This window comes from Amblyomma mixtum, chromosome 8 (genome assembly GCF_055824585.1).
Source record: "Amblyomma mixtum isolate Tamu chromosome 8, ASM5582458v1, whole genome shotgun sequence".
Taxonomy (NCBI): Eukaryota; Metazoa; Arthropoda; class Arachnida; order Ixodida; family Ixodidae; genus Amblyomma; species Amblyomma mixtum.
The window spans coordinates 87411193-87483281 of NC_143019.1; the positions used below are offsets into that span (position 1 = coordinate 87411193).

At 48.6% G+C, this 72089-nt stretch overlaps 1 protein-coding gene and 1 long non-coding RNA gene across 4 annotated transcripts in view; both read left to right on the top strand.

The window, feature by feature from the left end:
• LOC149333386 (uncharacterized) overlaps positions 1–8139 on the top strand; it is an 8773-nt gene extending 634 nt beyond the window's left edge. The window contains exons 3-4 of one of the 3 annotated variants that reach the window (XR_016285303.1): positions 40–192; positions 7959–8139. This is a non-coding gene — a long non-coding RNA (uncharacterized LOC149333386). Of the gene's footprint in view, positions 1–39; positions 193–4255; positions 4412–7958 lie in introns of those variants that run through there. The other 2 variants (XR_016285302.1, XR_016285304.1) reach the window with 2 other exon arrangements.
• Positions 8140–33550: 25411 nt separating this feature from the next.
• LOC149333387 (uncharacterized) lies at positions 33551–38551 on the top strand. The gene is made up of 2 exons (XM_089558639.1): positions 33551–35819; positions 36108–38551. Exon 1 carries the CDS (start codon positions 33595–33597, stop codon positions 35245–35247), a length of 1653 nt encoding a protein of 550 aa, XP_089414765.1. The 5' UTR covers positions 33551–33594; the 3' UTR covers positions 35248–35819; positions 36108–38551.
• The last annotated feature ends 33538 nt before the right edge of the window (positions 38552–72089 follow it).

Consider the following 72089-nt stretch of genomic DNA (forward strand, 5'->3'; position numbering starts at 1 on the left):
GCGCGTAAACATGTTCTTTTAAATTTATTTCCATTTCAGAAAACGGCACTTGAAAAACCGAAATGTAGTTTACTTGTAGGCACGGACCTTCCCGATTCCTGCATCGAGTCCGGCGTTCTCTTGCTGGCGCAGAGGCTGAACAAAATGGGACGATAGAATGCGGAAGCAGCAAAGGCTTTAAGGCGCCACTAGGTGAGCTCTCCACCTCCTGTGAATTTTAAAACTAGTGCTGTGCCACCTGCACTGAGCATCAGTATTACACGGGGAAGGTGCTTGGACCCACGTAGCTAACTAGCATGGAGCGCATGAGGCTACTGGAAAAGCAAGCTTTCTTTTATTAAGAGCTTATTACAAGTGATACTGCAAAGAGGCCTTAAGAAGGGAAACATTGTGGACAAAGTGCTTGAGGTCCTTTGATATTTTGAAAGCTTGTGAGTTGCATAAAGCTCACAAGGCACTGTTGCAGTGTGTGACAGGTCATTGTGGTAATGATGATTATGCGGCCGGGTGAGTGGCAGTTTTTTGCCCTGGCTGTCAAGTAGAAAGAAAAAACAAAAAGAAAATGTGGGAACATTAACTCTTAATGTGGCTTTCACCTGCAGACCCCAGGTGAACAAAGCCTGCCCATATAGTGAACAAAGCAACTCGGCTGTTACGGATCTAGCAAATTATAATTTTGAAAGTGGGCCTCCTGCTGTGAAACCGGGAACGTTTGTGCCCCTAGAGACAAGCAGAGGCGAGAAGCCATAGGCAAATGTAGGTAGGACAGGTAGCTGAACGAGGGAGTAGTTCCCATATTTGAAGAACACATGGAAAGACAAGGACGAGGCGTTGTTTGTGTTGTTCCTTCTATGTTTGTCTCTTTTTTTTTCCCCCACAAGTTAAAAGTCGATATTTGTTGTAGTTTCACTTTTTGAGGCAGCCAAAAGATAGAGCACAGGGATGACTCACAGCATTAGTGTTTTCGTTTCGTTCCTACTGTTTTGTGTACTTGCACCTCTTGACCTCAAATGCGGCATTGTCATGATCTTACGTGGCGCTATGCTGATAAAGGATTTGTGCGGCACACCTATGGGTGTGTGGCGTTCAGGTTCAAGCACCAACGTAGGGCTTCCAGTGCAGCAGGAATTATGAGAGGAAAAAAAGCCTCAAAGATGGGGATGGGCAGTTTAGCTCTTCAGTTTGCTTTTTGTGAAAAATTCTGTGGCAGGAGGTTACATGTCAGCCCACCCCTTATGTAATGCTGCCTTTGGGCCATTGAGGTACAGATAAACTGATAAATAAAGAAAAAGTAGTTTCTGTTCAAACAGTATAATTTGCAGCTTTGGTGGAGGATTTTCTGTGGCCCCTTCAGGGAGTGTTTACCCAGAAATTGTAGTTATTCCTTAATGCCTCTTGGTCCGAAGAACCAAACAGTAATCAATTGCCCTCATGCCTCTTGATGAGGGAATCTGAGAGGTCGAAATGATAATTTACCATAGCTGTAAACAGTAATGGCTGGGTGTATCACCGGAGAGAACCGAGGTCATCTACTGGACTGAGTGGTAAGAATTTCGGGTTGGTTAAAGCACAGATGGCTTAACATCATATCGCCAGATCTTGCACTGTTGGCGTGTGTGATTGTTGCGGTGTGTGTGGCTGGTGAGCTGTCAACTTGGGTGTGACAAAAGTTGTAAGCTCAGCCAGACATGCCTGTGCTGTTTGAGCTCTGGGCAAGAGCTTTGAGCGAGGCCACTGCACTGTGTCCCTGCTGTACATTTGGCTTTTGTGGTGCTCCAACTTCCTCCTTCCCCCACCTTTGCTCGGAATGTCGCCATGGGAGTGAGAGAAATTGGTGTGATGTAATTAGAGCAGTGGCATGGCCATAAGATCCATCCGCACAGTACCACTTATAGGTTGTTTGCTGGTTTGGCACCGCGGTCAGGATTGAGGTGAGTTGTGAGTGGGCCACTGTGGAAAATGACATTAGAGCAGCAGCAAACATGGCACCAATGGTGGAGAGCAAACTTTGATCTCTGTGTTGCCATTGTTGTCAAAGTTATCTGTGAGGCCATCAAGGGCAGCACCTGTTCTGAATGCATCGCATAGCAGTAGATCAGAACTTCACTTTTACACTTGGGTCATGGGCCTCACTGCAGGAGGTGTATCAGTCAGTTCAGATTTCACATTGCGTCACATTGAAACGCATCAAATTCAGCAACCTTACTAGTCATAAGTACAGTGAAACCTCATTAAGGTGTACCTCGTAGCACTGCAGAAAAACTATGTGCAAAGCGGCAATATGCCCAAACTGAAAGCGGCCTGAATATACACTTACCTGATAAAAAATGATTCCTGATCAATTTTTTAAAATGTGCACACAAAACCTTTTAACTGCATAGCTACCGTTGAGCCTCGAATGTGGCTTGAGCAGGGTATGTAATCCGAAGGCAAAATAACCGCTGGTCCTTAAGGGTCCTTAAAGAAGGCAAGCATAGCAGGGGGCGGCAGAAAGGTACATGGGCGGATAAGATTAAGCAGTTTGCCGGGATACGGCCACAGCTGGCAAAGGACAGGGTTAATTGGAGAGACATGGGAGAGGCCTTTGCCCTGCAGTGGGCGTAGTCAGGCTGATGATGATGATGACACTGCCATCCTGCTGCAGAACATCTGCAAAGAGCCCTTCACAGGCAGCGTGGCTGTCAATACTGAGAGCTTCGCCCTGATGTGACACACTGCAGCTTATTTAATTTGGGAAGCACGCTATCCATGACAGCGTTGGTAATATGAGAACGCAATGAGAAGGGGCCGGACCACAGCTGCACAGTGGCGCAGATCAGCCGGCAACGCAGCAATGATAGGTGCGGCGCATGGAGGAAAACTGAAATCTGCTGCAGAAAGGCCAAGTCATGTGACAGCGATAAGCAGTAGCTATAGCAGTGGCACGTCTGCATGGCTAGGGTCGTGGCTGCTCGTACACCTGCACCTGCAAACAGGTTAGTGACGAGCCTCGGGTGTGGTGGGGACAGGCTGGCACCCCCCTTTCCTTACAATGGGAGGGAAGAGTTCTCTTTCCAGATGCGTCAAGCAGCTGCAAGTAGGCTAGGCATGTCAGCAACATGTCTTATTATGTCAGTGTGGCGTATGCGTTAAAGCACTCATGAACTTTCCTTTTAAATAATATGCATTTTAAAAAAACTGTGCAGCCAGTAGTTTTTTAAACTTTGGCATATACGTATCTTTACCTTCTCTCAGTATTGGTCACTGGCTACAAAGCTGGAAAACTGCTCCTATGGAATTTTGGCTTGCGACAAAGACTGCTCCAAAATGCTCGTGGCCATTCCCTCCTCTGCACATGCTGTGTGGTGGGTAATATTCATTTTTCCCATGGGCATTGTCACATATGGCAAGCTGGGTGGTGTGTATCGTTTGCGTAAGGACTTAAGGGCACTGAGAAATTCCCTAGGCAGCCGCTTGGCCACCCACTGATTTCAAGGTGATTGCACTCTGCTTTTCAATTAATGCTAAATCCTGACGTGATGGTGTCTGCAAATTTTTTTGCCACCTTCCCCCCCTCCCCCCTTTTTTTGTCTCCTTTTGTTATTTTTTTCTTGGATGTTGCAAGTGCTGTTTTATGCAAGAAGCTTGAATTAGGAGCTTCGAAAAATTTGATTGCTGGTCTGCACGTGATTGTCTCCATGTCCAGGTTTTGCGCCATTTCCTAATCCCTGGCATTTATTGGCACTTTCACTTCATTAAAAGTTTTGTGTGTGTGTGTGTGTGCTGGCACAAATTTTGGAAAGCTCTTTTTCTAGCGCTTGCAAGTTCTTTCTATATTTTCGTTTTTCATGGGGCTGGAGCTTCATGGCACATCCAGTCCATCAACTATTCCTTTGCATTTTCAGATACTTTGTCCCATTGCATTTGTGTAGTGTGGAGGAGCCGCCGCTGCTCTTAGGATGCTTTGTCTCCTTGCTTTCTTTCATAGCCTTCTCCGCAGTGCTCAAGTGCATTTGGGCAAAGTATCGAAAAATGATGACTAGCTTGGCTGGCATTTCCTCTTAGTCAATGAATGCACCATGCCGTCAGAATTTGACGAAATTATGGACATGTACACCGGGGAATCGTTTCAGAAAGTTATCCAGGATTTATATTGTGAAGAAATATAGTGTAACTTGCATAATTTTTGGGTTTGTTATGCGTCAGATTACACGAACCAAGAACAGAATAGCAAGGTTCTACTATATTTCTCTGAAGGGCTGTGATGGCTTTACAGGGTGTGTAGCAACCTTGAACCATCAGGGGAATTTTCTTTACCTGTAAAAATGAGTGAATTGGGAGGAATACGATCAAGAAAGTGGCCAAGTTGGAAAAAAGGACTGACTGAAATTAACGCAGTGGTCTGCCGCAAGTTTCAACGGTACTGTGAGTGCCCAGCGCACGGTCTGTTCACATTGGCGTGGCATATTTTTGCTTCTAACATGTATGAGGCATGGCAGCCTGTCTGTTTTGGGTGCCTTTTTCTTGTCGTCCATGATGTGAGCATTGTATATACTGTTTCATTCTGTACAGGTTCCCGGACTCGACAGTTAATTTGGGCTGGTGCATAGGGATAGACATAGCTGCATTCAAAAGTATTTTTTGTGGAATAAGCCGTAGTCGTAGCAATGTGCAGAGTTCATGCACTTTCAGTGTACTCATGCAAGGAGCCACGCCACCCTAGCGTGGCATCAAAATCAATCTGAAAATCTTGCTCTCAGGCCTCATCAATCTTGTGGGCCATTGCAGAAACAAGCAAATAGAGGCTAGTTTCTCTGCAGTTCGAGCTGTGATAAGGTCATAGGAAGCTGATATTTTTTATGGAAATCTCTTGGTGCTTGTCCCATGGCATTGCTGCTGTCGAAAGGGATGCCAGTGTGAGCACATGGTGCCTTCATTGGAAAGGCAGGAAACGGCAGTACTTTTCACTGATTTAAAAACCAATCTTTGAAAGCCTGAAATAATCTCTGGCAGTACAATGAGAAGTTTATGAATCCCCTGAAAGCATGCGGAGTGTTTCGTTTAGATAATTTTCCAGCATTTTCTCAAAGTGGTGCTCTTTGTTTCTTCTGTAAAAGCACATATGGCCACCACTCTTATGAACAATTAAAAGAGAGCAGAAACTTGTGAGCATAATTTTAAGAAATTTCCAAATCTAAGAGCCCAGATCACTGAGGCACTTTTCGTCTGGTGAGAAGGAAAACAGCTGCCAAAATTGCTGCAGAGATTCCGAATTGAAATGTGCCAGCATCTGTGGGCCCGTTATGGCTAGGGATTCCAGTGTGGTGAAACCCATATACAAAAGTTAAGCGGGCCATGTCCCGTCAAGAATGGTGCATCTGGGACAGCATTTCACGGTTGGATCTGTCTCTAGGTGTCACGAGGCAGCATGGAAGACGTAGTCTTGTCAAAGCTCTCAATCGCGTTGTGGCTTGAGCTGCTGTTCATTGATTTTTCGTGGAATCTTTTGTTTCTCAGCAGTGTGCCACATCACGTCATGCGCCTTTTCAGTGTGAACTGTGACAGGAGCATCTCCACTTGCCACCTTACAAATTCAAGCTGTCAGGTTTTTCCCTGCACACAGTTATGCTTTGGGCAAATTTTACCCTTCTACATGATTTCCTCTCATTCACTGAGATGCTTAGTAAGCATTAGGATGTGATAAATTATGAGAAGTAAAATATTGGTGTAGAATATTCCGTTTCATTGCTGCATTTTGAGGAAACATGTTTTTATTGTAATTGTAACTATCTGTATTGATATCTGAACTGCTCTAGAATATTCAGTTGCATTTGCTGTGAATTTTATTGCAGTTATCTGCTTCAAAATGAAAAAATTGATGTTGCCACGCACTTGGTAGAGAACATCAAATGCTGGGAAGAATGAAGAAAAGGGTAGCCACCTATAATAAAGAGATGGACTTCGTAAAAGGAGCTTTCTCAAACAGGGGAAGCAAATCTCTTTTCAATGCAGCTTTGGCAGCTTCATTAATTTTTTTCTGTGAATTGATCATGTATACTGTCCATTATTATCGCCACTATGTTTCTCGCTTCGGCCGTCGGGAATTCAAAATGAGTAGCTTGCTGGACACCCAGTTTTCATTTTCTTTGTTGAATGCTTCAGCTCGCCTAGATAGCATATTTAACTCAGGAATGCATTTAACGGCTACATTTTAGTCTTTTTGTCCGCAGATTTTTGTTATTCTATGCACACCGCAAGGAAACTCGACTATGTAAACCATGCGGAAAGATATTTGTTTGAGTGGGATTAGATTCTTATTTTATGTGCAATGTGGATAGCAGCAATGCACTGCACTGGGTGCATTTCATCCAATGCAAGCAGATGCTGCTTTCAGTGGGCATCTAGATCACGAGGGCTTATCCAAGCTGCAACGGGAACAGGAGCATTGCTGAGAACTAGGTCTAATTTCATACATAGCAAAGCGCAAGGAAAGCAAATATTTATTTTAAAAATGCATTGTACAAAACAAATTTTATCTGCTTGTGAATGCGCAATATACTCGCAAGATCACCAAAAAGACTCCCAGAAATTGTTGCACCCTTTTATCCTTTTGGAATGGGCAGAGTGTTCCAAAGCGGCCGCCGCGGTGGCTCAGTGGCTATGGTGCTCGGCTGCTGACCCAAAAGACGCGGGTTCGATCCCGGCCGCGGCAGCTGAATTTCTTTAGAGGAGAAATTCGAGGCCCGTGTACTGTGCGATGTCAGTGCACGTTAAAGAACCCCAGGTGGTCGAAATTTCCGGAGCCCTCCACTACGGCGTCTCTCATAGCCTTAGTCGCTTTGGGACGTTAAACCGCATAAACCAAACCAAACCAGAGTGTTCCAAAGCTAAATACAATGCTGAAATCACGTATTCGGACTGAGATCGTCCCAAGTGAGCTGCTTGGTTTCAGAACTCGACATTTCCCCTCACCCGCTTGGCTTTGCTAAGCATGTCATAGGACCGGCCGGCAATTCGAAAAGCCCTGCTATGCACAGCATGTGTACGAGAGCAGACGACGCAGCAGTCCCTTTGTCTACTTTTGGAGCCCGCGTGACCAGGGTTGATGCTCTTCCTTAGGAGTGACGTCATAACACACCCCGGCGCTCAGAAAGCGAAACCGCTCAGTATAAGTAGCACGGTAATAAATTATTTATAGTGCATATATGAATCGTGCAGCATGTGTCATGTATATGTGCCCTGGGGCCAACCAAAAAACACACCAACCAAAAATTTGTTGTCCCCCATTTTAAGATTTTGGGTTTAGTATATGGAGCTTTTGACCTCCTGTGTGCCAGTGTCGGAAGCTGCAAAAGGAAATGCGGCGTGTTGTGGGTTGGCCAAGCTTAACTGCCAAGACTTGAAACCTGATAATTTCATTCTCTTAATTAGTACTGGTCTGACCCAGTGAAAACCTTCGGTTGTTTGTCTTGACTATTTTCATTCTCTCTTGAGCTCTGTGCACACTTCTTTTTGAGTGTGGTTCTTCCAGCACATATTCAACAATGTTGCTTTTATCCTTTTTTTTTTTTTAGGTCTTTCAAATGTCCATGCACAAGGCCACTACAGGAGTGCGTAGGCTGCTGCGATAGTCTGTTGGGCGATGTTTAACAGTACCTTTTCCTGGGCTAGTTGGTGTGACATTGTGTTCACGAAAGTAAAAACAGCGCTAAATTCTACACAAACCACACAGACTGCAGCGCCCGTCTTGTCAGTCTCTCTGTGTGGTTTGTGTAGAATTTAGCACTGTTTTTACTTTCCTGAACACAATTGGGAGATGTTCTTATCTTTTTCTCTCTTGCATGCATTCCATTTTTTTGTGTGTGCATTTGTTTGTGGGTTTCTCCTGGTGGTTTATTAGTTGCATTTTACTTTTCTGAGCTTGCCCACTTTTGTTTTCTCTTTTCATGGCATCCAACCCTGCATATGGCTGACACTAGGGGAGGGACTGCAGCAACCGACCTTGCGTGACGCAGCATTCTCTGGTCCAAGGCACCTATTCATCGTTCCAGGCTACTGGCTCAAGAACATGCTCACAAGTCTGTACCTTGGCCTACAAGCAGAATGACAATATACCCATTGCTGCCAGAACTGCTGTGCCAAATAAAGTATTCCTACCAACGTGCCTTGTCGGTGATTAATGAAGCATATGAATAGATTACTAACAACTTGGTTAGCCCTATAGAAAAATCATGTTACAAAACAGTCGGTTGAGACCGTACCCAGCCTCCACATTGTTTCCTCTGCAGAGCCGCATATTGCCTTTCTGTTTATGCCCCTGCAGCAGAAAATGTTGCACAAAGTTAATGAGGAAAAGAAATTTCACTGACAAGCTGCTCTGAGACTACTGCTAGAAGGGTACTGAAGCCCCGTGAAAATGTAGATCAGGTAATGAATGCTCGTGGGTGCTGCACGTGTACTTTCGATGCATAGGAGGGGCCAGTTTCAACTTTCTTTTACAGGTAGGTAGCATCTTTTCTGATTGCACCATCCCTTGATGTGGGATGCTTCTGCCTATACCACCACCTCATTCAGCACTGACAGTGCTAGGAAAGCTCTTGCTGAATATTGTCATCTGGGTGCTTTTAACTGAATGGTCTTTGTAGGTATTTCAAAAAGGCTAGGCAACCATCCTAGCACTACTGGGGTTCCAACCCACTGCAAACTAGGCAGATTCTGTAGCGCTTGGCTCTCGCTGGCAGTTAGTGAAATTGGTATCTCCCTAAACTGCACTCTGAAAGAGCATAAAGAAAACTCTTCCACGGTAATTCATGCCATGCAACATGACATGGAAAACATCACGTGGCTAGTTCATCCATTGTTTTCAGGTTCAAGACATCTGCCAATTTCTATACGGTAGCTTCAGTCTGTTGCAAACTACATTTCTCTTGAAGGCAATTTTTGAGCAGGAATTGGGTTTCACCCAGTTTTCATGGTGATGCTTTGGGTGCACAAACTGGGTAATGTTGGTCTTTACCTGTTAACAAAGGGCCCTAAAAGTTTAAAATGATATTTGGTAAATTCGATTTACAGTCTTCTCTTACCGTTTCTGACCTATCTTTCCTCAAACAGAACAGTGGCTGATTGAATTCGCATCACTTGTTAATGTCAGATTTATTTTTTTTCTTGCTCTAACCCTTCTTAGCTGCTAAGGGCCATTATTGCCCGAGAGGTATGTAGGGTGTGTACTGTACACACACGGAAATCGCTTCATTCAAATCTGCGGTATTTACGAAAAGGTACTTCGGTCCCGTCAAAATCTCGTATTTCAGTGCGACAAAACTGCCGGCAGTACACGCTTATTCAACGGCCGTCCAGTTTACCTGTCCTGGCCGATGATGAAGCATGGCAGTGCAGCGTGCTGCACGCGGCCATCGTGTTTTCGACAGCCCCCGGACCGATAGTCTATGAAAGGCCATTACATGCACTATGCGCGCGTTGCTTGGTGTGGGTTGTGGTCTTTGCGGCTGCTTCACTGCAGTTCTTTTTTTTTTCCCTGCGCTCCTGTCACGACGTGGGACCAGTTTATTTTAGAACGTGCGAGGCCGATCGAGTGGCATCTATGAGGCGACGCTGCTGCCAGTGCTGATGAGCGGTCGCGTAAGAATGACAAGACCGGTGAATGAATTAAACTCTGTGGTCGGGCTTTCTTTATTCCGAACTCTGTGTGGAGAACTATTTTCGGTCCCCTTACCCTTAATTTCAAATCGGCATGATTTGAACAAATTTTCAGACCCTTAACAGTTTATGCCCGACCATTGGCGATTGGCGCTGCAACGATATATATCATTTTCATGGCGCGCACACAATTTGGCTCTAAACGTGATGGTCCTTGCCTTCATCTTCAAAAGTCTTGGCGCAAATCTCAAAAGTTTACTCGCAACAAACATAAATATAAGACTGCTCAAAGAGAACAGCACGCGGCTACAAAACCACCGTGCCGCACACACGTGTCCACTCCTGGCACCCTCAGTTCGAATAGAATTTGACCAAAAGTTTGAGCTAAGAAAGCGAGCACGAAACAACGAGAGTTCACCGTGTGCGTGTGTTTGAGGAAAGGTCGAGCACAATAGGTTTTGCCATTAAAAGCACTGATCGTGGTGCTTGCGTGCGGTACAGGGAAACGGTGATATCGATACGAGATGGAAGTACGCGTGATATGTTGTTCCGCAGCTGGCGCTCCTATAGTCCTCACAATGAAAAGTGGAAGGATTGATTTTTTTTTTCTGCAAAACAAACCTCGAGTAGAACCCCGCTGTTACGTTCGCGGTTGCTGAATTTTAGCAGTGCTACGTTTTCATGAGCCAGTCCAGCTGCCATAGATCGAAACCCATGTATACGTAATTGAAACTCGATCGCCTGTATCCGTTACATAATGCAATTGTTGCATCATTTCCGCATCGCATGCCGCGGAAGTCGCCTCGCGGTGATAGTTTACACCGTTCCGGCATTTGTTCAATGCGTGTGCAATGTCAGTGCCGGGTAGAAAAAGCGAAACTATACACTCTATCGGCGCTTGTCCGCCGCTGTGTTAGGCGACTTCTGGCGGGAAGCCCCCACGCCAAAGTGAGCGCGCTTACTGAATAGGTGATTTTTGGTGCGGCTGTTGGCACAGTTACATCGCCGCTGTGATGCCAGCGCGAACGACCCTAACGCGCGAAAACGAAACTATGCCGCGGCAGACGGCACACGAGATGCAGTTGCGCGCGTTGGCTCCGACGGTTTTGTTTCTACCATCCGCTTTATTCTTGTCACCTGCACCTTAAGATACACAATTTCGAGATTTCAATAGGCGATGATCCTATGGGATTAATGTGGCCACCGCGATAACAGCGAAGAGGAGCGCGCGTACCGCACCTTCGCACGCTCCAGGCATGCTCCCTCTTAGCTGCTAAAACCCTTCCACAGACAGCTGCTCAGAAGCGGAATCAAAATTTGAGCTATATATATAGTTGGCATAGCATCATGGAAAAAATGGCACACTCATCACTTGTGTTGTTTGGTCTTCTTTGCTCATGCAGAACGATCCTGAGAACCACACAGCCTTGCTAATTACAGAAAAGGATATGGCGCACAATTCATAATAATAAAAAAAAACTGCAGGCAACAGTGCACAATTTTTTTTCACTCAAAACATTCATCTGCTATGTTTCCTGGCTGTTACTTTTTTTTTTGCGGTCCTATGAAAAACTCTGCAGCAATGTGTTTTGTTGCATTTGATGCTCTGGTGCATTTAACAACTATATGTGGACACTTGAGTGCACTCTCAACTCTCACTTTAGGTCGTACACACATGTGTGTAGCCCAAAAAAATTTAACTTCATATTGTCTCTCCCAGATGCACACAAATCACGTACATCACCACCTGGACAACATGACCACAGATGTCATGCATATTCAAGAATGCTGATTCCATGGCTGCAGTTGAGGTTTTCGGCCAGAAGCATGGGTAGCGGGGCGAGCTGGCACAGGTTGATCGCTTGCAACAGAGAAGTAATCACTAGCGAAATGCGTCGTAGTATGTGCACCGACATTTGCAGCTGAACTGGTTTTTACTGAAATGTGAAATTTTTAGTAGTCACTGAAGAAGAAAATAAGTACAGTGTGTATTGCAGAAACAAAAAAAAATTAAAAAATTAATTCAGCTGGTGAATGTGAGAGATTTCAGTTGCAAAGTATATATGCCAATCCTAATTTATCTTCCAGAAAGTACTCTACAAGCTATAATTAGTCCAAAAGTGATGGCCTACAGAGTGTTTCACTGAATGTGGCAATTCTTTAAATAGATTAAATACAGCTACGATATTTATTTAACCCGCAGGCTTGTAAATTAATATATAATATTTAACTTTTTACCAGTTACAGTAATGCCTCTTATTACAGCTGACCATAATATCCGCATCAGTTTCTAGATTCCTCAAATTGTGATTCTCTCGGCTGCAGTGCACTGAGTTTGGGATGCCCAAATGGGCGAAACTGCACGGGCCAGGAGCGCTCGCAGCCACGCCTACGAGTGCATACCCAGCTCTTTCCTCGAGCAGTTCCCACTGCGGTCACTAAAGTATATACACACTTCATTCCCTACTACTGTTTTTCAAGCTCAGAAAAGCAGATCCCTTTAAGAGCTGTTAATTCCTCATAAAAGAACTAATCCCAGCTGGGACACACCGTGCAGAGAAAGATTACAGCAGAAGCCTTAACACAGCTGCAATACCTGCAGGTTTTTGACTGGTATCAACTGAAAATGTAGACAGTTTAGTCTGGCAAATCCCAACTGACCCCTGCTGAGATCACACACAACCCTGTGGTTTCCATAGCTGGTGACCAGTCGAAATCTGCCATTCTTGTGAAGTTGACCTGCTATTGACTAGGACAAACATTTGGCTTTTATTATGTCATTAACTAGAACAATTTGCAATGATATTTCAGGCACACTTCAGTTTTGATTACACAGTTTCACTTGGTTCCAGCTCGAACAGTGAAGCTGCTTTGCAAGAGAAGGTGTGGCATCATATATTAGCAAACAGCTATGATTCTTAATGTGAAACTGTGGCCAACAGATTTCTGGTTGAGACTGAGTAATATTAGTTCATATCAGCTGCAACCATGTCAGGTTCTCAGTTTAGGATGTCTCCCTTGCACGTATGTAAATCCAGATGGCAATTGCCCAGTGAAAGCAAATTATATTTCACCTGAACTATAGCTTATCAGCTACTGCCTTCATGACTGTAGAAAAAAATGCTTAAAGCTCCTTCAAGTAAGTGCAATATTTGTACAAGACCCACTTAAATTTCATTGAAAGGTATGACGGCATTTTCATCAAGCAGAGAGATACTGTAGGGATTAGAACTGCAATGTGGGACATGGGTCATATGGTTACTTGGTCATCACAAAGCTGAACTTTTCTTATTAAATAGAAGTAGAAATAATTTGCTTATTGTTAAGATGTCAGGTTGAAAGCTCTTGACTTTAGTTGTTATCAAAGCTGCTGAGGCAAGAAAATTGTGTAAAGCACCCATTAAAGGTGAAGCATGGAAGAAAATATCATCAGATGAGCCTGTGCTCACTGAAGAAATGATGCAGACAGTAAGAGCCAATAAGAGCCAATAAGAGCCAACAGCCCCTGTAAAAGAATTTAAAGGCCCAGATTGCAGTTTAAATCAATCATATATCAGTATGTTCAGAACAATGCTTGCAAAGTTTCAAATCAGGTCATTTACTGAGCAAAGAAATAAAATGTACTGCACTCATTCTGCCCACACATTTTTGAAAAGGCATAAATGAATGCCTGACAGTGTAACAGACCTCTTTGCTGTTTTTCTTCCATTCACACAATATTAAATTAAAGATTACAAACAGCCGGACAATTGTAGATACATAAGGCCAAACTGTGCAATTACTCCTACCGGAGAATCAAAACAAGCAAAAGCTACAAGAAACAATTATTACAGGCACAACAAATACAGATTAATTTTTTTCCTTTTTGATATGTTACAGTCATACTGATCCTAGTGTATCAATAATGAGAATGTGATTTTGCAAGAAGTGTGCTATCTAGTAGAATTGCTTTTCATGACATAGATTCTATTGTGCCGTGATTAAACATTTTCAGCCTCACCTTATTTATGTTCTTTCCCAAGATGCCATCTTGGAAAGGCACTTTCATTTAACTTGCACGCACACACACACACACACACACACACACACACACACACACACACACACACACACACACACACACACACACACACACACACACACACACACACACACACACACACACACACACACACACACACACACACACACACATCTTTTTCACTGCCAAAAGACTGTGTGTGGTAATGCAGCAAAACACTGAAGAATAATACAGCAGCTTCAGCTGGCCCTTTAGGCTGTGCACAGATGGTACAGTAAAGAGCTCTTTGTGTAATCCACCAAAGTTGTCAGGTGCATATATGCCAGTGTGCTGCCTTCCTATACCTAGCAAAAATTTTGTGGTTCCGATGGGAAGTGGATTTTGTTGAAAAGTTTCATATCTAAATGATGAGTAATGTCTGTTTGTAAAAAAGACTATGGAAAGACCTAGAAACAGGAAAATGCGAACACTTGGTGACATAAGACAGCTATTCAAAACACATTTCAAACATTCTTCAAGCTATATTGCCCACATGGCAAACATGAAGGAGTTGAAACAAATATTGTAATACCTTATCTAAGAGTATCATATCTGAGTTCTAATATTGTTTTTTTATCATGGTTACTAGAGCCAAGAATTTCACATTAAAGAGCAACCACAGAATCTTCCGTAATGTGACACAAACATACCATAATAAGCTACCACTATAGTATAAGAGAATATGCTAGGATATTTGATTCAGTTCACATATTCTATTGAATTACAGCTGCAGGAGAGAGAACCACGGTTAAGTAAAATACCACTCTATCTGTTAGCCTTTGAAATATTCCTGAAAGAGATCATTTTTTTTGTGCGTTAACTGAAATTCTATTGTCAGAAAATGATTTAAGCATATAATTTATGTTTTCCTGCAACTAATGCATTGCTGTCTCAAAGTGTACTTGATCTGTGAGCAAAACTGTGCTGTCCATGCACTGGAAGACCAAGCACCTGAAGTTATCGAGCTGAAGCCATTAGTGATTAAATTTTTTTAAAGAGTATGGAAGATAATATAGTACCCAGCAGTTTACATATTGGCAGTTTACCACCAGGTTCAGTTTGGTTATTTAATTTAATAATGAACGACTATACAAAAAATTCTCAAGGATAGCGAAAAAGGGAGCTCAAAAGCCAAGCAGGTACAGTTTGCTTGGTGAAATCCTATTTATTTATTTATTTATTTATTTATTTATTTATTTATTTATTTATTTATTTATTTATTTATACATACTGCAGCCCTATTGGGCTATTGCAGGGGTGGGTGTGAACAACAGTTTATGAAAACATGGAGCACAACAATGGCAAACATCCGAAACAGTATGAGTGAAAACAAGAAAAACGAAAAAACTATTCAATAGCCGCTAAAAACAGCTCTAAAGGAAGAGAGCGAGTAGAACCGGGTAAACAATTCCAATATTCGATTGCACGCGGAAAAAAACAGTATTTAAAGGTGTCCGTGCGGGCAAAATAAGGCGTGATGTTTAGGCTGTGGTGACTTCTAGTTTTAGATGGTATAGCAGGGGTTAGGTAATCATTCGCAGAGGTCCGGCAGAAAGAGTTAATAATGCAATACAAAAATTTTAAAGACTCAGTCCTTCGTCGAGATGAGAGTGGTTGCAGGCCCAGTGATGAAAGTGCTGTGGAAGGCGAAAAATCTCTACCAAACCTGTGACATATGAAACGAACGGCTTTCTTCTGCACTGCCTCGATTTGGTTAATTTCGCGTTGTTTGTGCGGGTTCCATAAAGGGGAGGCGTATTCAAGTAGTGGACGGATTAGCGATTTAAACATCAGTAGTTTCGTATCTCTAGGAGCAGCTTTTATTGTGCGACGGAGGTATACTAACTTTTTAAGTGCCTTTGAGGTTATGAAATCTATATGTTTGGACCATGACATACTGGGTGTGAAAATAAGGCCAAGGTATTTGTATTGACTCACACTCTGGATGGGGGTATTGCTAATTGTGTAAGTAAACACGGAAGGTGTCGTTCTATTAGTGAAAGTCATAACGGTTTTGCGGATGTTAATAGTCATTTGCCATGTAGCACACCAAGAGCTAAATTCTGAAAATGATTTCTGAAGGTATAAGTGATCATCAAGGCAGGAAATTTTGTGATACAACACGCAGTCATCAGCATACAAACGTAGGTTACAGGTGATGTTACAAGGTAAGTCATTTATAAAAATAAAAAAAAGCAATGGGCCCAATGTTTCGTCACGTCAAAGCAATGTTTCGTCACATCAAAGATTTTCTGAACACTGAGAAAAAAAGCGCAGTTAAACAATTTGTCAAATGACGAATACAGCTCAGCTGCAAATTTGTCAAGAATTAATGCAATGCCCCTTCTTGTAATATCGCCTTCCTGATGATTAAAAAAAATAATGTTAAAAAATCTTGTCATGCATTCAAATAGGAATTTTTCTAGTATTTGGGATGGACTCAATAACAGGTAAATTGGTCAGTAGTTCTCAATGCATTTTTTGCCTTCCCTTCAATAGTGGCCTATATCAAAGCTTATCAAATCATATGACAGAATTTTCCTGAAACCGTTCAGTCAAAAAGAATGGAATGTTTGCAAGAACATGATGATACCATGGTAGCAATGAAGTGGGAATATTTCGCCTAAAAGTGCACTAACCTGGCCAGATCCCCCTTTGAGAGCCTCAGAATGTATGTTAAAGCAGGTGAAAGTTTTTTTTTAGTGCGCAAGTGGTGTTGTGTTGTGTTACTGCCATTCTTGTTGCAAGCCTGAAATATTGATTGAAATTATCAGCTTTTTATGATGGATTATTCAGCAAACCATCAGTGCATTGAGAGACCTTATCTCTTCCGTTAGAAGGTTTGCAGGGTTTTTTGTTTAATTAATAATAACAGTAACAATGATGGTAATGCTTTGTATGCATTAAAAGAACTCTATGTCTAAGAAATGCTTCTAAAATACTTCAGATGCAACTGCAGCACAAGCACTCACATTCGCATGAAGGCACAAAATAATCTTCTTGTGACAACATGAGAGGATCTCTTTTGCAGCCTTCCTGTTCCTGACAAACCTCTCACCACTCCCCAACTTTGTTTTCTTCAGTGCATCCTCTTAAGATACACCCCTCACCCCTGGCCATTTATTTTGTCTACCGTCTCAGAGCTTCCCCTGCATGCCCCATTTGCTATGATCCCTATGCTAATCTGGAACGTTCCCTCTATTCCTGCAACATCATCATCATCATCGGCCTGACTACACCCACTGCAGGACACAGGCCTCTCCCATGTCTCTCCAATTAACCCTGTCCATTGCCAATTGCGGCTACCGTATCCCCACAAACTTCTTAATCTCATCCGCCAACCTAACTTTCCGCAGCCCCCTGCTACGTTTGCCTTCTCTTGGAATGCACTCCGTTACCCTTAAAGAGCAGCGGTTATCTTGCCTTCATATTACATGCCCTGCCCAAGCCCATTTCTTCCTCTTGATTTCGACTAGGATGTCATTAACCCACGTTTGTTCCCTCACCCACTCCGCCCTCTTCCAATCACCTGACGTTACGCCTATCATTTTTCTTTCCATAGCTCGCTGCGCTGTCCTTAACTTGAGCTGAACCCCATTGCCTTTCAATTACAGCATTACCCATAGCATCGGACCAGCTGATATGAACAAGATGGCTTTGGTGACCCTGGCACAAGATATCCACGGCACTTAATGTTGCATCATAACATGCGGCTGCTACAGCATCCATGCATGCGTGTGTTCCTTATTTTGAATGGGGGTGTTTGTGCTGCAGTTACATCTGAAGTGTCAAACAAACTTGCCTGAAACCTCGTTTTCCTCTTAATATATTTTGTTTACTGGTGATTATGTTGGAGTGCCTGTCTATTCTTTAGCTTGGTGGGTGCCATATATCAACTTTCTTCCCTTTGTATAAATTAAATAGACAATTCGTTGCTTCACCCCACGTCTTTAAATAATGCTGCTCATTTGCCTTCTTCTTTTTTGTATCGTATATAGGACAGTTGACTACTTGCTTTTGTTCTGCTGTTCAGTATGCTGTAATTAGTATGTGTGAGCAGTTTTTGAAGTTGAAGTTGAAAGTTTATTAAGGAATCCAAACAAAGTTTCAAACGTATGCAGCGAGAGGTCCCATGGTACAAGACTGCGGGCGGGACCTCCAAGTATGATCATATAGAACGAGCCCATGCTTGTCTATGGTTTGGTTTTATGCAGTTTATCGTACGTCCCAAAGTGACTCAGGCTATGAGGGATGCCGTAGTGGCGGGCTGTGGATAATTTCGACCACTTGGGGTTCATTAACGTGCACCGACATCACACAGTACAAAAGGCCTCTAGAATTACGGCTTCATTGAAATGAGGCCAACAAGACCGGGATCAGGCCCGCATCTTTCAGGTCAGCAGCTGGGCACCACAACTACTATGCCACCATGGCGGCTTGCCCATGCTTTTCATTCAGTGTTTCGGTATATACACTGCATTTGTCTTCACCTGTTGGGTCATCTTTTCAAGCCACTGACAGCAGTAGCTTTTTGTGGCGGCTCCCTCTTTGCATGAAAAGAAAATTCAATTTGAATTTGAAGAAATTATGCATTAAAATATTTTGTTTCATCACCTTACTTATTCACTCTCAAGGCTCAAGGGCATTATTTAGAGAAATGGGTGAACAGAACAAATTATTAACAGAACAAATCAGTTGCAGCTTTCTTGAAGGCGATGTTATTGGCGATCGCAGTGACAAAGGCAAAAAAGTGGTTCCTGTCGTTACTGGTGTGTGGAAAAAATGAATATATGACATGCAAGAACACAGGCTTTAAACATGTGGTCATTACGTGATGAAATATAGGGCTCATTGTAGTGCTCATGAAAAGCTGAACATCAGTGCACCAGAGGAAAGAAATAGCAGTTGTAAAACAGAAAACAAGACTGTCTGTACTGTTGAAACTGAATGGTAAAAGGAAAGAAAAATTTATAGCAAAGCAAAAGAAATATCAATATTGTCGTGACAAATTTGGCATCAAAAAGGCATTTGAAATGTTAAAAACATCTTGCCATCCTAATATCACTCCCAAATTTTAACAAGAATTGCAGACAATTTTAGTATGTGTGGTAAAATAACTATTTTGGTTCAAATTTAATACCCGCCTTGCTGCTCTGCCAATGCCAAAACTGGTAAAAATTTTTCTCGAAATATGCAATACCTAGAAGCACAATTCGAAACACTTTTTGAACAACGTGTCCATACCTCTGGATTATAAAGTTGAGATTTCGGGGCATGGTCAAAGGTGTCTACCACTCATATTAATAAGATAGCAAGAGCTGAATTACAACTATCCAACATTAAAATGATCATTACACTGCAAGATCAAATAGCCCCAGTTGAAGGACTCATCATGCTTCTGCAAGTTCCAGTGGTTCTCTCTAAGCTGGTGCCAACAATACATGATCCCAGCTCTTTCAACAGCACTTCAATAAACCTTGTTAGCAGAGGCACGAAGTTGGCAGTGCACAAAGTGCCATGAAATTACGGCCGACCATGCTCACGTCGAGGACTTCATTTCAACAGCAACTAACATACAGAAATATCTACACAGCAGCAAGATTTATTACAACGAAAAAAAGGTTTTCCTTGCTGTTAACCAATACGAAGTTGCCGATTTTGAGTCCTTGTGACACTTACGGCCAAGTGAAATGTGCCTTGTGAATTGCTTATACGCATTGCTTACAAGGTGAGTTATTATTGAGAGAGTTGGCTTAGAATTGAAGAAAGCATGTCAGTTTGAGTAGTTTAAGCACACAAACAAGGAATGAAAACATAGGAAATCAGCTGTAAACAATAAATTTATTTCCTGGCTGAAGCACTGTACACAGGAAGAAATGAATCATTATTAGTATGGCTTCAATGCAATGCAATACTGCAATTAAATAAGAAATTCAAAAGACAAGCCAGTTATGAAAGTTGTTCCCGTGCCATCATGTCTATGCTATTACAACCGGTACCCTAATCTCTTAAAAACGTTCGATCTCGTAGGTAAATGAATGCGTCTTAAAGGGGGGGGGGGGGGTATACTCCATTGCCACGCCATCTAGCATGACCTACTGACAGAATTAAGTATTCCCACAGAACACCACTGCAGTACACCAATTGTTTGTAATGTCTTTTCTGCCACCCATGCTTTCTAACACAAAATGTGCGTGGATTCAGTCAAGACAGCTTGAGAGAAGTGGTACAAAACAATTAAGGATTCCGAACCTGCTGGCCACCTTTTTGACGTTAATTGTGGAATATATTGTGGGCTTAGAGCACAACTGCTGTTAGCTTCGGTGCATAGGGCACATGTCGTGAAGTTTTCATCTTGCCTTAATAGTAGAATGAAACATTGGTCACTGACCATGTCGAACACGTTGATTGACATTTCAGAACCCTAACAGGTTGCTCGTTCAAAATGAAGGACTGGTCATGAAAACGCAGCTCCTTAACTAATCAGGGCAATGACTTTGCATAAGCCTGGTGAAGGTTTCCCTTTGTGACTGTCTTCAGCATCATCATAAAGGACTCCAGGTGCAGCCACACTTACAAAGTTCATTCAGTGGCAAATATTTCCACATTCTCCCACGCAATTTCACGCCCTGGTTGTGCATGTTCTGCCACAGCAGCTGTTCGATTCCTGCCGACATCACTGCGATGCTTTCAGACGCCTAGGTATGTTTCTAGCTGTCTCCCCCGATGTAGACCAAATTAATCGTCGCAAGGTAAACGATTCCAGGGAACTTCGAACGAGGCAGAGCATCTTCGGCACGTGGGCAATATTCACCTGGTGCGTTTTGAAAACTCCTGCCCTTCGTCTGGAATGTACAGGGTCGTCAACTCTTAGTACGAACACGCGAGTGCGTGGCCCCACTCTGGAGGGCCACTGCGCACGACACGGCCGCGCATCGAAGCGAAGTGGTAGATGTCGTGAAGCACCACGCCCAGGTCCAACTTCTCCTGCGCCACTTGGCTGCGATGAGCGGCCGTGCCGGACGCAGTGGCCCTCCAGAGTGGGGCCATGCACTCGCGTGTTCAGGGTGGACGACCTTGTACATACGGAACCACTGCTCGCTTCAACTGACGAATGCCTCGGGGACTGCAAAAGCACCGTGTCTGGATCGTATTTATGACCCTGGCCCCACGCTGTAATGAATTCACATTATTAACTTGCATATCCTCAGCGCAAATCAGGTTGAATGCTCGAAACGAATGAGCGCACATATGCCCACTCGCCCAACCCATAAATTACGCGAAATGAAAGCGCATTTTCATACGGTCGATTAATTATGACAAGGTTTTCCGGAGAAAGCTGGAGCGTCTTCGAAGGCACTGCACAAGCGCGAGCACACAAACAACGCAAGCACACAAGAGTCCTTTCAAAACGAATCAAGCGATCACAACGCGCCACGCAAAAGCCAAGGTCACATATACACGGTGAGAATGATGCAAAACGCCGGCATGACTTTACCACACCGCCTAAAATCCAAGCGCAACCCCGAAATCACACGTCCACGCGTTGACAGGCTGATCAAACAAGCAAACGATGCAAAAACGGCGGCTCAAATCCCGTCCGCCAACAATAAACGAAGCCAAGGCAATCCATGGGTGAAAATAACGCTTTGGGCCGGCTTTTCGTTATTTCCACCGGGTCGCAATAACGCTTTGGCTTGGATTTCCGTTATTCTCACCCGGTCGCAATAACGCCGGCCTTCTTTTCGGCTGCTGCTAGGCCGCACTGCTGGCCGCTAGAAATCACGGAGTCTGCGTTACGTCATGTGCACGTCATGTTTCACGTCACTTAGTCCTGTGTCGTCATAGGAGAATCCCAAGTTTTAATCAGAGTGGCGGGAAAAAATTTTCAACTTCGAATCCAAATTTCTTAGAAATAAATGCATCTTTCCCTGCCGGCCAAGTGGCAACAAAGCCATGACAAGCCGAACTATCTGATTTTGCTATAAAAAACATTAATAATGCTCTCCTCACTGTGCCTTTAACATCCACTGACACTGCTCAGTACACGGACCACTATCACTAATAAATGGGAGAACATTCCATTAACCATAACATGCATGAAAGCAAAAACAGAGCATTCTTAGAGTCATTGTCTTCAATGCATAATGTGCCTTCTTCGTGAAATAGTTGGCCTTCACCATGTTAGGGCTGGACTTCGAAGGGGCCTTTACGCCAATGTAGGTCCCGTGGACGCATCCCACCGATTTCTTCGCTCGCATACCAAGATTGCACAGCACTATAGCCTGTTGCAACAACGTAAGACAAAGCACAACGCTGACGGCGCGTCACACCTGCTTGCAAAGGGTCAAACACGGAGCACGACGACGAAATGGTGCTTGGAGCACGTCCTACTCCAACAACATCGCATCACAGGTGTTTGGCTTGGCCGTACTTTCATCGGTGATAAAGCTCAGCATCAATGTGTCAAACACAACCGGGATCGACAAACGGTCGCTGCTCCCGACCCAGTGCAATAAAGAGTTTGTAATTTCCAGCACGCAAGCACTGCGTACTTCACAACCGTAACACCTTTCTCTGTTATAAGCCCGATTCCATTATTACAAACAGGATCCCTCATCTGCCCGAACGATATTAATGCGATGTCACTGCGGTATACAACAGCGATCGACGTTAGTGACAAAACCAGTCCGCAAAACCTTGAAGTGCGCGACGTAAACAAATACTACGCAGATACGCGCGCCAACACCTTCACAGCTTTTAGTCAGCGTCTGATGACATAGGATGAGTTGTGTCGCTGGGTAGCACGCTCTTCGCATCCGCAGTGTATTAAAGAGGCGTCACACACAACAGGCATACGTAATGAATCATTGAATACAGCCAAACAGCAATTTTTTTTTTCTTACACCGCATCACAGCCGCGCGCACGGCCAATTTCTACCGCTGAGATCCGCCAAGAGCGCACTAAAAGCAATGGTTGGCCATAGCGGGGTGCGGCAGCGGCCGTAGCAGCGGAGAACTCCACCTGAGGTCCCTGCAGAGAGCATGAGTGACGCGGGGGTGCAGTGCAGTTCAGTTTTTTGCTTTTGTGTATTATGCAAGCCAGAAGATGCATGACTGTTATATTTTGATATACGGCACAATAAAATATATTATCGCAATGGCCGAAAAATAAGACAGATTCAGCGTGTAGTAGTTGCCCAGTCTTTCCAGGCGAAGGCAGCGCTACCGGCGGAGTGTCAGCGCAGGAGCTCTCGTTTTCTGCACGGTGGGCTGCCGCTCTAGTTCGTATGCAAGCCACGCTGCAAGCAATGGCCTCACTATCGCCACTAGCGGCAGAAAGTGTCAAATCGTTGTTAATTTCCTAAAGCTATGCTTTTCAACAACGCTTGTGGGAATCCTGGCTTTGCGCCGTCGCCTTTGCGCGGCTATGCCGGCCGCCCGCGTTGTTTCTCCTCTTTCCCTTGCCCCCGCCTCAGGCGGTGGAGAGGCGGCTGGGTGACTAATCACTGTCATTTAGCCACAGCTCCGCCCCGGCTCCCCAAGGGCCTTTGCCATTGGCGCCTTTTGGCGGGAATTCGGGACCCCGCTTTGGGCGGCCGCGCGCCGCGCGACCGTCCGAGCGGGGCCCAGAGAGAGAGAGATCCCTCCGAGACAGCGTAAGGTGCGTACGTTACTGTTTGTCCGTGCCGGCCTTTGCCGTTCGGACCAGTGCTTACTCGAGCTCGCCCGCACGTGTCCTCTGACCTGCAGCGGCTCGAGCCTGTCCAGCGGGGTCCAGCGACCTCTGACAGGCGTACCTTGCGTTGAATGCCCACTCTCTCTCGCAACCGGCCCAACGGTCGACACGAGAGAGAGATCACAGCACTGCCGCGGGGACATTCTCCTGCAGCGGCGTGCTAGCGGTGCGCATTACTCGAGTCGCTTCGTGCGCGCAGCGGAGCCTTGCTCCTCGCGCGCCCCCGGGACGGGGTGACTATTGAGTGTGTGTGTATCAGCTGGAGGACGACGTCAATAAACGTCTCCTTTGTGAACTTGGAGGCCTATTTCTTTGCGGCGAATCGCTCTCCTCCCAGCGGAGGTTGAGTGCGCTGCAACGGTGTCCCAGTGTGTGTGTGGTGACGGCTGATCGGGGCCCTTGGCTCGCGCGAAGCTCGAACCCGCGGTGGGTGGTGGCCTGTGTCCACGTAGAAACCCACAACTGGCGCCCAACGTGCTAAGTCATTGGCGCTGACGCCTTTGATGGCACATTAGCCGAGCAGGTCGCCTTGCCGATCACGCTTGCGCACCATGTCTAACACCCCAGCGGGGCACTCGGCAGCTATATGTCGGCTCCCTACGGAGTTGTAGCGTCGTTTGATCCGCTGGCTGCTGTTCCTTCGAATAGCTAGACACCGTGGTTGGCCGCGGCCCCCATTGGGGTTTACGGCGACACAACCCAAAATGTCGACCACGCGGCTCCCATTGGAGCTGTATCGGAAGCACCCTGCGGTGCATCCGCTGGTCGCATGCCTCAGCTGTGCAAGCTTTCCGCCCAGCGCGAAAGCAGTTCGTGTCACGCTGCCGCAACCGGCAGTTTCGAACAGCAGCAGCCGTGCCCCGCGAGCAGTCAATTCTGCTCTGGGAACGGCGAGGCGCTGGCCCGGTTCCCTGTGGAAACCACGCCGCTCATCGAACTAGGAGCCTTGCCTCCCTCGTTCGTGCAGCCCGCCCAAGCCTCCACTGAGGCAGGGGTGCAGTGCGCTCAGTTGGCTGATGCGGCTCCGCGAGCCTGCGGGTCGGCTGGCGCGCTGGGCTCTCCTGATACAGCATTACGACTTTTCGGTGCAGTATCGAAAGGGGAGCACAAACGTGGTAGCTGACGCGCTATCCCGTGCCCCACTCGCCAGCGGCGCCTTGACGCCTGCAGGCGGAGGGGGCGAAACAGCGGACGAGCCGCCGGGCGGCAAGGAGGGGGAGCCCGCAAACGGGTTAACCCATTCCGCTAACCAGGCAAGCAGCGCTTCGCAAAGCGGACGAGAGGCAAAACTCTTCGTGAGCGCCTCGGAAGTGCCGACGCGAACGGAAATTTTGGCTGCAAACCTGAGGGGGGACGAGACCATGCTCCCCTCTGGGATGACTGGAATCGTTTTCAGCCGTAAAGAGCTACTGAAAGCCCAGCAAAATGACCCCTTTTGTTGCGAGGTGAGCGACGGTCTCAGGGAGACGGAGCGCCGTGACGCTACTTGTATTGTAGCGGGCGCAGGGGGGCAGAAGCCAGCGTGTGTCGCGGCGAACCCCGGGGATTCTTATTTGCTGGACAATGACGGGCTCGTGCTGAAGTACATAGCCACCGATGACGAGTCCATCGACCCGTTCAAGGTGGTTATCCCCAAAAGTCTGAGAGGCGCACTTTTGCGATTCTCTCATGACGAACCACTGGCCGGTCATCTGAGTGGCTCCAAAGTTTTTGCAAAAACTGAGTCAATCGGTGACGTGGCCCGGCATGAAGCGTGACATTTTCCGCTATTGCCGTTCCTGCCATGTCTGTCAAGCGGTGAAGTCACGGGGCGGCAAGCCGCCTGGAATGATCAAACCGATTGACAGTGTGCGTCCGTGGCAGATGGCCACCTGCGATTTGATGGGGCCTTTCCCCAGGAGCAAGCAGGGGTTCATTTACCTGATGGTAGTCGCTGACCACTTTTCCAAATGGGTTGAGTTGTACCCCCTTCGGAAAGTGTCAGCACGAGCGGTGCTGGATAAACTCCAGGAAGTGTTCTGTCGGTTCGGCTTTCCGGAAAGACTGATCACGGACAATGCGTCCTATTTCACCGCTCGGGTGTTCGGTAACACGTGCCGTTCCCTCGGAATCGAGCACTACACCACTTCACCCTACCACCCCCAGTCCAATTTGACCGAGCGAATCAACCGAACGCTCAAGCCAATGCTGGCGGCCTTTGCCGAGTGTCAAAAGGATTGGGCAGACCATTTGAGCGAGTTCGCGTTCGCCATCCGAACAGCTGAGAATCGCTCAACTGGTTTCTCTCCCGCCTTCCTCAATTTCGGGAGGGAGCTGGCGAATCCGATGTCAAACGTCGTGCAGAGCCAGCTCGGGGATGAGCAGACGCGGGCAGACTGCTCTGCTTATGCGTCGACGCTTCGGGACCGGCTTGATCGGGCTCTCAACAGAGCAAGGCAGAGTTTGGCGGCAGCCAGAGCCCAACAGAAGGCTCAATATGACCGCAAGCACCGCCGCCTGACTTTTCAGGTGGGTGATCTTGTCCTGAAGCGCAACCACGTTCTTAGCGATGCCAGCAAGGGGTTCTCAGCCTCGCTCGCTCCTAAGTGGCTTGGTCCGTACCGAGTGGTCAGAGTCTGGTCGCCACTCGCGTACCTGCTGGAGGATCCCCTTACGGGGAAAACCAGCCGTGCCCACATCGCAGACCTGAAGGCCTACGCGTCACGGTCTGACGAGCTTGCGCCGATACCCATTGGTATCAAAGGCAAGCGCAAAGGCACAACTGGTGCTGCGGAACGCAAGCGTACGGAGCACCGGTACAATCTGAGGCGACGGTCACCGGTGTGATTAATGCCGGACGGCGGACTTTTCCGCAACCGAAGGCACGCAGCCTCAGCTAGCTGGCGAGCTTTCTCGTCAGGCCCTACCTAGGCGAAGCACGGTGTGTTATTTTTTTTTTGTTTTTGCAGCATGCTCAGTTCCAGCCTTGTGTGTTTATCTATTTATTTATTTGTTTTGTTTGAGTCAGCTTCTAGCCACTTTCGTTTCCCGGCTTGTACATCTGTTTTCGTTCTAACGTACCGAGATGTACATAGGAAAACTTCAGCCCGCTCGTGCTTGCTCTTATCTTCTAGAAGGAATAGATTGGATTAGGTGTCGTTTGTACAGCGCGCCTTTTCTCATTTCCGGCCCGACTGTGGGTGGTTGGCTCGTTAAGGAGCCGTGTGTCGCGTTGCGAGTTTTGTGCGGCCCGTATGGAGGGGAAGTTGGCGGGGGGTTTGGGGCGATGGGGGGCGGAAAGTGCACCCTTTGACCCTCGCCGCGGCGCCTCTGGACGCTTCTGATGGGGGGGTCGTTGTCGCCGACCAGCGTCCGCGCACGTGCCGGTGTATGCGTGTTTGTGGCTGTGGCTGTGTGCGCGCGTAACCATGAGCCAAGGCGACGCCTGTGAGTTGTGCCGTTGTGTCCTTCTGCGTGAGCGCGCGAGGATGAGAAGGACCCCTCGCTGTGGACAAGGTTACACATCTGGACGCCGCCGAACGTCCTCGCCCGTTTCAGCCGGCGTGAAGAGGGGTGTACTAACTGTCTTGTGCCCGAACGTGATGTCGTGTCCAAGGGCGCGAGGTCAGTGCTCTGCCGCGGCCCCGTCGTCATCAACGCACCATACATCAACGGAAAGAAGACCGCCATCAGTCGTCGGCCCTCCCAACCCGTTCAACTTGAAGTCTGCGAGCGGTGAGTCGCCGACCGCCCCAATTTGCCGCGCCATCGAACTTTGAGGCTGGCATCCACCTGTAACATAGCTGTACAGTTGTATTCACATCTTCTTGTGTACCGTGTATATAATCTGCAAGCTGTTTTGATTTACTGAGGCGTATGCAAGTGTTGTTTGCCTTGTTTTTCCTTTGTTTTCTTACGTTGTTCTGGCTGGAACTGAAGGGTAGCTAGTTTTGTTTTGTGTATTCATTTCTTTATTTTGGAACTGAAGTGTAGCTTATTTTTTTGTGTATTGATTTCTTTATTTTGGCCGCGTGCTTTGCCGATGGGTAGGAGGGCATTTAAGGAGAGGGGGATGTGGGAATCCTGGCTTTGCGCCGTCGCCTTTGCGCGGCTATGCCGGCCGCCCGCGTTGTTTCTCCTCTTTCCCTTGCCCCCGCCTCAGGCGGTGGAGAGGCGGCTGGGTGACTAATCACTGTCATTTAGCCACAGCTCCGCCCCGGCTCCCCAAGGGCCTTTGCCATTGGCGCCTTTTGGCGGGAATTCGGGACCCCGCTTTGGGCGGCCGCGCGCCGCGCGACCGTCCGAGCGGGGCCCAGAGAGAGAGAGATCCCTCCGAGACAGCGTAAGGTGCGTACGTTACTGTTTGTCCGTGCCGGCCTTTGCCGTTCGGACCAGTGCTTACTCGAGCTCGCCCGCACGTGTCCTCTGACCTGCAGCGGCTCGAGCCTGTCCAGCGGGGTCCAGCGACCTCTGACAGGCGTACCTTGCGTTGAATGCCCACTCTCTCTCGCAACCGGCCCAACGGTCGACACGAGAGAGAGATCACAGCACTGCCGCGGGGACATTCTCCTGCAGCGGCGTGCTAGCGGTGCGCATTACTCGAGTCGCTTCGTGCGCGCAGCGGAGCCTTGCTCCTCGCGCGCCCCCGGGACGGGGTGACTATTGAGTGTGTGTGTATCAGCTGGAGGACGACGTCAATAAACGTCTCCTTTGTGAACTTGGAGGCCTATTTCTTTGCGGCGAATCGCTCTCCTCCCAGCGGAGGTTGAGTGCGCTGCAACGGTGTCCCAGTGTGTGTGTGGTGACGGCTGATCGGGGCCCTTGGCTCGCGCGAAGCTCGAACCCGCGGTGGGTGGTGGCCTGTGTCCACGTAGAAACCCACACGCTTCAGTGGATTCAGATTTTAAAATACATTTGGAAATGAACAAAATGTTCATAATATTATCTGTTGCCTTTTAACGTATTCGAGAGAAGAGAAAGGGTTGATACAAGAGTGCACCTAGTGCGCACTGTTCGTCTTCGGAAATGGAGAGACAGATAGAGCCTGAAAGAGAAGACACGCCTTTGACGCGCCCGAAAAGGCGTGTCAAACAGCTAGCGGCGAGTGTGCATATAGATAGCAGAGAAGTCACGATTTCGCGATTGCTGATATGGCGCTGATAACTTCAGGTGGCGCTGCGGCCTGGTATTGCGCAGTGTATTGTGTTTGAAGTGTGAAACAGGCGTGCAGGGTACGCTTGTATCGCCTTTACGTGGCTTTATCTCTACATTTTATTGTCCGCTGCCTGCGCACGTTCCGCGCTATCTTCGTTCACTGACTGCCGTCATCGCAAACTCGGATGAAACTTGGGCGAGTGCCATACTCGGGCCTTCCGGTATAGCGCCCCTGATACGGCCCACTTTCGTCTCCCTTGGCAACAAGGGCACCCCCCAAGGTTCTGTCTTGTGACCGCTTCTTTTCAACATAACCCTCTTCCCGCTGGCGCGTGCTCTGCGCACTATTACATCTCTATCTCATGCATTCTACACCGATGACATCACCCTCTGGGTGACTACCGGAAATCTTGCCGATATGGAGGCCACTCTCCAGGCGGGCGCGGACACGGTGATGGCCCGCTCGGGCTATCGGGTTGATCTGCTCACCGTCCAAATCGGAGCTTTTGCTCCTTCTGGGAATCGAACCAGGGCCTTCGGCATTTGCAGCGGACACGCTACCACTCCGCCACGAAGGCTCACTGTTTTTAGCATACTGGACTCGCCCGATGCACCCCCATCCGGCCAAGTGGAGCTGATATAGGTGTCTGCGCACTCCGGGAATCCCGGCAACGAGGCCGCCAACCTTTTAGCCCGAGGTTCTTTAAACCGGGCTCAGGTGGCCTCGGATCGGTGATTCACAAAGGAGCGCATGCACACATTCAGCGAGCTGACGCAGTCCTACAGAGCTTCACGCCAGCTCTACCCGCCGCCCCACTCCTCCCTAGATAACAAACAAGCAACACTCTGGCGCAGACTACAGACACGCTCTCTCCCCTCATCCCTTACCCTAGCCCACTATCATCCCTCCTTCCCTACTCCGGCATGCGCCCTATGCCCAGAACCCTTCGCTTCTTCCCTCCACATCCTTTCCCTCTGCCCGGCGGACCCTCCCCCGCGGGACCTAGAGAACCTCAAGACCTGGGAGGACTGGGAGACCCTGCTGCGCTCGGAGGACCCGGCCGTGCAGACCATCGCCACCGGCCGGGCTGCCAGTGTTATGGACCTCAGGAACATAAACACTTGAGTGGAGTGGGATCGTGCGGGTACCCTGGGGCGTGCCCCGATTTCCTCTTCAAATGAAGTTTTTCTCTCTCTTTATCCTTCTGCCTCCGGGGGTGGCCCCCATCTCGCCTTCTTCTCTCACCGTCTACCTGGACAGCACACCTATTCGTCTTGTCTCTACCCTCCGCATCCTAGGACTATTTCTTCACTCTAATGGCAAGCACACCACCCTCATTACCAGACTCACAAATACTGTACACCAGACCATACGCGTCATTGCAGATCATACGCCGCATTGCCAACTGCCACCACGGCATGCGTGAACACGACCTCCGCCGCTTGGTCCACGACTTTGTTCGAAGCCGGTCCATTTATTCCCTTCCTTATCTCCTCCTTTCTTGCACCGAGGACGGCAAAGTCAACAGCCTCATTCGCGAAGCTTTTAACTCGGCTCTATCCCTTCTCTTATCTGACTCGACGGCTCGGCTATTGTCCATGGGCGTCCACAACTCGCTTAAGGAGCTGACGGATGCCCATCGTGTGGCGCAGCTCCCCCGTCTCTCCCGCGCCCGTCCGGGTCACGCACTTCTATCTACTCTTAAGCTCTACCCTCTTATCCCCCTTCCTGCCTGATTGCCCATCCCTTCAAACGCCTCCTCCCTCCTAACCATTCATCCCTTACCTATGAATATGTATCCTGAACACTACACCTCCCGCAGAGCAGCGCGAGTCCCCGCGCTCTGGCGTGAGTATGGACGGAAACCTGCCATGGATTTTATGGATGCCGCCTCGTGCAGCCGCTACCCAGCCCACACCCAACCCCACTTGCCACACCACACCCACACACAACTCTCTGCAACCCATTCTTACTGCGTCATTGTACACTTCAACCTCTGTAGACGCCGAGGTGGCAGCTATTGCCCTTCCCATCACGCAGATCTCCGCGGAATACATTTTCAGTGTCTCCAAGCCTGCGGTCTACAACTACGTGGTTGGACGTGGTTGGACGAGCTCTACCCACCACGACACCCCTCACTAAATAATTACCATCAAACCATATGGCGCCGCCTCCTGACGCGAACACTGGTCCGGCTGCCGTGCGGAGGCGCTCGCTGTGATGACGTCACGCCAGACGGAGACAAAACTGGGGCCACAGCTCGGCTTGTCGCTAAGGGGGTGGTGACGAAGCGCGACTGCGGCCGCTTATCTGTTTTTTCAGCTAGCGTCCGTTTCCGCGGACGCGGTTGTTGCTGCGACGCGCGTCTTTTCTTTTGTCTTTCTCTTTCCTCTGAACTTTTAACTCTCCTCTATCTGCACTTCGCAGCGGTGGGGGCTCGGCTGGAGCCAGTTCGCAGGCCCGTGCACTTTCCTTTTCATTCTTCTCTCAGTCGCAACAACAACAACGGCTTGTCGCTGCTGTCCCAGCGGATCCACGCTGCGCCGCGCAGCAGCTGCGCGCCGCTGCCGCGAGAAGGCGCTCGATGTGATGACGTCACGCCAGACGGAGACAAAACTGGGGCCCCAACTCGTTCAGAGTATCTGTTCTTGCTTTGGCGAGCGCGGCTTCGGCCGCTTATCTGTTTTTTGAGCAGCGTCCGCTCCGGGGACGCAGTTGTTGCTGCGACGCGCGTTTTTCCTTCCCCTCTATCCTTCCTCTGATCTTTTAACTCTCCTCTATCTGCACGTGGCAGCGGTGGTGGCTTGGCTGGAGCCAGTAGCAGGCCCGTGCAATTTCCTTTTCATCCTTCTCTCAGTCACAACAACAACTTCAGGGTGGAGGAGGTGGAGCAAGCGCGACTTCGGCCGCGTATTTGTTTTTATGCGAAGCATATTACCAGAGCTACACTACAGCCCGTCGAGCGCGGCGGTGGAGCTACCATTGACCTTTAGCGTGACCACGTGACACCACGTGACAACATGACGTCACAGCAGAGGAGAGATGGGCTGCCGGCTCGCGCGGTCGGCCGCGGCGGTGGAGGCTCCACATCAGAGGCGCTGCAGCTGACCACGTGACGCTACAGCAGCGGTATAAAGCTGAGCTTGCCTCGCTCTCCGGGCAGTCAGTTGAGCAACTTGTGTGTATCTGTTCTCGCTTCGGCGAGCGCGGCTTCGGCCGCTTATCTGATTTTTGAGCAGCGTCCGCTCCGGCGGACGCAGTTGTTGCTGCGACGCGCGTCTTTCCTTTCCTCTCTTTCCTTCCTCTGATCTTTTAACTCTCCTCTATCTGCACGTGGCAGCGGTGGTGGCTTGGCTCGAGCCATTAGCAGGCCCGTGCAATTTCCTTTTCGTCCTTCTCTCAGTCACAACAACAACAACAGCTCTCCGGACACTTACAAGGCAGCCAGGTGTTGGGATGCCGCCTAGAAGCAGGGCTGATTTGAACGAGAAGCGAAAGCTTCAGCTTGCCACAGAGACCGATGAGCGGGATGAACGTCTGGCTAAGCGGCGTGCTCAATATGCGGCTCGGCGACAACGTTCTACAAAAGGAAAGCCATGTATTACCAAGCCTAGCCATCAATATGCTTCGCATCTGACTAGGCTTAACCTTAGCTAAGCCTCAGCCATTTTTGCAGCCAGCGTCCGCTTCGGCGGGCGCGGTTGGTGCGGCGCGCGTCTTTTTTCTCTCTTTTTATCTTTCCTAGTATCTTTCAACACTCTTCTATCTGCACGTTGCAGCGCTGGTGGCTCGGCTTGAGCCAGTTGGCAGGCCCATGCACTTTCCTTTCCATCCTTCTCTCAGTCGCAACTCCCGTCGGCCAACCTCGTCACAGTTGTCCCAGCGGTTCCACGCCGCTTCTCTCGTGCTCTCCGTCACTTGTGCTTTAAGGGAAGAGCACGTACTGCATGGGTGTTTCAACCAGGCCATGTCGACCGACACGTACATACAAGGCGAAGCTGCAACGATTTGCCGCATCTAGGAAACAACGACGTGCCCAATAAACATAAGCTTTACTAGGAGCACCACGAAGACGCACCACCAGCCAAACCAGGCGCAGCCAGAGCTATTGCTTTCGCAACTTCCCGGGCTTAACCAAGCTAAGCCTCTGCCAATTTATACTGCGGAAGTAATACTGCTCGCAGTTTGAGCCCTTCAGCGTCGTCCCGGCGGTGTAACCACGTTTGGCCTTTAGCATGACCTCCGCTGTGACGTCACGCCAGACGGAGAGGGACAGAGCCCCAACTCGTCTCGTCGCGGTCGTCCCAGCGCAACCACGGTGCGCCGAGCAGCAGCTGCGCGCCGCTGCCGCGAGGAGGCGCTCGCTGTGATGACGTCACGCCAGACGGAGAGAGACAGAGCCCCAACTCGTCTCGTCGCGGTCGTCCCCAGGTCGTCCCAGCGTAACCACGGTGCGCCGAGCAGCAGCTGCGCGCCGCTGCCGCGAGGAGGCGCTCGCTATCATGACGTCACGTCAGACGGAGATATATCGGGCTCCGACCTGGCTCGTCGCAACCGTCCCGGCGTAACCACGCTGTGCGTTTCAGCCAGGCCATGTCGTCCGACATGCACAAGGCAGGGCTGCAACGATACGCTCAAGCTAGGAAACGACGGCGGGCTGAAGAAACGGATGCAGTTGCTTTCGCAATTTCCGGGCTTAACCGAGCTTAGCCTCTGTCAATTTTTTTTAAAGGAAGTGCACATAACTGGTTCGAGACAGCCGCTAGGGGGCCGAGTAGTACAGACGCACCCCACATCGGCTCCGCACAAAGACAGCGGAATTCGCCAATCGCCAGCATCATTGGCCCAAATTTCACCATCCACTGATCTACGAATGTGAGTGCCGCACGCCATCAATTTTTGGCCCGCTTAAGCCATTTTTCGGGCACCCACGGCCCTTTCTTTGTGACCTCTTCGCCTAAGCTAGGCCTCGCTCCGCTGGGAGCTAGGCCTACGGCGTTGGACGCTTCCGCCACCAACACCATCATGGAGGTGCAGGTGCAGGGAGAGGTTCTTAACCCCCACGACTACGACCCAAGGGACTGGACGCACATTCTTAGTGTGCCTGCCCGCTCCAAGGACGTCCTTTCACCATCCCGAAGCCAGGAGGCCGCAGCCTCTGCTACCGGTGCTCCCAAGTCTGCGCGCCTTGACAAGTCAGCGCACCTACAAGCAACGCGCACAGCTGCGCAGCGTTCGCGGCAGCAGCCGCCGCTTCCTGCTGCAGACTACAAGGTCGTGTTCAGATCACGAGGCGGGCTGCAGCGGGACCTGCTTCCACCCCGACAACTACGGGAAGCCATCCTTCAAGCGGCGTCCCAGCTACACGAACCAACGCGTACCCAAATCAGGGTACACCCCGTAAACAATACGTGCACAGTAAGCACGCCCATAAAAGCTGACGCGCTTGCCCTGGTTAGCGTAACCAGCATCAAAAACCAAGGCAAGGACTTCGCCGTCGCAGCTTACATAGCCCCGCCGGATGGAGCGGTACGCGGAGTCATCTCCAATGCTTATTGGAATGAGACCCCGACAGAGCTCCTGCAAGACCTGATCACCGGCAACCCAGACGCCCTCATCGTGGACGCCCGCCGAATGGGCTCCACGCGTTGCATCTTAATCACTTTCCGAGCTGGACCTGTCCCACGCGCCGTCCTTTATGGAGGAGCCCTCCACAGGTGCACACCCTATCGAGGGCATATAGACGCCTGCACTAACTGCCGCGTCCCTGGTCACCGGGCAGACGTGTGTGTCCACCCAAGATCCCATAAGTGCCCCCGCTGTGGGCAGTCCCACCCAAAGGAAGATGTGCCCTCATGCACCCCCAGCTGCATTCTCTGCGGAGGCCCTCATATGACCGGCACCGGGAACTGCAAGGGACGGGGCCGCAAACTAGCGTCCCCGAAGAACGCTCTCTCTCCTCCGGGTACATCGCGGCTTTCCCGCTGCGATCAACCAGGCACAGCCAGCAAACGCAGCTCGACGGCTTCCCGGTCGCCTTCTACAAGCCGGCAGAATGGCAGCAAGAACGCCACGCGTCTCATCTGGGCAGATGGCGTTTCCGACAAAACCACCCGTCAACCCCCACCACCCCAGTCCTCCCAGGCAGACCCGAGAGACCAGGAACTCAAGGCCTTGCGTGACGAGGTAAGCCGCCTTTCCTCTCTCCTAAGCACCCCCGCCCCATCCATGCCCCCTCAACCCGCACCCCCTGTCATTAATTCGAGCTCATCATCCACAGAAACTTCGAGCACCCCTCCTGCAAAGAAACAGCGCACCACAGACGCCACACCCCCTCCCGTGCCCCCAGAAATAGACGCTAAATTAGCAGCACTCGAAGCAAAATTTGACCATAAACTAAAGGAGCTAGACGCCCGCCTCGAGGCCAGATTCAATCACCTTGCCGCCGCCCTCACCGAAAAACTTGAGCAGCGCATGGACGCTATGCTTACCAAGATGATGGAGCTCTTGGAGCATAATCTTACCCATCGCTTCACCCAACTTCAAACCCCCTCCACTCCCCCCATCCTACCACCACAAGCACAAAACACCTTCCCTGAGCCACACATACCAATTGACACCCGTCTTAATACCCTCCTCAATCCCCCCACCATCCAATATGGCGGGGGGGAACACTAATTATCTCCCCATTATAACTTGGAACTGCCGCGGCTTCCGGGCAAAGCGCGCACCTCTGCAACTTCTCCTTCCCACCATCACACCCACGCCCCACATACTTCTTCTCCAGGAGACTGCACACCGAGCAACCCTCCCCAGCTACACATCTACACACTCGGATACCACTAACACACCCAGGGTGTCCACACTCATCCACCGCAGCCTCACCTACAAAACTCATCACATTACGTCTGAGACGCCCTGCGTGATCACGGAAATTATACATCACACACATTCTCTTCCTTCTATATTTATAGCAAACATATACCACCCCCCGTCCCTGCCGATGGCCCCGCTAGAATCACTTCTGCGAAAGCTACACCATCTAGCAGGGAAACATCCCCTACTCATCGGTGGAGACTTCAACAGTCAGCATACTGACTGGGGATACACAACCACGACACATCGAGGTCGCAGGCTCTGGCTGCTCCTGCAGAACCTCCAACTCACTGTGCACAACACGTTTCAGACGCCTACGCGGATCGGCAACAGTGTCAGCATGGACACCAGTCCGGACCTGACGCTGAGCCGCTGTATAGATAGATAGATAGATAGAACTTTTATTCACGTCAATTGCCAGACAACATAAATCAGGCCTACCAAAGCCTCAAAGGGCTTGAGTGGCAGCGCCTGGCAGACAGCTAACATTGGCAAAACAAAGGAAAATAGAGACGTTGCAATGAACTTTGCAAAAAAAGAAAATGGTCACCAAACAGAATGAAACAAATATATAACTATTACAACATCAAGAAAGATTACAGTGATTTGAAATCCGGCGTTACCGGCGGAAATCAGGAAATCAGGTATCCGGCGGAAATCAGGTATCCGCGGCGTTACCTGGAACAGAACACAACATACACTGGGCAGTGATCATTACATTATACAAATCACTGTCCCATACAAACCACCCCGTCACGCAAATATGACACACGAACTCATTAACTGGGATGCCTTTCGCGCTGCACGCACCGCCCTCCCAGATACTCCCATCGCAGACATCGATGCATGGGTGCAATCACTCAAGCATGACGTTCACCACAACACACGACACATTGAAACTACAACCGAAACACCGACCCTTGACACACGCCTAGCCCACCTCTGGGAGGCTTATCACAGCATCCTGGAACGCTGGAAAGGCAACAAACACAACAGAACGCTTAAAAAGCGGCTGGCCGCGCTGCAGACACAAATCCAACAGCACTCTGAGGAGCTCTGTCGATCCAACTGGGGACAGATATGTGACGGCATCGCCGGAAACCTGTCCAGCAAACGTGCATGGCAACTCCTCCGACACCTCATTGACCCCACACGCACCAAATCAGCAGCACAGCACCACGTGACACGCCTCACACATGAACACATTGACGATCCCGACACCCTTCTAGACACACTTCAAACCATGTACACATCTCCAGGCGGCCCCATACCTCTACCGCACTACACAGGACAAGCAAATCCAACACTCGACACCGACATCCCGGAGACGGAAGTCAGAGCGGCCCTCCTGACTCTCCGCGCCAACTCCGCACCTGGTGCAGACCAAATCACAAACTCCATGCTCCGTAATCTGGATGACCAATCGATCACCCACATTACGAAATACTTCAACCAGTGCTGGAGGGAGGGTAACCTCCCGCAGTCCTGGCGCCGCGCGAAGGTAATATTTATACCAAAACCCAACAAACCACTCACCATTCAAAACCTTCGCCCGATTTCGCTAACCTCATGCCTCGGGAAGCTCCTCGAGCATGTTGTGTTAGCGAGACTCACAAGTCACATGGCGGACAAAAATCTCTACCCGCATAGCATGGTGGGATTCCGCCCTCATCTATCCGCACAGGATGCCATGCTGCAACTCACACACGACCTTTTTGACCCGCTTCTTCCAGGTCACACCAAGGCAGTCTTAGCTTTGGATCTCTCCAAAGCTTTTGATCGCATTGAACATCAGGCGATCATGACTGCTCTATCCCCATTGAATGTGGGTGTGCGCACGTATGCCTACATTCAAGCATTCCTGACTGACCGCACGGCTGAGATACACTTCGGCCCTCTGTCTTCCACCTCCTACACACTTCAGAGTATCGGCACCCCTCAAGGGTCCGTCCTTTCCCCCTTTCTCTTTAACATTACCCTCATACCCCTCGCCCGGAAATTGGCAACTATTCCCCACCTCAAGCACACTCTTTATGCCGACGATATCACCCTGTGGACCACCCACGGCAGTGACGGCGACATAGAGAACACCTTACAGGAAGCAGCCACCCTCACCCAAAATTACGCACGGACCATCGGACTGTCTTGCTCCCCAGAGAAGTCCGAACTGCTCCTCATCCGGCCTAAGAACCACCGCTGTCCCCGCTCTCCCATTGCCATTGAATTGAATGGTTACCCGGTACCTGAGGTTGGCACCCTCCGTGTATTGGGCTTGCACATCCAGAATGATGGCAAAAACACCACTACCCTCAAGAAACTCAAGCAGGTTGCAGGCGCGATATCGCACCTCATCCGCAGGGTTTCGGGACATCATAGAGGCATGAAGGAGCGCGACCTATGTCGCCTCATTCATGCCTTTCTCCTCAGCCGTGTACTGTATACTACCCCATATTTACAACTATCCAAACATGACATAAACGCTTTGGATGCCTTGATTCGCAAGGCATTCAAGGTAGCACTTCATCTTCCCCTCAACACACCCACAGACAGATTACTAGGCCTGGGCCTCCACAACACGATCGGGGAACTGGTGGAGGCCCACCGACAGGCCCAATACATCAGGCTCACAAAAACTTCCGCAGGTCGGTATATCCTGGACTCCCTGGGAATCAAAATACCCGCCAACGACCCAACCCTTCTCGCCATCCCTCGATCCATTCACCGAGAGCTTCTCATCAGGCCGCTCCCGAGGAATATGCACCCGTCCCACCATGAGCAGCGCCGCAGAGCCCGTGCGAAGGCACTCCATCGAGCGTACGGCCCCCAGCCGGACGCCGTATGGGTGGACGCTGCCTGCACGGGTGATGAAGCGACAGCAGCTGCGGTGGACTGCTCTTCATCCACCCTTAATCAACACAACTATTTACATGCGTCCCCTGAAACGCCCACTAAAACAAGCTCGTATCCCTGACTGGACGACTTTCCGCACCTCTCTACCTATTTAGACCCCCTCCAGTCGGGATACGACGCCTGGTCCAGATCGCTCACTTCTACACTCACACAACACGAACAGCAGATACAGCTTACAGAAACACAAACAGACGTGGACAACCACCTCCTCCACCTTTGGGAGGCCCGTCGCAGCCTCACGAAGCGATGGAAGAAACAGAAACATAACAGACGCCTAAAGAACCGCATCCTCGAACTCACACAACAGGCAGCGGAATATGCTACTCAGCTAGCCGACACTAACTGGGTGGACCGGTGCAACGCGGCTGCTCGCCAGATGTCTGGCCGCAACACGTGGCGCCTGTTCCGCGCTCTCATCGATCCAATACAAACACGCACGGAAACCCGACGCCAATTACATAGGGCCTTGCACAACTTTACAGGAACGACAAAACAACTAGCGCACACGCTCAGGGATCGCTACCTGTGCACCACTAAGGACCCCCGGCAGGCGGCGTACTCGTATGCAGGCGAAGAGAACACGGAGCTGGACAAGCCGTTCCAGCTCCACGACCTCCGGGCGGCCTTGAGCAAAATGAAGCGGGGCACTGCACCCGGGCGCGACAAGGTTACGGTCAAGCTCTTGGCCAACCTTCCCGACGCAGCCTACGCCGCGCTCCTCAAATACATCAATAGCATTTGGGACGGAGAGACTCCTCTCCCTCTCGATTGGAAATCGGCTCTCGTGACCTTTATTCCGAAAGCCGGCAAACCTATTGATATGGAGAACCTTCGCCCCATCTCCCTCACGTCTTGTGTCGGCAAGCTGATGGAGACGATGGTGCGCAACAGACTCTCCGATTTTCTCGAAACACAGCACACTTTCGCGGACACCATGTTCGGTTTTCGCCCTCACAAGTCTGCACAGGATATACTTCTGCAGCTTCACCACGACATCTTAGATCCTGTCGAATGTCCCCACAACGACAAGGTGGTCCTGGCCTTGGATCTTAAAGGCGCATTCGACAACGTCAAACACGAAGTAATCCTGGACCACTTCAGTAACACCAACTGTGGCCACAAAACATTCAACTACATAAAACAATTTCTTACAGACCGTCAAGCCTACATACGCATACAAGATGCGGAACACGGGCCATACACCATCGGCTCGAGGGGAACACCTCAAGGCGCGGTCCTGTCTCCCCTCCTCTTCAATTTGGCAATGCTTCATCTTCCCTCCAAATTGTCCTATTTGCCCGGGATACATCACGCTCTTTATGCGGATGACATTACAATCTGGGCCACGCAAGGTAACCTGGGCCACATGGAATCCTGCCTGCAAGCAGCGGCGACCCTAGTCGACGACTACGCGGCCTACTGCGGACTCCAGTGCGCCCCGTCTAAATCAGAATTTGTGCACATACGTCCCTCCCCTCGGGACACAACTCCGCTTTGCATCAGTCTCCCCTCGGGACCGATCCGGGAGTCCAAGGAGATCCGCGTCCTTGGTCTCTTCATACACCACCAACGCAGAGTCGACACCACCCTAGCCAAACTTCGCACGGTGGGAGACCAGGTGGGCCGCATGGTCCGCCGGGTCTCCAACAAGCGGGGCGGATTACGAAGCAAGGATGCACTGCGGCTTGCCCATGCTTTCGTAACGAGTAGAATCCTCTACTCAACCCCCTACTTGCACCTGCGCAAACATGATGATGACCAACTGGAGGTCATCCACCGGAAAGTCATCAAGCGGGCTCTCGACCTCCCGGTCACCACGTCCAACCAGCGACTTCTGGCCTTAGGCGTGGTGAACACATTTCGGGAGCTTCGAGAGGCCCACTTAGTCAACCAATACACGCGTCTTGCACAGACCACGTCCGGTCGCCGCCTCTTGGACCGGCTACACATCAAACATGACTACCATATTGAGGAAAGGGAGAGAGTGCCAGCACCCTGGAGACGCGCCCTCCGGGTCCGACCCCTTCCCCGCAACATGTCCAGAGAAGACCATAGCGGTCGTCGCCAGGCGCGCGCTGAAGCGTTGGCGCGATACTATGGTAACCAACAACATGTGTATTACGTGGACGTTGCCGGCCCACACCACGGGGTGTGGTACACGGCCGCAGTCGTACACAACACAAACACAGTCAACGGGCTCACTTTCAAAGCCTACAGCGCAGCACACGCGGAGGAGATTGCCATTGCTCTTGCTCTCACTACTCCCAAGTCGAAACACATCATCACCGACTCGCGAGGGGCTTGTCGGAACTACGAGTTGGGCTGGGCTCCCCCGCTTGCCTGGCGCATACTGGAATATAGCTGTCGATCTGAAGATCCAACTCCACGCAACCTGATTTGGGTCTCCGGTCACCAGGGACTCCAGGGAAACGAACAGGCCGATCAGGCCGCCCGCGCACTCTCTCCCCGGGCTATCTCCCTGTCCTTGGAAGGGTACTACCAATCAGACAATCTGGCCATTACATTCAAACAAATCACCGATTACTACAAGGAGGAGCACCGGCGCTACCCGGCCCCTTGTAAGGGTCTGGATCGCGCTGACGAGCGCCTCCTCATCAAAATTCTTACCAACACTGTACTGTGCCCGGCGGTGCTTAAACATTTCAATCCATCCTTTGATGGCGCGTGCCAGTTCTGTGGGGACTGTGGGGAGGTGGCTGACACCTTCCACATGGTTTGGGCGTGTCAGTCAAACCCATCTATCCCCCCCAACCCCAACCCCACCAGAGAGGACTGGGAGGCGGCCCTGCTCGGCTGTCAGGACCTAAAGACCCAAAAGGCCTTGGTTCACCGGACGCGGGCGGCGTTGCTTGCCAATGGGGCCCCGGAATAGGGGCTCCACCTAGTATTGTTAGGAGAAAGGGCCAATAGGGCTTACCCCAATCACCTCTCTGTAAATATTTATTGCATTATAAATGTTTTTCACCACCATCATTTACGCTCCTCACACTACCTCTCCCTCCAGATACGTCCCCAGAGGCTGCAGAGGAAGCCGCCATTGCACTTGCTATAACCCGCACGGAAGCCCGGTATATTTTAACTGACTCTAAAACTGCGATTCTAAATTTTGCTCGAGGCCGAGTTCATGTCCCTGCTTTTGGCATACTGGACTCGCCCGATGCACCCCCGCCCCGCCAAGTGGAGCTGATATGGGTGCCTGCGCACTCCGGGAATCCCGGAAACGAGGCCGCCAACCTTTTAGCCCGAGGTTCTTTAAACCGGGCTCAGGTGGCCTCGGATCGGGGATTCACGAAGGATCGCATGCACTCATTCAGTGAGCTGACCCAGGCATACAGAGCCTCTCGCCAGCTCTACCCCCCGCCCCACCCCTCCCGAGATAACAGACACGCAACACTCTGGCGCAGATTACAAACACATACTCTCCCCTCGCCCCTTACCCTAACCCACTATCATCCCTCCTTCCCCACTCCTGCTTGCGCCCTATGCCCAGAACCCTTCGCTTCTTCCCTCCACATCCTTTCCCTCTGTCCGGCGGACCCTCCCCCGCGGGACCTAGATAACCTCAAGACCTGGGAGGACTGGGAGACCCTGCTGCGCTCGGAGGACCCGGCCGTGCAGACCATCGCCACCGGCCGTGCTGCCAGTGTTATGGACCTCAGGAACATAAACACTTGAGTGCAGTGGGGTCGTGCGGGGACCCTGGGGCGTGCCCCGAATTTCTTTGTAAATAAAGTTTTCTCTCTCTCTAACTGGTTCCCTGGGTCACTGGACGCCTGAATTGTGTTTTTAGGCGCGTGAGGTGGTGAGAGGGAGATGTGGCCAGCAGGCATTGGCAACGTTGTGCAAGAAACGCGGTGCTGAAGCCATAGGCTGTCGGCGTTCGTTGTGTTGATTGGTGTTGGCGTTGACAACGTTTTACACTCCGATCATTTGGTCTCGACCACGGCAGTCGAATTTCAATGGAGGCGAAATTCTATAGGCCCGTGCACTGTGTGATATCAGTGCACGTAAGCACCCCAGTTGGTCGAAATTTCCGGACCCCTCCACTGCGGTGTCCCTCATAGCCTGAGTTGCTTTGGGACGTTAAACTCCATAAACCAAACCAAACCAATTTTAAGGAAAGGAAATTTCGCATAACTGGCTCCCTGGGTCAGCGGACGCCTGAATCACGCTTATAGGCACGTGGGTGATGAGAGAGAGATGTGGGCTGCATGCGTTAGCGCTGACGTTGAGCGAACTCTCGTGACTATCGCATTCACTCGCGAATAGGGTCGAACGTTTTTTATTGCGAAGGCAACACTACGCTAGGTTTTGAGGCTTCAGCGTGGTCCCGGCGGTAGTCGTCGGCGCGGTCCCAACGGTAGCCACGGAGCGCCGCAGATCCCAGGCAGTAAGAGAGGGGACTGCGTTCATTTCGAGGAAAGGAAAGGCGTCGTACCAACTCTGTGGTTTAGTGGACACCTATATAACACTTTTAAGCTAATTCCGGCGTTCATTTATGCGCTCGGACATAGACAGCCGGCACACTTCCGCACCTCAGTGCCCAAACTGTCCACACACATATGCAGACATAGAACACTGCCTTACACAGTGCCAAGTAGCCTTCCAGTCCCCCGCCTATCCTTTCCCGCCACACCCACCGTGGCCCATCTGGCTTGCCTCCTGGGACCTGAACCTGCAACGCGCCCTCGTCACCTTGGCACAGGACCTATTGGATGCCTATCATAAAGGCTGTTAATAAAAAATGTCACACCACCACCACCACCTTCCCAGAATGAGAAACATAGGCTGGACTAAACTGGGGGCAATCTGTACGATTTCAACGAAGGCCTCCCTAATGTACCCGAACACTGACTCAAATTTTTGCCGCACCTGTAGGTGATGAACAGCTGCTCTTAGTATTTAAGAGAATGAAACGAAACTGAAATGTAATGAAATGCGTTCATACGTCTTGTCTTGTTATCAGTGGTTCTTCGGCAGATTAAAGACGCCCTGTTGAAAATATGCAAAATATATTCCTGAGACGCGGGACACGCCATGCATCTTTCTAGGACGAGAGGGTAGGCTTTAACTGAATACGAGTGGGCAAGGGTACGAAAAAGGCGCAATGAGAAGCAGACATACTTTTTTAACGCAATTTGCACGGTGGTGTCTGCGCTTGCAGGCAAACGCCTCACCTCTGTTCTCTCAGAAATCAGCGGCCCCAAGACCTGCAGCGCAGACATGCAATAGATATGCTCGAACACCGTCCTCAAACGTGACGTACGTCACGTCCAAGGACACAAAGCAACCTGCGATTCTGGCCCTTCTAGCGCCTTTAGCGGCAGCTGGATGGATGGATGGATTGAAAACAACTTTATTACGCAAAACAAAAAATCTTCCAGGGTGGTCCCCTACTGGTCCAGGAGTCCACGGGCTTGTGCTTCACGTAAAGCCCGATCCACCAGCCAATTCTGGCCGGCGGGCTGAGCGGTCCGTAAAGCAGCCTCCCAGGAAGAATGAGTGGGATTGGGGAGGTGGGGTACTGCCTTTGGGGAAGGACATTCCCAAACGTAGTGGAAAAGTGTGGATCTGGGCACGCCACAGGTTGTACAATCAGGAGGAAAGGTGGAGTGAAAGCATGAGAGACGGTGGGGGGAAATAGCGTGTCTGTGATTGTCGCCATGTGGCGCTGGATAAGGGCAACAAGGTACTGGGGGGGGGGGGGGTGGCAGTGTCATGCGGCTGAGTTTGTAAAATGTGGTGATTTGGTGATATGTAGAGAGGACCGATGGGGCCTCTTGCGCAGAGTTGGGTGCCTGATCATCCGGGCTCCGGGAGGAGAGTTCTCGGGCCAGCGCATGAACGCGCTCATTACCGGGGATCGAGGCATGCCCAGGGGCCCACGAGAGAGTAATCCTTCGGTCGAGAGAGGTGGCCGTGGTAAAAATACGCGTCGCCACGCCCTTGAGGTAGTGGCGGTACGCGGCCTGGGAATCAGTGCAAATTTCGGTTACGTTTTTGTCAATGGTGGAGTGGGCGAGAGCAAGTCCGATGGCGGCTCCTTCCCGCAGCTGCTAGGAGGGCCAGAATCGCAGGTTGCTTTGTGTCCTTGGAGAATTAGGCCGCGACGAGAGCACGTGCCTTTTGGCGTGCTCACCGGTGTCGGTTTTCCTCATAATGCGTAGGGGAAAGGAACAGGGCCCTACACCAATCACCTGTGGGCAAAAATTTAGTGGATGATAAATGTTTTCCACTACTACCACCTAATACGGCACCTCTTTCTTCTTTCACTCCCACCTCCCTCCCTTCCCCTATGGCGCCGTTTGGGTGTGAGCTGAGATCTCAGAAAATTATACGCCATTTCCTTTCCTCAAACAAACAATTTTATATTTCATTCGCATGACATGCAACAGTAAGGTTCTGAGTAGCAATTTCAAAACAATTGAGATTCTTTCTTGCGCGCTTGAGTAGGGGTACGCTTTATCTCTGCTAACAAACCCACGCAGGATATCCAATAAACCAATACTTATAGGATTACACTCCATTCCGAATTATATTTTATGAAGTTGTGATAAGAATTTCAAAAATTAGGCCTGAAACTTTCTCTGCTAAATAGGAGAGTGTAGAGAAGCGTATGACAAATAACTTGGCTGCAACATTCTCCAATAGACGCAGGTTGCGTGTATACATTCATGTCTCTTTTTATTGTGCCACATTCTGTTAGCGGCAGTGCCTGCCTTGTTCGCCATATACCCTGATATCTGCATATCACCAGCATATGTTTTGAAACGAAAGGCTTCATCACTAAGGCTAGACAACACCGCGCTTCGCGGGAGCCAGAGTCCAGATTTGCCACCTTCGCATGCGCGAAACCGAGTGACGTCACGCACGACTCAGGTGGGCGCCGTCGCCGCCGCTGACAAAGAAAACTAAAATAAGAGCAAATAAAATTATATTTTATTTGTTTAAATTTTATTTGATTGTGTAAATGAAAAAGAAACAGTCTCATATCTCGGTGGACACCTCAACCACGCCGTAAGGGAAGGAAAATGAAAAGAAATTTGGTTGTAAAACAAGGAAAAGACGCATGTGTCTCTGATATCCCGGTGTATACCCGAACCGCGCCGTAAGACCTTAAGGAAAATGAAATGAAATGAAAATTGGTTTTAAGGAAAGCAAATGGCTGTCACTCACATCTCGGTGTACACCGGAGAGGAATGCACGCCACAGTACATGTCTCTAAAGCAACCTTCTAAGACAGCACCGTATTCACTACACGCGCGTCACCTCCTCCGCCTCCGTACAAACTTTGTATAGCTAAGACAAAAATTGGCTGGGGCTTAGCTTTGGTTAAGCCTGGTAGGTTGCGAAAGCAAAAGCGCAGCGCCTCCATTTGAAGGAACGCAGTGCGCCGCGTCTACAGGTCACGCGTGGCTAACGGCCGCCGCTGCGGGACGACTCAAAGCGTGTTCGGTAATTTTTTCATATTTGTTTTTGATGCTGTTGCGACTGAGAGAAAGAAAACATAATCTACAGCTGGTATGACGTCACAGCGGCAGTAGCGCCACAGGTGCGCAGCGCGGCAAACACACACCTTAACTGCAGCCGGGCTCTCTCAAGGAGCGAGTTGGTCGCCCATATTCTACAGCTGGTATGACGTCACAGCGGCAGTAGCGCCACAGGTGCGCGGCGCGGCGTAACTCCAGCCGGGCTATCTGAAGGAGCGAGTTGGTCGCCCATATTCACTCCGCTAAAGGTCAAACGTAACTGCGGCCGGGTCACGCGAAGGCTAAAGCTTCGCCTTTAGGAGTTGAACGCGGCAGAATGTTGCAACGCTGCCAGGGAGTCCACAGTGGTGGTAGTGGTGATAAAGGGACAGGAGGTATGTTTGGATCAGCCCGTTAGGGACCGATCCTTACAAACACTAGGTGGAGGTCACAGTGGCGGTGGCCGCCGTTGGGGCGCGCCCGACTAAGGCTTGCTGCGCCTTTAAGTCGTGGCAGCCGAGCAGGGTCGCCTCCCAGTCCTCCCGGGTTGGGTTGTGGATGGGGGGAATGGCTTGGTTGGAGGGGCAGGCGCATACCATGTGACAGGTGTCCGAGCTCGGAGGGGCAGGCCCACACCATGTGACAGGTGTCCGAATACAGCACTACCGTGCGGGCAGCTGCCGCTGAAGGGGGGGTGTGATGTGCACACCACACTGTCGAGGGACTTTTGGAACGCGGCAGTGGTGCGTCGGACATCAGAGCGCCGTGCGTGCCAGCTCCGCGTTGCGCGTGGTGTGCGCCAGGCAGGCACGAGAAGCGGAAAGCTGACGTGTCAGCAAACCGAGGTGTTGAGTAAAACACCGCAGCTCAAGTCTGGTCGTTCAAGCGTGGAAGTGGCAGCTGTCGGACGTTGGATCCGAGCTGCCAGTGACTTCCCTTGGATCACCGACGCAAGACCATTAAGCCTCATTCAAGCGTGGAGGTGGCAGCCGTCAGACTTCGGGTCTGTGCTGCCGTGGACCTCCCTTGAATCAACGACGCAGGCCTACTGCGACCGCCACTTTGCTCCCACGGCTTCCTTGGATAGGCTGCACAAGCCTACGGTGTTTGCGGAACGCCGTCGACAGGACCTGGCTACAGTTTTCCTGCTGCAGCTGCCCAGTTCTTGGGGGCGACTGGCAAGAGTTCATCAACGTCTGCCGTTTCATCTCCATTCCTCATCTCCTGGCTCTCTACCACCGCCTCCCAGGACACAACGCCAGCGACGCTTCGCAACTCGCCAACCCGCGTCTCTGCTACCTGCAAGGCATTCCCGCACCACCTGGGACGCTTTGTAGCCGGTGCTCTCTCTCCTTTTTATCTTTTGTGTTTTACACGTGCCTAGTGTGTTTTCCCTAGTGTTTTCGTTCCTTTCATTATCTCTTTTTTTAAAATATAAACACAGCTTCGCTTTGTTTTGTTTGATTTCGCTGTTCTTTTCTTCGAACCTGCACGCGAAAGCGTTCCCCTCCAGCGGTTGGGGACGCGTCAGCCCGATTCGCGACAGGGGGTCAAATGGTTTAGTGCTGCTGCCTGGCACAGCAATGTATTGGTGAGAAGTCGGAGAAGGAGCCGCTCACCCAACTTCTTGAGGCCTTTACATGGGCTAGGGTAAAGGCGATGACAATCTTGATAATAGTTTGTAACAATATCTTTGAACGTATAGACCGGATTAAAATCGGGTTCCTGAGGGGGTGGGGAGAAGAAAACAGCCCAGTGAGAGAGCACGCGGGCGGCTGCGTCGGCTGCTTCGTTTCCTGCCAACCACTGATGAGCAGGGGCCCATTAAGGTAGCGGTGTGCTGCGTCCGTATCCCGTATGCAAAATTGGTACTTTCGATAGGCTAGGAAGGGCGTGCAGCCTTGTTCGACGTTCCCACAGGCCCCTCGCGAGTCTGTGATTATGTATTTTGAATCGGAATGTGAGGCCGCGAGAGCAATCGCGACCTCTTCTGCTTGTGTTACACTGCGGGCTCTGAACGTGAGGCCGTTGACTGTGTTGCTGTTGTGAACTACCGCGGCCGTGTACCGTCCGCCGTGGTGAGGGCCGGAGGGGTCCACGTAGTATAGACATATTTTGTTACCATATTGTCGGGCTAGGGCTTACGCTCGTGCCAAGCGCCGACCATGATGGTCTTCGTGGTGGTGGTGGTGAAAAAGTTTATTAAAAGGGACAGGAGGATGCTTGTATCAGCCCTTAAGGGACTGATCCTTACAAACACTAGGTGGAGGTCCCTAGTATGAGACCCCAGTGGCGGTGGCCGCCGCCCGGGCGCGCCCGACTAAGGCTTGTTGGGCCTGTAATTCCTGGCAGCCGAGCAGGGTCGCCTCCCAGTCCTCCCGGGTTGGATTGGGGATGGGGGGAATAGGCGGGTTGGAGGGGCAGGCCCACACCATGTGATAGGTGTCAGAAGACACCGCACTACAGTGCGGGCAGCTGCCATTAAAGGAGGGGTCAAAATGTTTTAGTGCGGCCGGGGACAGAAATGTATTGGTGAGAAGGCGGAGAAGGAGCCGCTCATCTGCCTTCTTCAGGCCTTATCTGGGCGAGGGTAAAGGCGATGACTGTCTTGATAATAGGTTGTAATATCTTTGAAGGTATAGATCGGATTAGGATCGGGTTCCTGATCGGGTGTGACATGTTGGCTTGAAGTGATCTCACGTGGAGGGCACGTCTCCACAGTTCTGGGATGTGAAACCTGTCTGTGGTGAGTTGGATATCCAGTCGAGCAAGAAGGCGGCGACCCGACTCCGTTAGCGACAAGCGCGTGTAGTACTGGTTTGTAAGGTGCGCCTCCCGGAGAAAAATTGGTTTTTGAGGAAGGAAAAGGCGCAGTATCTGTGTCACATCTCTCGGCGGGCACCTGAACCGCACTGTAAGGGAAGGGAGGAAGGTGGGAGTGAAAGAAGAAACAGAGAAAGAGGTGCCGTAGTGGAGGTCTCCGGAATAATTTCGACCACCTGGGGATCTTTAACGTGCACTGACATCGCGCAGCACACCGGCGCCTCTTCCGTTTCGCCTTCAAATTACATAATCACCGACTCGCGAGGGGCCTGTCGGAACGTCGAACAAGGCTGCACTCCCTTCCTAGCCTATCGAATCTACCAAAATTGCATACGGGATACGGACCCCGCACACGGTTCCCTTATATGGGCCCCTGCTCAACAGGGGTTAGCAGGAAACGAGGCAGCAGACGCAGCCGCCCGCGCGCTCTCTCACCGGGCTGTTTTCTCCTCCCCATCCGATCAGGAACCCGATTTTAATCCGGTCCATACGTTCAAAGATATTACAACATATTATCAAAATTGTCATCGCCTTTACCCTAGCCCATGTAAAGGCCTGAAGAAGGCGGATGAGCGGCTCCTTCTGCGCCTTCTCACCAATACATTGCTGTGCCCGGCAGCGCTAAAACATTTTGACCCCTCCTTTAGCGGCAGCTGCCTACACTGTAGTGCAGTGTCTTCTGACACCTATCACATGGTGTGGGCCTGCCCCTCCAACCCGGCTATTCCCTCATCCCCAACCCAACCCGGGAGGACTGGGAGGCGACCCTGCTCGGCTGCCACGACTTACAGGCCCAACAAGCCTTAGTCGGGCGCGCCCGGGCGGCGGCCACCGCCACTGGGGTCCCACACTAGGGACCTCGACCTAGTGTTTGTAAGGATCGATCCCTTACGGGCTGATCCAAACATTCCTCCTGTTCATTCTTAATAAATGTTTTCACCACCACCACCATCGGAACGCGGCCGCCGCGGTCGGGTTCGGACCCGGGTACTCCGGCTCGGTAGACGAGCGCCTTACCACTGAGTCACCGCGACGCGTCCTCCCGGAGCTCCTGGAAAGTACCCATCACCCCAAGGGCCATAAGCTGGCTGTTTGAAGTAGTGATGGAGAGGTAAAGGGCACGTTTAACAATTTTGCGAGGGATGACCTCAAGGGCATCCTCCTCTTGTTTCCGTAGGTAGAGATGAGTCGAATAGAGAATTCGACTGGTTACGAAGGCGTTTGCCAGCCGCAAGGCATACTTACTTCGTAACCCGCCGCGTTTGTTGGAAACCCGGCTTTCCATGTGGCCTTCCTGGTCCCCCACCTTACGGAGTTTGGCCACAGTACGCCAACGCCCGTTCCGCGCGGCGCCTTGCCCGTTGGAAAGATCGCAACGCAATTTTGAGGAAAGAAAATGGCGCAGTATTTGTCTCACATCTCGGTGAGCACTAGAGATGTAAAATTTAAAATAATTTTGAATGGCATGAAAAAAACCATTCGTTCCAGGGTTTTTTTCATGAAAAATTGGAAATTTTGCAAAGCGTGTTAAAAATGGCTGAGGGTTAGCTAAGGTTAAGCCTAGTCAGATGCGAAGCATATTGATGGCTAGGCTTGGTAATACACGGCTTTCCTTGGTTGAATACTTGGTCATTTTCATACAACCACTAGAAGTGTAGCAAGGATTGCCGTGGCAGCTATATACGGGATCATCGGTGAATTCAATGCAGAGTGTACAACCGCTGCCCCAGCACCGGCTACAACAGCATTCTTGGCACCCAAGGAAAGCACATTGGAAACACCCTTAGTTATTCCACCACCGCCACCATTCCCTATATACCGCTGCTGTAGCGTCACGTGGTCAGCCGCCGCGCTTCTGATGTGGAGCCTCCACCGCCGCGGCCGACCGCGCGAGCCGGCAGCCCATCTCTCCTCTGCTGTGACGTCATGTTGTCACGTGGTGTCACGTGGTCACGCTAAAGGTCAATGGTAGCTCCACCGCCGCGCTCGACGGGCTCTAGTGTAGGTCTAGTAATATGCTTCGCATAAAAGAGATTTATTTGCAACAGCTCAACGATCAATAATAATGCTCCGAAGTTCAGTCGAATATGCAGTTATAGATGTCATATTCTGAAACGAACTTCTTGTTCTATTGCACCGAGAAGATAAATAATGATTTGCACTCCAGGGGAATATGGAGATATAAATATCGTATTTGTGGAACGAACTTCTTGTTCTATTGCACCGACAAAGGGAACATGAAAACTGATCTATAAGTCACTCCATATCGGATTCACAGTCACTGCCGCTGGATGCGGCACTACGCGCAGCAGCATGGATTGAAGCTGTGTCCGCAGCTAGGTTCGACTGCTTATACACGAGCTTTCGAACACGTTCCCCTAAAAGCCTGTTGCAAATCCTTGTACGGACGTTTCCGAAACGTGACCAGTTTCGTTCGCAGCTGGCGGTTGATTGTGGTATCTGCAGCAGTTGGCAAGCCAGAGGAGTTAGCGGCTGGTTGGTGCAAAGGCCTTGCCACCAGGTAGATGGAGCCACGTGCTTCCCTGAGTCCCAGACCCCTGTCCTGGATCAAATTCCTGCGGATGTCCTGTACTCTGCTACGTTGGAAATCAAGAAGCTAGGCTTGTATTTCGCTAGAACCGCTTACGTGCACAGCAGCCTATGTTATTTATGCCGTGTGTGTCGCGCTGTAGAATTTGCAGTCATTTTGTTCTACTTAAGCCGTGAGTTCAAGTATTAGTGTGTTTTTAAGTCAAGCCTGGATCTTATATGTCACCTGGCCTCCAACCCGCGTACTCGCAGCACAAACGTTTTAATAGCACTACCTGGCACCGGCGATGACGACTGCACTCCAATCGTTCAACAATGCAAACTGTTATGGTTTTCAAAGCAAAAACAAAAACCTAAACTGAAAGCAAGAAATCATACAACCTTGAAATTTCATTGTGAAATTTTCGATGTTTCTTTCCATTTTTTGTCGTCTGAAAAAAAAAACGAAAAAAAAAACCGTTTTTTTTTTCCAAAATTGCAGTGTTTTTTTCAGGCCTTCACATCTCTAGTGAGCACCCGAACCGCACCGTGGAGAGGAAGGTGCGAGTGAAAGAAGAAAGAGAGAAGAGGTGCCGTAGTGAAGGAAATGAAAATTGGATTTAAGGAAAGGAAATGATGCAGTAACTGGCTCACATATCTCGGTGGGCGCCTGCAGCTCCCGAAAACAGGTCGCTGGTTCGAATTCCTGCCTCATGCAATTCATGCTGCACGAAACACTGAGTCATATGGCACCATCCGGAACATCCAGCGCAAAATGATTGGCATGCTACGATTTTTTCCGACGCGCGATGCCCACAACTACAACTACGACGTCGACCTCTTTTGGACCGAAAGAGCTGCATACGCTGTGGCGTAGTAGAACATTGATTGTGCGTGTGCTACTCACGGTGCAACACAGTATGGATGTCATCAAAGCAAGCCTGGCTTCCTTTATTTTGGCAGTGAAATGGTTACGCCATCAAGTTAGAAAGCTCTGGCTTCGTTTCTTTACACATGTCGCAATAAGTTTTTTTGCCCTTATTACGTCGTGCATCAAGATTCTACCGTCTGATACACGAGAAGATTGGACTTTTTTTCTTTTTTTAGAAAACCCCAGCGTTTCCTAGAAGTATATTATTCAGAAGACAGGAGCGCTTACTGAGGAAGATAGGGGCATTGTCCTCAAAGTCAAAAATGGATATAAAACACGGTCTCTGACATTCTAGGAAGCGGGTTCTACAATGCCATTTGGTTTGGTTTTGTATTCTGTTCATGCGAAATGCACATCTATGCCTGCCTCTTGAATCTCCCTTTTCACTGCTGAACAAACGTTCATCATTGCGAGGTAAAGGTTCTCATCTTGTTCTAGGGGAATGCCCCTGTTTCCAAGTTTTTCTTCCGACTGAACTGCTGGAGGTCAGTAAGCTTGGTCTGCCTTCTTATTATTCTTTTTGAATGCGGTTATTTTCATGTTGAAGGGCGTGATCTTTAGCTTTTACACAAGAAAGATATTTTTTATAGTAGCCATATTTCTCGTAATTTTGACTCTTCATTTGCATAGACCCTTTCATACTTCAGAATTCTTTCTGAAATAATCTTCTCAGGAGCTTCTTCGACCTTTCTTCCTTGCCGTGAAATAGAGCCTGAAAATTAGGAAACGCTTTTCCGAACTCTTCTATAGCGGCATTTGGCTCGTCACTCCTTTCGTTAGAAAACTAGTTGCCCGCCCACGTGACGTATGACAGTCTTCTATTATTCAACGCAGTCTACCTACTGAATGCGCATCGACCTCCCAGCTGCATTCCAGAGCTCTAAAAAGTATATCATTTATGTAATCTAACATCCGAAGCGTCGTTGCAAAAAATATTACCCTTTCATCCCTCATCAACTCCTGCCAAACATCTTTAGTGGCACGAACTGAAACGTGACTTACCGATTCTATTCCTGACAGGGTAATTTTCGGCACTAAAGTAGCTTTCACATTATTTCATTCTGACGGGAGGTCTCGAAGATCAGGTGGTACTCTTATTGCGCTACAAAATGGTTCATTTGCTGCCCCAGTCATTGCCAAATCCTTTTTTGAATGCTCGTGGGTTTCACTAAGGTTGGTATTCTTCCTCTGATAGTTGGCATTTTCTATCGTCCACCGGATATGAATGATAATTTCGTACATGAATTTTGTCGTTTACTAGGTCTGGTTCATAAGCGTTTTTCTAATTCTACAGTAATCATTTTTGGCGTCTTCAATTTTCATACTATCAACTTGGAAATGCTGTCAGTGCCAGCTCGAGACGAGCTTGTCTAGACTATTCCTTAAATCAGCTTATGGCAGAGCCCACACTATCTACGGCTAACAGTTGTAATATTCTTGATCAAGTATTGACAGATAACCCCGACATTTGTACTGATCTACTTCACATGGATGGAATTTTCGATCTTGATAACATCACTGATCACATTAACACATCGGTTAAAAAGTTGATGTTAGCATAAAAAAAACAAGGCGTTATATTTGTGCCGACTACACCAGTATGAATGCGGAATTGCGGAATTTACCTATTTCCTCAAAAATTTTCACTTGCGCCCGGTAGAAGATAACTAGTCCCTGTTTAAAGCTACTTTTAACATCCTCATTGATAGTTTTATTCCAGTCATCATGATCACAACTATCAATAGCGCACCATGATTCAATGGTCAATTTCGTAGTTTAAACAAGAAGAAACGTCTCTGCAGGGAAGCAGAGAGAAGTAATGTTCTGGAAGCACTTCAGAAATACAAATCATGTGACAAGGCCTACCAGGTTCTGCTCAAATCTACTCGCCGCCAGTTTTTTGCTCATGATTTATCATCCTTGTTAAAGAATAATCCTCGCCAATTCTGGCACGTCATAAACCCTTACAGCTACCTAGACATTGTTCTTTCTAATGCAGATCGCACTCCACATCCCGAATCAAATTGCGCCCAAGCACTTAAGAATGCGTTCTCAGCTGTGTTCACTCATGAAAATATTACGTCAGCACCTACTATCGACAAAGCAGCTACAACTAACATGCGCGAGGTGACCATCAGAGAGCCTGGAATTTTAAACTTATTGAGAAATCTGAAAATTTCCACGAGTTCAGATCATCTTGGTTTTAGTAGTAATGTTCTAAAGAATATTTATGATGCCTTATGTTGTATAATAACAGCGATTTTCAATCAATCATTATCCACGTCTAGAACTCCTAATGACTGGCGAACAGCAAAAGTAATTCCCATTTTTAAAACTGGTGATTGCACTTCTCCCCTCATTTATCGTCCAACCTCCTTAACAAGCACTGTCTGCAAACTTTTGGAACATGCTCTATATACTGAAATTATTAATTATCTTAACATAATTATTACCTATCAGCACGGTTTGCGCAAGGGCTACTAGTGTGAAACACAACTAGCAGGTTTTATTAATGAATTACATTCATCTCTAGGTATGGGTTTCCAAGTGGACGCAGATTTTTTTAGACTATTCTAAAGTATTTCATCGCGTACTTCACCATAGGCTACTAATTAATCTCAAGCATCTGAACATTCATCCTTGAGTCATTGCATGGGTGGAAGATTTTCTGGCATGCCGAACTCAGTTCGCTTCTAACAATTTTGATTCGTCATCAGGAAGTGTAACATCTGGAGTTCTACACGGTGGTGTATTAAGCCCATTACTTTTTTCTGTCTATATTAATGATTTACACAGCTGTGTGAAGTTCACTATCAGGTTATTTGCTGTTGACTGTGTGATATACTGCAACAAATCTACCCAACTCGACTGTCAAACCTTGCAATCGGACCTCGATGCAATAACGTGTTGGTGTTTTTTCTGCTGATTGCAAAAACCTCCACAGGTCGGTATATCCTGGACTACCTCGGAATCAGAATACCTGCCAACGACCCAACCCTCCTCGCCATCCCACGATCCCTTCACCGGGAGCTCCTCATCAGGCCGCTCCCGAGGAATATGCACCCGTCCCACCATGGGCAGCGCCGCAGAGCCCGTGCGAAGGCACTCCATCGAGCGCACGGCCCCGAGCCGGACGCCGCATGGGTGGACGCTGCCTGCACGGGTGATGAAGCGACAGCAGCTGTGGCGGACTCCTCTTTATCTGCCCTCATCACACTACCTCTCCCTCCAGACACCTGCCCAGAGGCTGAAGAGGAAGCCGCCATTCCACTCGCTATCACCCGCACGGAAGCCCGGTACATTTTCAGTGATTCAAAAACTGCGATTCTAAATTTTGCTCGAGGCCGAGTCCATGTCCCTGCTTTTGGCATACTGGATTAACCCGATGCACCCCTGCCCCGCCAAGAGGAGCTGATATGGGTGCCCGCGCACTCCGGGAATCTCGGAAACGAGGCCGCCAACCTTTTAGTCCGAGGTTCTTTAAACCGGGCGCAGGTGGCCTCGGATGCGGGATTCACGAAGGAGCGCATGCACTCATTCAGTGAGCTGACCCAGGCGTACAGAGCCTCACGCCAGCTCTACCCTCCGCCCCACCCCTCCCTACATAACAGACACGCAACACTCTGGCGCAGATTACAGACACACACACACTCTCCCCGCGCCCCTTACCCTAGCCCACTATCATCCCTCCTTCCCTACTCCGGCATGCGCCCTATGCCCAGAACCCTTCGCTTCTTCCCTCCACATCCTTTCCCTCTGCCCGGCGGACCCTCCCCGGCGGGACCTAGAGAACCTCAAGACCTGGGAGGACTGGGAGACCCTGCTGCGCTCGGAGGACCCGGCCGTGCAGACCATCGCCACCGGCCGGGCTGGCAGTGTTATGGACCTCAGGAACATAAACACTTCAGTGGAGTGGGGTCGTGCGGGGACCCTGGGGCGTGCCCCGAATTCCTGTTGCAATAAAGTTTTCTCTTTCTCTCTCTCTCTCTCCCTCAGCATAACTAACACAAAACTGATGTCTTTCACCTGTCGCTCCCGCATATCCACCAGTTATTCCCTTAATAACCCTTCCCTTGAACTTACTAATCATATAAGTGCCTTGGTGCTCCCCTCAATTCCGATTTGTCACGGAACCAACACATTAACCTAACTCTGGCTTCTGCTAACCGCTTTCTGGCCTTCATAAATCGTAATCTTAAACAAGCCGCTGTTCAGGTTAAAAGACTGGCGTACTTAACGCTAATACGTCCGAAACTTGAATCTGCGTCACCTGTTTGGGATCCTGACGAAGTGTACTCAATCAATAACATCGATGCCTTGCAAAACCGTGCTGTGCGTTTCATCTTCTCTCATTATGCACGCCACTCCAGTGTGACGCTACTGAAAAACCGCGTTATTAGAAGACTTCCTGAACCGCCGCAAGTCAGCCCGCTTGGTTCTTTTTGATAAGTTGTATCATCATCCACATCTTCACAAGAATTTTTTGAGCGCGCGACTGCCGTTCTTCCGCGTCATGGCCATCCGTACTTATTTTAGCTAGATCATTCATACCCCCTACTATCAAACGTTGTAACGACTTATCTTCACACATTGCAACCGAAGCTAATTGATCTGAATTAGGACTTTAAATTCTTTTTATTTTTTTTTCTTCCGAACAATCTTGCCCTGCCTTTAGATAGATAGATACAGAGAGAGGGAAAGGCAGGGATACTGCTGAGCCATTGATGTATGCTTTGTAGTCTTGATGTTTTTTGATAACGGTCCTTATTTGTATTTTTATTTTTGCCCTTTTTGTATCATATCGTGCCTTTTTTGTTTTCTCTACCTTTTTTTCTCTCGGAAATATCTATTTATATGTCATTTTATGAATATGCTTGCATATTTATTTTAAGGAGTTTATGCCCTTTTTTGCCTTTTGTGTTCCCTATTATGTATTTGTGTTTTACCCCTCATGTAATACCCTCTAACTGAGGGCCCTTGAGGTTATCGTTAATATATAAATGAAAATTTAAATAAATAAACTAAACACACCTACAGTTACAAAATTGAAAGCTCGAAATTGGAAGAGACACTTAAGCTTCGCCTTAACGGACAGGATAGCGTAGTCGTTTAGCTCCCATATATGCAGAAGGTCCTTCTCTACTTTTCGTTAATAGATTCCTGAGAGTCCTCTTACCACTCCGGGCGCAGTGGTGCAGCGGTTAAGCGATGCGCCACTTCCCTGCGATGACAGGTTCTCCTAGCGGAGTCCCTTGTGCCACCCTGGTCGCTCTTGCTGAGTGAGCAATCTTTAACTGCCACAAGTTAACAGCCGGTAAGTGGCTGCACACGACTTTCGCCTCTACCACCTCGGTTTCAATTATATAGGTGCGATGCATGTAACATCCCCCCCCCCCCCGTGAGGCACAACTTACGGCAGGACTTTAATGCTCGTAGCAGAATGTGTGTAGTACCGCAATTATCGCTGAAACGCCCAATTTAAGGACAAATCCCGCCAAATTCTTACATATCCTCCTCCTGAACATAAATATAACCGGCTTGTTCTTCTAAGAACAGATGGTACAGCATTTGTCGCTAATCAATGCGCAGAAGTTCTAAATGACTACTTGTTATCCGTTTTCTGGTATACTAGAAATTCGACAGCCACAACCTTCCAAAGCATCAGCAAAAAGAAATGTCGGAAATCAAGATTGGCTCTGATCAAGTATTCAAAATGATTCGTTCACTCAAGCTCACGTCATCTGCTGTAAATGTCCAAATAACCAGTAAGCTTCTTAAAAACACTATTTCACTATCAAGACAGGCGTTACGCGTACTATTTACATAATCTTTAAACACCGGAAGCGTTCTTGATGATTGGAACATAGCCAACATTGTTCTCATTTTCAAAGCCCGAAAGGACTCGAAAGTCTTTTCGGGCTCCCTTAACGAGAACAGTTTGAACCTTAATACCTTACCGGGATGATTTACAGTGGTGCTGCCAACTGAAATCTGTTTTTCTGTAGAGTGCTTTGCGTCCTGTGTTTCTCTGAGAAAAGTTCGCGAGATATAGTCTTTAGAGTTTTTTATCTAGGTGCTTTGTAGCAACAGCCAAAGCTCCTTCTAATGCATAGCATCGGAACTTTACGTTGCGTGCATATCTGTGATTTGTATTCGCAATTGTAGTTAGGCATGATCGTAATGCCTGTGCACCGGACTTTACATGGAGAAAAAGGCCTTTCTCGAGCTTTTTGCCTTTTGCCTTTGCTCCTGTTCCTGTAACGAGACGAAACAAACAAACTGTAAATAAAAAAGGGAAATGAAAAATCACTCCTCTGCCAAAGTCGTTTACAACGTGGCATGGATAGTTCCTGGAGATGCAAGTAGCATCTGGCGTGAAGAAAATGAGCCCCGTAGATAACCTATCTATTGCCAGGAAGAGGACAAGGATGTCGAATTCGCATCTAAAATCCAATTCTCACAGGCGGCGCAAGAGGTTCAAGGTAAAGAAAAACTCATTTAAGCCCTGCCGAAGCGCCTTTGAGTGAATCATTCACTTATTCGTGAGCGTAACCCGGCGGAAAAGCAGTGCGTGGAAGTTTCACAGAGCATGTACCAATTCACCGTGGTGCAGTAAGCAATCACGTGCTCTTCGGAAGAGCAAGCGGTTCGCGATTACGTTTCAAGACATGCCCAAAAATTCTGGACAAAACCATTTTGAACGGGAAAGAGTTTATGACGCACTTTGTTCATATTGCAAAAGTTCACTACAAAAATCAATGTATCCGGGGATTTCGAGGCGGCAGGCTTGTATTTTTTTGCTGCTAACATTTTCGCTATAACCAAAAAAGTTCTCTATTAGTTTTCTATGGCGGTCTTAAATGCACAATGCGAGCGATGGAAAAACTTAAACAAAAACATTTTGCAGCACATCGGAAAAATAGATCATTACATTCAATATTTTCATAAAAATACCTTACAATCATCAAATATTCAAATTTTTTCCAAGAATGTTAGACATGGCCAAATCAGAGGGTGTGGGTGACACGGCACAGCAGAAGGAAGCAAGGAACAAAAGTTCTGTTTTATTTGTGTTGTGTTTGTTTGCAATAAGCCAAGGTTCACCGCCGAAGCCATGCTGATTTAACATACCGAGGGTGACTAGACTGAAGTGTGTATTTCAGCAACGGAATTCATAATGCGCTCCTGTGCTGAGTTGAGAGTTCTTGGTTTGCTTTTTAGTTGCCAACGGCTCGCCTATTTTTGGTTGCTCTCAACCCTCCCCCTCAGGGCAACGCAGCCATTTCCACACGTGTGCTTGGTTTTCATGCTGTCATCAGTGTAAAGGCATGGTCGCATATCTGTTTCTGCAGTACAGTTTATTTATGTGAGCATAGCTTTTCGTGCACTTTAACTGTTCATAACATTATCTTGCGTACGTCGCTGTAACTACTCCATCTTGAAAAATGATAATTTTTTTCGCTTTTCGGCCGACATCCCCTTGCTTTGCTCATGCGTGAGTGTGCAGTCACTGTCTACATAAATGACCCTCATAGTGTGTGGGCGTGCCATATCTGCCTCTGTGCCTTTGAGCAACAAAATATTTCTGTCTTACAACTATAGCAAACGGGAGATTCTCTGATTATGTGGATCCGGGTACCCATGCGCAAGCAAAGACGGGAACAATGTTCTAAATGAGCGTGTTCTTAGTGTCTGCTGCTTGTTACTTGCTTGGGGCTTGACCGACTCGGGTCCGCTACAGGCACGGTCTAAGCAATATCTCTTTTGTATATAGTATAAAGAAATGTTTTACACCAGCACCACCAGGCACGAACGGTCAAATCGCGTAGCGCAGTCTACTTACCGCTGCAGCAACGCTGTCCCTGCAGTGCATTTCCACCAGGTCTGGACGTCGCGGAACCGCAGGCCAGTCCCGTGACCCTGCGCCTCCCAAACCTGACATGCTGGGTTCATCACATCATCACACTGAGATTGAAAGCATGTTAAGAAAAAAACATTCTTATAGCGCTGCTGCCGGAAAGGCATCAGCGACAGCGGCGCTTCTGAAGGACTCCTGCGGCTTTTGATCCCTGGTTAAGCTCGAAGGGGGTGCGGGTTTGGTTTCATTTCTGGGGTTTAACGTCCCAAAGCGACTGAGGCTATGAGAGACGCCGTAGTGAAGGACTCCGGAAATTGCGACCACCTGGGGTTCTTTAACGTGCACTGACATCGCACAGTACACGGGCCTCTATAATTTCGCCTCCATCGAAATTCGGCGGCCGCGGCCGGGATCGAGCCCGCGTCCTTCGGGCCAGTAGCCGGGCGCCGTAACCACTGAGCCACCGCGGCGGTGCAGAGGGTATTTTCTATGATTGTCCCCAATGCTGCATTCGTTAGGATACTCTGCAGCCAGTACAGCAACAAAGAGGAACGAGCGCTATTTTAACGTCATGTCTCTGAAAAAAAAAAAACGGTCGGGTTTTAACGTAGGTAAACCAAATATACGTGCGAAAGCATCTGTTAGCCTGACAGACTAGTGCTTTTTATTTGCTGGGGCATCGGCACGCTTGGCGACGCTATTAGACTCAGATTAAGCTCTGATCGAGGTTTAGCTGATCTGCTCGGTTAGCGCCGCAGGTGATGATGATGACGATGCCCTCAGGCTTAATGGCACATACCCACGGCGGTGGATTGGCCAGGAGGAAGTTAATGAAGACGACGATGTGCAATGCACAGCGCGAGAGTGTGTGATAGGCTGCGGCGATAGCATAGTGCTCTCGGGCCGTGGCCAGCCAAGCTGAAGTTTTCGCGCCACCACGCGTTCGAATTCTGGTCGTGGCTTTACTTATTTACCGAGGCCAAGGCTTCAGCGATGGACAGGTTTTCGTACCTTCGGTCGTGTTGAGCTCTCGCTCTAAAAATTCAGGGGGGCGCTTTGTTGACCCAAAGTGCGCTGAGGCGGAAGCCTTAAGCGTGGTGGTGATGCTTGTGTCACTGATGTGCGGTTAAGATGTTAAGCTTCGCCTCTAAGAGTGGAACGCGACAGCGTCTTGCAACGCTGCCAGGGAGTCCACAGAAGGCCATCACCCGTTCGGCTGTACGCCTTGCTTGTCGGTAAATTGGATTTTAAGGAAATGAAAGGAAATGTATCTGTCTCGCATATCTCGGTGGACACCTGAACCTCGCCATAACGGGAAGGGAGGAAGATGGGAGACGCGCCTTTGTTCATTCCGAATGATCGAGCTGGCATGGCGGAGTGGTTAGCGTGTTCGTCTCGCACTCCGGAAACTCTGATCCGGTACCCCAACTCGACCAATTTCCTACTCGATTTTATTTATTTATTTATTTATTTTACTTGAAGCATCACAATACCATCCCTTTAATTAGTTGCATGGTTACTAGCCAAAGTACAATTGGCCCCGTTTGAAATTCGCGCACTGAGACTTCACGATCATTTCGACCAATTGAAAAGCGTGACATTTCTGTCGGCAACTCCTGCTTGCAACGATGAGGCATTAAAGGCTTCCGCCTTATAATCATTCATGCGTTTGCAGCTGCATTCCGCTGCTCCGCCCATGCTACAAATCAGGATAGCCATGCCGCTATGGCAGGTGGATGGCAAGAGACTGCATTACTTGTATCGCTGCCTACAGAATCCCACGCTCCTGCTGACGTCTTATTTATTGGCTGAAAGAGGAAACAAACAACAAAGTAACGAGCAAAATAAATGTAAACTCATGACCTTTGCGATGTGAGTGAAGGAAGCAGCAGGATAAAAACAACTTAGCAACCACGACAAAGGTCTTCTTCTATTGCATTCGATATAAATGTCGTATTAATGCAAGCATACTTCATAGGCGGACGTGAAGCCACTTCAGAGCTGTTTATGCATAATATTTGTGGAGGACTTTCTTCGGGTTCTTGGAGGTTGCTGGTAATTTCTCGAGGTCAAATCGCATTCACAGTAACTTTCAAGTGCAAAAAAAAAACTGCATCATGGCTTTTGCTGAAGGTTATCCACCTATTCATTTTTCAGCTACGTGTAATTTTTAGTTCTGCGGACGTGATTTTGCTTTCTTAAGTATTTTTTTTTCAGTAGCCAGTCCGATTTTATCTTCCGACTTCTCTTTAATTTAGATTAAAAACACAGGGTACAGGTTTTTGCAAACCAGCACAGTCTGCATGCCTTTTCTTTCCGCTTAGTCCGAGAACACATTTTTTTCTTTTTTTACGCCACATTCGCGACGAGTATTGTACTCAATCTTGTCGCATGCGCTTGTTTGACCTGACAGAGACATTACATTACTCCTGTATTTCTTCTCAAGTAATATTTATATGAAAAATAGGGGTTTTAGATGTGCTTCTGTGGCTCTTTTTAGCTACAAAACTGAAAAAACTTGAAACACTTGCTCTTACTCTGCTTGATAAGTGACAACTCCCACTTCTCATATATATATATATATATATATATATATATATATATATATATATATATATATATATATATATATATAATCGTGACGCTTCTCTACAGAGCATGCCGCGCGTCGTCGGAAGCGCCATGAATTTAGTAGTTTTCTGTCTGATATTTTTGGTTTCGCTCGGCAAAGAACACCTTAATGCTCAGGTAGCGGAGCGTTCTGGAGTGTTGGGCTTCTTCGAGGTACGCTCAAATGTCTCTCTAGAACAGTTCAAGCGTTCATACCGATTGCTGTGTTCATTTAGTGATACAAGAATTCGAATTTGTGCATCTTCGCTGATTTAATCTCATCAACGTATATCATGCAACTTTCCTCCAGTTACTACTCAGTTGTCTGTGCCTCTTAAAGTTTAGTAGAGATTATAAAAGCGCCTAACCATGCGCTTTAATGCTGCTGTGGGATACGAAGTTAACACTTCAAAGGCTGAATTAAGTTAGCTCACGTAAATGAAAAATTCAGTGCGTTGGTTCGTTATGCTGATAATTTTGAAAGATTACAGTGCCTCCAGAAAGGCAAAATACAGCCGTTTACTACCGAATAGTTTTACTTCTACTTTCAATGCTTTTTAAAAGAGCTGGTATAGCAAATTTTCAGAAGTTTGCTTGCCGTTTCGTATTCAATTTGATGTTCGTTTGGTTTCAAAAGCAACCCAAAGGCTACCAAAAATTGCTGCTGCTTGTTTACTTCACCAGTTAATGCAATATGACTGCAAAATGGTTCACCGCGTCAGCCTTCTTTTTCGTCACCCTAGGGATCAAAGATAATTCTGCTCAACTGTCTTTAGCGGAAAGAAAATTGCTTCAGAAATTTAGAAATAAGTAACATCGAAATTTCTAAATAGATATTGGGGACAACTCCAAGTAATGGTTTCTGTAACAATTGACTCTATGGCTCTTCCTCGGAATGTTTTTTTTTTTTTTTCCGGCAGCACGAAATCTATATATTGCTTCGAAAAGTCAGTATAAAAATGTTGCCGCTGTTCGATCCAAACTCAAGGCGTTTATGCAAAAAAAAAAAACTGGTTGTCACCGTGTTTAAGTTAATGGCCTCTAGTGTCTGCGCAGAAATTTCGCTGTCGTAGGTGCATTTTTCGGGCGAAATTCACCGATGATGGCGATAGTTCTATTTTGTATTTTGGTGCTTTCTAGCTTATAAAAGCTGCGTTTCCGAACAAGAGTCGTTAGGTTGTGGAAATGTATCGATACAGGCAGACGTCATTCGTCCACAGGGTTCCTTTATTGTGATAACCGCCAGAACTTTTACTAAGCACAGTTTGAAATCAAATGGGTCTAAGGCGCAGCGCAAAGGTTTATGTACACGCAGTGTGTGACGAATTAACACCCAGTTTAGATCGTCTTGCCTTACACTTGCCGTGCAATATTCATTATTCATGTTAATGCAAATATACCCGCTAGCGATAACACCTAAGATATTTGTCACTGCCATGCTCGCTCTATGACTTCACTTCTCTATGCCTATTTCACATCTGCACACTTGACTTAAACTTATAAGCTCTAAGCAAAACGAAAATTTTCGTTTGAGCTTCATAAATACAACGTTCACATTTTGTTTTTCACCGTGCTATTTAAAAAATAAGCTGCCCCAACAACCCTAAAAAAAAACTACCAGTGCATATGTTGCTAAAAAGGGGAAAAGTACTGGATGGGGGACTGGCCGCTCCATGATGAAAGGTCAGAATGAATAATGCATGTGTTAGCAAAGAAACCTACATTTCATCGTGTATGTATGTAATAGATAAATCACCTTTTTAAACCCAGGCGTTTTCTACTAACAAGACATACGTGATTGATTTTCAAAATGCCTACCTTCAATTAACTGGAGGTGCTGAGCGGTGCCTTTCTTTTAAACGCCAACAAGATAAAGAGACTAAAAAGCCTATACTACTTATCTATTTCTACAATGGTACAGAGATGTAAGTACAAACTCTTAGCACCCTGCATGTCACTGCTTGAAACCCTTCCGTCTGTTGCAAAAAATTCGACTTTCGAATTTTTACACGAAAATTCTGCGCAGCGGCATTTATCCTTTTGTTAGTAAACAGGACTGAAAATATGCGACGTATTGGGTTACGATTGCAAGCATTTGCGATTATTTCACTAGATACATTAATGAGTCAAATATGGCGGGGCTTTTATGAGTTTATTATTCTCCAGGTTTTTCAAGCGTGGGACGTGTTTGCTTGGGCAGATCGCAGTGAAAAAAGGGCGCTTTCCGTTACGTATGGTTGTGAGATAAACTTTCGCGACCGCATAGTATCTGTGCTTTGGTGAACTGCTCGGTCTAAGTTTGTGTACGCGGAAATGATTTTTTTTCTTAATATAGGCTTTTTGAGCAATTGTTTGTCGCGAATTTTGTGATAGAGGTTTCCAGGATGCATTTTTTCTAGACCTTAGGCATGAAGATGAGCCAATAATTTTGAACAAACCTTTTATGAAACGATATTTCAAGGCGGCATTTTGTTCGATATTTATTGGCTCCTACTTACCTTTATCATAGAGAGCGATGACTGTGACGCTTGGTGTAGGAGTAAGGGAAAATTAACCATCCAATGGGATCGCTAATTTCTGGAATGTAACACGCGTTAGGCTTTCAGGATTGTATCACACCTTCTATAATGACAGAAGCTTCTGCCAGCCACACATTGTCGGCTCCGGGATGAGTTGCGCATGATTGAAGTTGGGACATGCGTCAATGATATTCCTTACTTTACTGTTAGTAGCCGTTTGGTAACCCCATCAACATTTGGAAAGTGAAAATCACCAAAGAGAAGAATATGTTCATTTGTGTGTGCTGTACAAAGATCATATAATACGTTGTTTAATTCGGGATAGAAATCAGGATTACAACTACTAGGCGTACGGGCAGACGCCAAGCAGTACAGTTCGAGGAAAGGCTTAACATAAAAGCAAAAAATTTCCAAACACAAAGTAAGGATAATCTGAGCATATGATAGCTGTTCAGTTGCAGCTATTAGGCCCCCGAGCCTCGCGTGTTTTCGCAGGTCCAAGAACAAGGAAACCGCCAGTACCTATAGTCTAGTTGAATAGGTCAACGTTTTTTTTCCACTCGTAGCACCTCTGATACAATTGTCAGAGAGCTGTAATATTATTAGCAAAAAAATAGGAATCATGGGCGCTATGCCGGAAGGCCCGAGTTTGGCGCTCACCCGAGTTTCATCCGAGTTTGCGATAAAGGCAGTCAGTGAACGAAGATAGCGCGGAACGTGCGCAGGCAGCGGACAATAAAATGTAGAGGTAAAGCCACGTAAAGGCGATACAAGCGCGCCCTGCGCGCCTGTTTCACACTTCAAACACAATACACTGCGCAATACCAGGCCGCAGCGCTACCTGAACTTATCAGCGCCATATCAGCAATCGCGAAATCGTGACTTCTCTGCTATCTATCTGCACACTCGCCGCTAGCTGTTTGACACGCCTTTTCGGGCGCGTCAAAGGCGTGTCTTCTCTTTCAGCTCTATCTGTCTCTCCGTTTCCGAAGACGAACAGTGCGCACTAGGTGCACTCTTGTATCAATCCTTTCTCTTCTCTCGAATACGTTAAAAGACAACAGATAATATTACGAACATTTTGTTCATTTCCAATTTTTTTTTAAAATTTGAATCCAATGAAGCGTTGTTGAAAAGTATAGCTTTAGGAAATTAACAAAGATTTGACACTTTCTGCCGCTAGTGGCGATACTGAGACCATTGCTTGCAGCGTGGCTTGCATACGAACTAGAGCGACAGCCGGCCGTGCCGAAAACGAGAGCTCCTGCGCTGACACGCCGCCGGTAGCGCTGCCTTCGACTGGAAAGACTGGGCAACTACTACACGCTGAATCTGTCTTATTTTTCGGCCATTGCGATAATATATTTTATTGTGTCGTTTATCAAAATATAACAGTCATGCATCTTCTGCCTTGCATAATAAACAAAAGCAAAAAACTCAACTTCACTGCACCCCCGCGTCACTGCTGCTCTCTGCAGTGACCTCAGGTGGAGCTCTCCGCTGCTACGGTCGCTGCCGCACCCCGCTATGGCCAACCATTGCTTTTTGCACGCTCCTGGCGAATCTCAGCGGTAGAAATTGGCCGTGCGAGCGGCTGTGATGCGGTGTGAGAAAAAAAATTGCTGTTTGGCTGTATTCAATGATTCATTACGTATGCCTGTTGTGTGTGACGCCTCTTTAGTGCACTGCTGATGCGAAGAGCGTGCTACCCAGCGACACAACTCATCCTATGTCATCAGACGCTGACTAAAAGCTGTGAAGGGGGTGGCGCGCGTGTCTGCGTAGTATTGTTAACGTCGCGCACTTCAAGGTTTTGCGGACTGGTTTGGTCACTATCGTCGATCGCCGTTGTACACCGCAGGGACATCGCATTAATATCATTCGGGCAGGTGAGGGATCCTGTTTGTAATAAGGGAATCGGTCTTATAACAGAGAAAGGTGTTACGGTTTTGAAGTACGCAGTGCTTGCGTGCTAGAAATTACAAACACTTTATTGCACTGGGTCTGGAGCAGCGATCGTTTGTCGATCCCAGATGTGTTTGACACATTGATGCTGAGCTTTATCACCGATGAAAGGACGGCCAAGCGAAACACCTGTGATGCGATGTTGTTGGATTAGGACGTGCTCCGAGCACCGGTTCGTCGTCGTGCTCCGTGTTTGACGCCTTGCAAGCAGGTGTGACGCGCCTTCAGCGTTGTGCTGTGTCTTACGTGGTTGCAACAGGCTATAGTGTTGTGCAATCTTGGTATGCGAGCGAAGAAATCGGCGGCTTTCGCCACGTTGCGTGTCATTCGCAGAGGTGCTTAGATTTATCAGCGATGACGTCCGTTTTGCCTGTTATATTTCGATGGTCAACATCGTCGATGTCTGTCAGCAATCAGCACAGCCGCGCAGCATACCTGTAGCCGGCAGGGATGTTGGGAGTGGCCCACCCATAGCGCGTACGCCTATAATTTATGTACGGCACGCCGGGGGCGTGACCAATGGTTTTGATTGACAGGTGAACTCGGAGCTAAACTCGTGAACGGTGAAGTGCCCCGAATTCATCTCGGGACTTGCATGGCGGCAGCAGCAGCAGCCTGGGTAATCGCTTCCTCTGACGGCAAATGTCAGTACGGCCGGCTGGACCCTTTTACTGCCTTGGCCGACGACGAATTCTAGCGACATTTTCGCCTCTCCAAAAAATCGGTACGATGGTTGTGTAAATAGTTAGGCGTCGACCCACGCCTGCGGAGAGTGCGTACCGGGCTTCATTCGCTTTCGGTCGAAGAGCAAGTCCTCTGCGCCCTCCGGTTCTTCGCGACCGGGAGCTTCCAGGGGAGCGTCGGCGCAGACCGCTTTATTGGACGCCAATAAAGCACTGTGAGCCGCTGTGTGAGGGACATCTCCAACGCGCTTATCGACGCGGCTGTGCAGAAGCGGTGGCTCGCATTGCTCACGACTGCGGCCGAGCGTGCGTATGTTGAGGAGCGTTTCCTTGTGCGCGGCGGCATCACAGACGTCGTGGGATGCATCCACGGGACCTACATTGGCGTAAAGGCCCCTTCGAAGTCCAGCCCTGGCATGGTGAAGGCCAACTATTTCACGAGGAAGGCACATTATGCATTGAACATTGCAATCAGTAAAAAAAATAATTGTTCTCGCCAAGTCCTTTGGGCTACCCTACAGCACAGTGCCAAAGTCGGTCCCAGACTCTTTTGGCGAAGACTGGATCAGCCGCTAACCGGTTCCACAGAACAATTCATAACATGCCAGGTACCTTAAGAGAGGCCCGCAAAAAAAAAGTGGGCTCCTCGGCAACGGCGAAATCGAAAGTTGCACATGGCCACTTGTTAATCGGGCCACTGCAGAGCACTCACCACTGTGCTAATTAATTAAATCCGACGAATGAATGTCATCTTGCGCACACACCTCTCACTTGCATCTAAAAAATATAGTCACAATGCTGCAGAATCGGAAAGATAACCGCCACTGCTGACCAAAAGCCGGTGCGAGCTCATTGACAACGAATTTCGGACAGCTCACATTAACGCGGTATGCATGAAATGAACAGATGCATGCAGTTCATTTCAGAACACGGCATAATATTCAAGCGATTCTGAACAAACCGAGTTTTCTCATTCAAGTCACGCGAAATTCAACTTGCGATGGAAAAAAATGTGTGATAAAAAAGTTTCACCATGCGGGATTTGAACCCACGCGCTCCCATTGCCTGTGGACTCTCCGGAGCGACGCTTTAGACCACACGGCCACAGAACAGCGCGGAGTGATACACCTCTCTTTATTTTTTTTTTGCGGACTACTTCCGTAGCGTTGCACATGTACCTCGTCGCGATTGGCGGTCAGCTGATGACGGGCGTTGGTAGCGTTCCCTCGCGGTACAAAGCAAAATTTAATAATGTATAAATCACTCCAAAGCGCTTTAAGTCCAAATCTTGCACACTATAAAATGCTTATAAAGGTGTACTAAGTGCATTATAAAATTCAAATAACCTCGTTTGTCTAATTGCACACGCAATGCACTTGGTGGAGCGACACACAAATGAAAAGTGCACCGGCGGTTGGCTCACGTGACCCGTTCTTTGTAGACCGCCCAAGAAGCCGATGAGGTGGCGCCGATGTGATGATAAGGCACGGAATATATCCAGATAACCCAATGAAGTTGGAGGCGTAACGAGGGTGGGATTTTGTCTTGCTACCATTAGTTCACTCATCTGAGGGCGTCGCCAGAGCTCGGGAAGATTCCGAGTGTCAGCAAACTCGGGCCTTCCAGCATAGCGCCCCATTTAACACTCCGGTTCATTCTGCAATTTTGACTGAAATATAACCTCGAAACGCTTGACTGAAATTTGCACCAAAACTTTTTACCCAACTCGCAAAAAGAAAAGGTTCAATTACTTCTCTCTTGTAGAAAGCCATTGGCTTTTAAAACTAACGTTCTTGGCAGCCTTCTTAACACCCAGCAAACGACTCTACGTGTCACCATCAATTAGACGATGTTCTTTCAAATTATATCGAAAGGTGGCGTACACAAAGAGATAATTTAGCGTTACAAAATCGTGACGCAAAAATAACGCTTCCGCTGCTATAGCACGGGTACCACAAGATGCATTTTTCACCTCATTTCCACCAATTTCCACTAACTATTAAGGCCTCAAGATAGCTCTGAAACACGGCTACTGTCTGGTTGCTAAACGAAGAATTTCAGTTTTAAATGATAACAAAGATAAATTTGTCTCATGTGCAAAACTAGGTGCCGAAAGTAAAAAAAAAATCACCATTACGTGTCTAACTGAAAATCCGGAGAGGTTTGAGGTCCCTAAATAATGTGGCATCAAAATGGTTTCACAAGCAATATAGAGTAGGTTCTTCGAACTCAGAAAACGCCGTGTACCAGCACAGCTTTTCGTAAGAAACGCCTTCCAGTTACCCTTGGCGTCACTCGTACGGGTCAGGAGCGAACTTTGGCTCTGTTGGAATGGTGCAAAGAACATGCAGTGCTGCCTCCGTTCGTTCATTGGTCGAGCTGCATCGCCGAAGCCGCAGCTCAGCTGTTGATCCAACCTGCAGGAGTTACCTGCAATATGCATTGCTTGGGAACATCCACACAGTATCATCGGCACATATAAGTAGTTTGTAATAAATGTTCTAAAGGTCAGATTCAACTTTCATCAAGCTTTCAGAAATAAAGGTCAGCAATGTTCATTAATATTCCTGATAAAGCGCGTTCAGTATTTTTTTCTTTTTGCAAAATTTGCTTGTCTTAAGAGGCGGCTGGCAGGAAAGAAAGAATACAGGGAGTGCTGGGCTGTGCATGTTATAAGCAACAGAATGAGCAGATTGTGCCATTTTGATACTATCTTTCCCGAAGAATGCTGGTTGCAGTGCGATTGAATGTAGAAGCGCTTCCAACGCGAAGAACTGAAAATCTTCGGCCCACGTAACTTGCGCAAGCGTTTCCATCAGCTAACAGCTTACGGAACTAAAAGTAACAATAAAAGTAAAAGATGGCCTACAATTACATGTCGTCAAGCTCTCGGTTTGGAATAAATACGTGTGGATCTAAACCTATTAAGCGAAGTTTTGTAGAAAAATAGTCAACTCCGTAAAGAGATCGCCTAAATACTACCTTTCTCCAGGGATGTTCCAATAAAAAGAGGCACTGACTAGGGTAAATTTTGTGTATATGTCAGCATGTGTGCTTCTGTTTTTCTCAAAAGGAATTAAGGAGTGTTTGTGATCTAAGTTCAGCGACTTCGCCACCGGAAAGGCATGACTCCTGAACATCTACCTTAATATTTTCAATAGGGTAAACACCACTGCAAAAATAGGGCTTTCCTGGAGTACTCCTAGAGGACCACTCGACCAAGTGTATATAGTAAGTGTGAAAGAAGAGGCACTCTCCTGGCTAATAACAGATTTTGGTAAGTCACAATCTCAGTTATTTAATGATAACAATTATAGGGTATTACATAACACGGTAAAACTGTGAGCTACGACAGATGGTGTTAATAGGACTTCTGATTTATTTTGACCAGATGGGGCATTTCACGTGCAAAGAAATGTAATGCAATGCAATGAAACCGCTGCTACACGGGAAAACTCAAGAGCTTGTGCTCAGTGGGAGAGCGCTAAAGTCATCGAGCCAGCTCGGCGAGCTACTTCGAACATTTGTTTGAGAAACCAGAAATAGCTCTGAAATCGCAAGTTGAACGCTCTTCACCCCCTATCGAGTCACTAAACTCTATGTTTAAGCATTTAAAATAAATAAACGTAGTCCTTATCGGCACTCGGATCCTCTCTGTAATATACCAGTAGTCATGATTTGCGCTGTTTTTGCGCTCCTTCGCTACGCCTTTCGTGTTCCTGCATAAAAAGAGCTTTGGCGTCTGTGTCGCTGTGTTTGTGAGGACGCTACAAGTGCCCCATTTCACCTGGTTTATTTGTTTTGATGATGTCACAGCTTTAGAACACGCTCGCTTGAACTTCGGCCACCACTGCATGCAGCTCAGAAACTGTGGCGTAGGGCTGTAGAGCCCAGGACTTCATATATGTTTAATCCCGGGCACAGAAGGCACATTTCGGTGACATCGAAAATAAGATAAATTGCAGGGGACACTTAAGTTCCACCTGAAGGGCATGACGCGATAGCTTAATGGCTTAAGCCCATATATGCAGCATTGGCCATTCGCTATTCAATATTCATACATCCCTGGGAGTCCTCATACCACTCACTCCTGGCGCAATGGTGCCGCTCTTAAGCGTTGCACCACTGTCCTGCGATAGCAGGCGTTGCCACAAGTGAGGTTTGCGTGGCCCAGGTTGCTCTTTACGAGCAAACCAATCATTAATATAACTACCACTTGTTAAGGTGCGCAGTTTGCCCACTATCTTGTGGGGAGGTTGGGATGATGCCACAAATTTACGTGACCTGCCTCCCAGGTTGGTTCTCTGTGGACTTTTTGTTAGGGTT

Coding starts and splice junctions, on each gene's coding strand:
- LOC149333387 (XM_089558639.1), top strand. CDS start 33,595: ATGGAGGTGCAGGTGCAGGGAGAGGTTCTTAACCCCCACGACTACGAC.